Source organism: Oryza glaberrima, chromosome 5, assembly GCF_000147395.1.
Source record: "Oryza glaberrima chromosome 5, OglaRS2, whole genome shotgun sequence".
Classification (NCBI taxonomy): Eukaryota; Viridiplantae; Streptophyta; class Magnoliopsida; order Poales; family Poaceae; genus Oryza; species Oryza glaberrima.
In genome coordinates this window covers 4,285,707-4,357,795 of record NC_068330.1, presented here as the reverse complement: position 1 = coordinate 4,357,795, position 72,089 = coordinate 4,285,707, and the positions used below count along the sequence as shown (strand labels likewise).

At 41.4% G+C, this 72,089-nt stretch overlaps 2 protein-coding genes and 2 long non-coding RNA genes across 9 annotated transcripts; 2 read left to right on the top strand and 2 right to left on the bottom strand.

Annotated features, from left to right (window-relative positions):
* Window positions 1–22,205: 22,205 nt before the first annotated feature.
* On the bottom strand, window positions 22,206–30,734 carry LOC127773407 (protein ALP1-like). The gene is made up of 3 exons (XM_052299469.1): window positions 29,439–30,734; window positions 22,380–22,424; window positions 22,206–22,277 (listed from the first exon to the last, which is right to left on the bottom strand). The coding sequence occupies exons 1-3, from the start codon at window positions 30,732–30,734 to the stop codon at window positions 22,206–22,208; spliced, it is 1,413 nt and encodes a 470-aa protein (XP_052155429.1).
* Window positions 30,735–39,745: 9,011 nt separating this feature from the next.
* On the top strand, window positions 39,746–42,314 carry LOC127774356 (uncharacterized). Of its 4 annotated transcripts, XR_008017721.1 has the most exons (5): window positions 39,746–40,312; window positions 40,390–40,471; window positions 40,858–40,941; window positions 41,054–41,121; window positions 42,027–42,314. It is a non-coding gene; the product is annotated as an uncharacterized LOC127774356 (long non-coding RNA). The 4 variants fall into 4 exon arrangements; XR_008017718.1 differs by lacking the exon at window positions 40,390–40,471; XR_008017720.1 differs by having other exon boundaries at window positions 39,746–40,439.
* Window positions 42,315–47,264: 4,950 nt separating this feature from the next.
* On the bottom strand, window positions 47,265–57,494 carry LOC127772484 (uncharacterized). The gene is made up of 3 exons (XM_052298414.1): window positions 57,224–57,494; window positions 57,067–57,128; window positions 47,265–47,695 (listed from the first exon to the last, which is right to left on the bottom strand). Exons 1-3 carry the CDS (start codon window positions 57,492–57,494, stop codon window positions 47,414–47,416), a joined length of 615 nt encoding a protein of 204 aa, XP_052154374.1. The 3' UTR covers window positions 47,265–47,413.
* Window positions 56,610–59,272, top strand: LOC127772485 (uncharacterized). Of its 3 annotated transcripts, none has more exons than XR_008017420.1 (6): window positions 56,610–58,039; window positions 58,276–58,381; window positions 58,456–58,493; window positions 58,604–58,675; window positions 58,844–58,948; window positions 59,036–59,272. It is a non-coding gene; the product is annotated as an uncharacterized LOC127772485 (long non-coding RNA). The 3 variants fall into 3 exon arrangements; XR_008017419.1 differs by having other exon boundaries at window positions 56,614–57,748; XR_008017418.1 differs by having other exon boundaries at window positions 57,243–58,381.
* The last annotated feature ends 12,817 nt before the right edge of the window (window positions 59,273–72,089 follow it).

Sequence of the window (72,089 nt, the reverse complement as noted above, 5' to 3'; positions counted from 1 at the left end):
CCACAACATACAAGCCAACATACGCCAAGACAAGACGCCGGATATCGACTTCAGGGATAGGCATGGCTAGTCCCCTACGGTGTCTCCGGATACTGTTAGGAGAGACGAAAGCGCTATCTCTGATCTCGCCGGGCACGAACTCGAGGAGGAAGACTACCCTGTTATCGACTACGAGTCAGACCTTCAGACCGCCATGTCGACAACAGTTAGATAGGCTACCCCACATATTGTACTTGTGTGATCTAGATGAATAAAGAGCAACAACGGCTTCGGCCAACAGGATGTAGGGTTATTACCTGACAATTCAGGGGCCCGAACCTGTATAAAAAGGCATGTATAAAAATCTCCGTCTCTATCTCTTTTACCTCAGTCTCGCGTATACCCTAGTACCAACGATCCCCATACCATGTAAATACCGGAATCGCGACATCAAACGTCGACAGTGGCGTACCAGGTAGGGGGATTTTGGTGCTTTAGGATTTCGACGAGATGGGTTTGAGAGATAGATTCTCCAACAATAAGCTACTCGACGACTTTGGCTATGGGGAGATCTAACTTGACCGGAATATGTCTTCCGACGAGAGCGGAACCATAGTCACCAATTATTTGATCTCTCGAGATCAACCAAGCTTCGACGTGTTGCCGCGGCGGAGGACCATGGTGTCGGCATGATCCAACATTAAATTCTCGACGTGTGCGACATCAACTGGTGCAAGGTATCGGCTGGCTGAGTCCAACCGGGACTAAAGATCGGTCAGCCACGTGGCCGGCCGAACCATCTTTAGTCCCGGTTTGTGTTACCAACCGGGATTAAAGATCGGTGTACCATTTTTTTTTATTTTGCATGGCGCTGTTTGCTGCAAGGTTGATTATATATATATATATATATATATATATATATATATATATATGTGTGTGTGTGTGTGTGTGTGTGTGTGCGCGCGCGCGCGCGCGCGCGCACGCATATGTGTACATGTATAAATACATATATTACACACATATGTATAATTTAAAGCACTTAACATTTTATATGCATATATATTACCAAAATATATATTAACACTAAAGTAAATGTGTACATATATAAATATATATATACACGCATATATAGTACAATTCATTTGCTCGATAGCTATAGCTACGACTTCGACGCCGGCGTTATATCAGAAGAGGAAGGACCGACGTTATGAATTGTCGATCCATCGCAGTAGAATTCAGCATCGGGATTAAGGACTTCTTCGTTGATGAATCCCATCAGTTGTTCTTGAACAGCCGTGATAAAATCCTTGTGTGGGAGATTATCCCTCATGTGAATACGCTATCATTCGAAAATAATGACATATCAATATATGAAATTAATAAACAACTTAACAAATCGATACGCAATGAAATTTTGAATGGTTTATGTATACGTACATCGAGCTCTCGTGTGGTGTATATTTGGTTTGATAGGCAGTGGGCATACTCGCATACGTAGTAGCCGCATAAGTTAGTTCTCTGGTCCTGCTTTGCACACTTCATGAGAAACGATGAGAGATTTAATATAATCTTTATATTTAACTGTAATTAGAGATTTAATTATATACAATTTTGGATCATGCATATACTCACCGGAAAATGAAACCTCCGTCCAAGTTTTTCTTTCCAAGTCCCGCGGACCAATTTACGGAACCGATCCCAAGCCCTACATGTGCAGTTACAAGCTATGATTAATTAATTATTACCCGAGATCAACATAATAGCAATAGAATCCCCGCGACTTTGGAATAGATGGCATTATATTACCTGTCTATCAGTTGGAAGACCTTGTCAAAAATCTTCTCCTCTTTATTCATTGAGTCGTACACAGTGACTCTGCATGCGTCCAAGTCGAAGAATAACAGGACCCAGTGGAATCTGGAATATGCGTGAGATGAGATATATATGAAAATATACATGCTATATGTATGGGAACGAAATTTGTTCGAACGACAATAAAAACTCACTCTGTGTTGTACGGCAGTAGTATGAACGTCTTGAAATGCTGCTGCGTTAGGAGATGGACGAGATTGTCCTCTGTGTCTTTCTCGTACTTGTCGATCATTTCGGTGTTGATTTTCCGAGGGTCGATGAACCCAGTATCGTAAACCCCCCACCGTCGGGCCCTTTGAATCTCCATTCTACAACGATAAAATGAAATTATTATTGTTTACATATATGACAGGAGCTAGTTATTGAACGAAACAAATCGAACTCAAAGATACTTACAAAATCCATGCGCTCAAAAGAGAGACGTCGAGGGCGTCCAGATGGTACAGATCGAAGACATCCTTGAAATGGAGCCAGAGAACATCTTCTCCTTGCAAGAAGTCGGGGTTTCTGATCCTCGCTCTGAACATCTCTCTACCCTTGGCGCTCATTTCCATGTACCGTTCATGGAATTTGTACATCTGTGTCGGTAGGGACTGCAGCTGCTCAGGCGTGACAAGCGGTTTACCGAGTTCAAACTTGTATGCCACTTCCGCCTTCAGGATTGGTGCGGCTCCAATTAGCTGATCCATAGTTAGACCGGTATCTGAAATGAAATCCGTTATTCCAAAATTTTCGCCGGTCACCAACGGCTCGACCTCTTGGTTTGGTTGTTCTCCAAGCTGAGGGACTGGTTTGGACTTCTTGTGATAGGCTTTCTGAAGTGTTCGGTCATAGTCCGATATCTTTAAGGCCTCCTTGTTTGCTGTGGACATTCCCTTGAAGAAGTTCTTCACGCTTGGGTCAATAGGTATCTTCTTTTCAGGACTCCGAGGCTTGAGTTGCTTCTTCACTTCTCCTGCCACATAAGCATCAAGCTCCTCTTGACTACAATCATACGGCGGCTCCTTGTTTGTGGTGGCGTCAACTTTCGCCTTCTTCGTTGCCCTTGTGCAGGCAGGCGGTGGAGCTTGGTGAGACCTTGTCTTGGGAGGTGCAGGCAGACACGGTGGAGGCGGAGGAGGCGGAGGAGCCGGAGGAGATGGTGCAGGAGGAGGTGGCGGAGGAGCCGGAGGAGATGGTGCAGGGGGACGTGGCGGAGGAACCGGAGGATATGGTGCAGGAGGAGATGGCGGAGCCGGAGGAGATGGTGCACGAGACGCCGCTTGTCGCCCAGGGAGGATGATGTACCGCTTGCGCCATAGTATAATGGCGTGGCTTGTGTCTCGTAGATGCGTCTCACCGTCTCCTCCTGGGTAGTCCAACTCGAGGTCCTCGTACGCAGCGTCCACCAGCTCAACTTCGACCCTCGAGTATCCTACTGGAATCGGCCTGCAGTGGTAAGTCCCTGAAATGTCTGTTGGGATGGCCATTCCCGACACCACCTTCATGTGATGAGAGGTTATCTATTAGTAATCAACCTAAGCAGAAACTTGCGGAATGTACAAGTCAAAAAATCATAAAACTATGAGCATACCTTGATTGATAAGTTCTTGAAGGGAATATGCAGCTCACATGGTGTCCGTTGCGTGATCTCATCAACGGGGCAGGTGGTTTCATCCTGGGTTTGCATGGCGTCCATGCTCTGTGATCCTACCTGCCCTGTTGAGGCACAGCTACTACGATTGCCTGATAGGCTAACCATTGCAGGAGGAATGTACGGCTGGGGATCCTGGGACCGATGTGCGGCCATGCGTTCATCCACCTTCCTTGCCACCTCCTCTTGCATGCTGAGCTCGGCTCGATACCCTGTACTCAAGATCTGCAATCTTCGCCTCATCCGACTCCTATACGTGTGGATGTCCTCCTTGAATCCAATCTTCCAGGGAGTCACGCCTTTCCCTCGTGTTCATCCTGGATGCTCGGGAGTCTGTAGGGCGAGTGACAGCTCGTCCTTCTCTCTGTCGGGTCGGAATGTGCCCTGAGAAGAGGCTTCCACTGCGTCCGTTAGTCGACTGGCAGCCTCGCGTATCTGATCGCTGAAGACAAGAGAGCCATCAACTGGGTTAAGCGTTCCACCGTGAGCATAGTACCAGAACTTCGATCGATCCGGCCATTTAGCGGTGGCCGGTTCGATACCCCTCTCAATCAATCTTGCCTCCATCTCCTCCCACTTCGGCATTGCGACGCTATATCCGCCTGACCCTAAGTGGTGATGGTACTTCTTCTTGGCAGCATTTTCTTTGTTTCTGGCCATCATCGCTTGCCCTTGTTGCCCTGTCTTGTAAGCAACGAACTCGTCCCAATGATCTCTTAGCTTTGGGAATACGTTGAAGTTCGGTGTTAGTCCCTTCAGGATGTATTTCTTGTAGAGATCTCCCTTGAAGCTCTGGAACTGTTCTGCCATTTTCTTCAGAGTCCACTGTTTCACTATGTTCTCCGTATCCGCGGGTAGCGTGAGCATCTCGAGCATTGTGGTCCACAACATCTCTTTCTCTGATTCCGGGACAAAACTGTCATTATCCCCGCGTGCCCTTGTTCTGCGCTAGTACACCGTGCTGACAGGCACGTTGTCCCTCACAACCCAACCACTGTGGCGTACAAAATTCTTGGCTGCTTCTGCCGAGGCACTAGGTCGGCCGTCTTCGTCCACCTCAGTTATGATGTGCCGACCCTCTATCTTCTTCGCGGAACCTCGTTGTCCACGTGCCCTCTTCTGTCCAACGGAGGGATGACTTCCACTAGCCTCTTCCTCCTCGTTCCTCTCCGCATCCCTCTCCAAATTCCCCTCCTCGTTCAAGTACTGGTTTGGATCCTCGTTCCCCTCTTCTTCATTCCAGTACTGGCTGCTTCCCTCTGCGATTGTATCGTATAGTATCTGTTCCTCATCGCGATCAGCCATCTGTGCATACAAAAAATATTTGTTAGGTCTATAGGTCATATTTGCTAAGTGTAATATTAAAACTCTACTAATCTTATATTAAATCTCTAATAATCTTATATTAAAATTGTAGTAATCATATATGCTAAGTCTAACAATCTTATATTAATACTCTAATAATCTTATATTAAAATTGTAATAATCATATATGCTAAGTCTAACAATTTTATATTAAATCGCTACTAATCTTATATTAAAATTGTAATATATATATATATATATATATATATATATATATATATATATATATATATGCTAAGTCTAACAATCTTATATTAAATCTCTACTAATCTTATATTAAAATTGTAATAATCATATATGCTAAGTCTAACAATCTTATATTCAAACTCAAATAATCTTATATTAAAATTTTAATAATCATATATGCTAAGTCTAACAATCTTATATTCAAACTCTAATAATCTTATATTAAAATTGTAATAATCATATATGCTAAGTGTAACAATCTTATATTAAATCGCTACTAATCTTATATTAAAATTGTAATAATCATATATATATATATATATGCTAAGTCTAACAATCTTATATTAAATCTCTACTAATCTTATATTAAAATTGTAATAATCATATATGCTAAGTCTAACAATCTTATATTAAATCTCTAATAATATAATAATCTTATATTAAAACTCTAATAATCTAATAATCTTATATTAAAACTCTAATAATCTTATATTAAATCTCTAACAATCACTTCTTTACATCACTTGCCTGCGTGAATTCCTTTGATGGCTAGCTACCACTTCGGCTTGAGGGACGACGACGACGTCTTCTCTGCAACATTACCAGGAAAATGTATTAGTCTAAACGGGCCAAGTTACATATATTGTATTTCACGTTTTAACATATATATATATAATCATATATGTATGCTAAGTTTAATAATCGTTTAATTATCTCGTTCGTACACGTTTCACTCGCGTTCGTTCTCACACTTTTAGTACAAGTGCATTCACGTTCGTAAGCGTTCCGTTCACATTCGTTCGCGTTCGTTAACGTTTCGTTCACGTTCGTTCGCGTTCGTTCACGTTCGTTAAGCGTTCGTTCACGTTCGTTCGCATTCGGTCACGTTTCAATCACGTTCGTTCATGTTCGGCGATGTCGGGGCGCGCGGCAGTGGCGTCGGCGGAGCGGTGGCATGGCGGCACGGCGGTGGCGTCTCGCGGCGGCGTCGGGGCGCGGTCCGGCGCCGTGGGCCGGCCTGGCGGCGTGGGGGCGCGGCGGCGGTGTGGCGTCGCGGCAGTGGCGTCGGTGGAGCGGCGACGTGGCGGCGCGGCGGCGGCGTCGGGGCGCGGTCCGGCGCCGTGGGCCGGCCCGGCGGCGTGGGGGCGCGGTGGCGGCGTGGCGTCGCGGCGGCGTGGGGGCCTGGCGGCGTGGCGCGGCGACGTGGCGAGGTCGAGGCGGGGGGTGCCGTGGCAGTGACGTCGGCGTCGTCGGCGGTGGCGGCCGCGTCGAAGTCGGTCGTCTGCGGTGGCGGTTGACCGCGGCGTGGTAGTGGCGCTCGGCAACGAGCTAGGCGGCGGCGGTTTGGAGAGAGAGAGAGATCGAGATCGAGAGAGAGAGAGAGAGGGGCAGCGGCGGCTCTCACCCAAGAGATGCGCGGCGGCGTCTGCGGCGGAGGCGGCGCGGACCGCCAAGCGATGGTGAGAGACGACGGCGGCGTCGGCGCGGGGTTGCCCTAGGTAGTGGCGGCGAAGGAGAAGCCGAGATTGATCTCGATGGAAAAACGTCTAAGTGTTGGTGGAGAAGACGAGGGCGCACCGGGAATATATATACCCCCAGATCTTTAGTCCTGGTTGGTGAGAACATCCGGGAGTAAAGATATCTTTACTCTCGGTTCGTAACAACAACCGAGACTAAAGATAAAGAACTCCCGGTTCGTAACAACAACCGAGACTAAAGATTTATCTTTAGTCTCGGTTGTTGTTACGAACCGGGAGTAAAGATATCTTTACTCCCGGATGTTCTCACCAATCGGGACTAAAGATCTTTTCCCGCTATTTCCAAATTCGTTTTAGGTTAAGAACCGGGACTAAAGATAATAGCACTGAATTTTGAATTTCATTACATTTGTGTTTCTAAAATAGTAAATAATGCATTACAATTATTTAAAGTCGAAAAATTAATGACAAAACCTTCGAAAAATTATTGTTGTCTGTAGTAAACTAAGTGGATAATATATAATTAGCACATGAATGATTTAAAATTGTTAAAATTTTAATAATCATATATAATTAGCATATGCATGATATTAAATTGTTAAAAATTCTAATTAACATATGTAAATACCACATGCATGATTTAAAATTAACAAAAATTCTAATAATCATATATAATTAGCATATGATGATATTAAATTGTTGAAAATTCTAATTAACATATGTAAATACCACGTGCATGATTTAAAATTAATAAAAATTCTAATAATCATATATAATTAGCACATCATGATAATAAATTGTTGAAAATTCTAATTAACATATGTAAATACCACGTGCATGATTTAAAACTTTTAAAAATTCTAATAATCATATATAACTAGCATATGGTTGATTTCAATTTGATAAAAATTCTAATAATCATACATAATTAACATATGCCATACAACAATTGATTTGTATGGATATTCAATACATCAAAAATAGTTTACATCGTGTACACAACAATTACGGTAATACATCAGCGGTGACGGTTGACCGCACGTACTTTCTCCTGACTATTGTTCCTTCCTTGTGATCGCTACGTGAGTAAGGGGTGTCTTCATTTGATAGGAGGATGCTAGGGTCAATCGTCACCGTGAAAGGGGGTTGCCCATCAAACTGATCGTAATCCTCGTCAGTCTTGTTCTCTACTCCGACGATTTTTCTTTTTCCTGGGAGAACCACATGGCGCTTCGGCTCGTCAGGCCCTTTGCCCTTTTTTTCCTTTGCTAAACATGTCCTTGACGTAAAAAACTTGCGTTACATCATTGGCAAGGACAAAAGGTTCGTCCGAGTATCCAACCTTGTTAAGGTCAACTGTTGTCATCCCACTGTCATCAATCGTTACGCCTCCACCAGTCAACCTAACCCATAGGCACCGGAACAGAGGGACCTTGAGAGGTCCATAGTCAAGTTCCCATATGTCCTCGATGGCATCGTAATACGTGCCAGTTGTACCATCGTGTCCCATGGCATCGATACGAATAACATTGTTCTGGTTCGTGCTCTTCATGTCTTGGGCTCTCGTATAGAATGTGTACCCATTGATTTCATATCCCTGGAATGTCGCGATCGAGCCAGATGGTCCCCTCGCCAGGAAGGCCAGTTGTTGGTTAATCGTCTCGTTACCCATGAGATGTTGTCGCAGCCACGCGGAGAAAGTATCAATGTGATGCCGTGTAATCCATGCATCGGACTTACCGATGTTTCTGACACGAACTAGAGCCAAGTGCTCCTCGATGTAAGGAGCCACCAATGAAGATTGTTGCAGAACTGTGAAATGGGCTTTACGAAATAAATTGTTGTCTACCGTCATTATTGCTTTCCTTCCGAGAGTCCCCTTTCCCTGTAGTCTCCCTTCATGGTGTGATTCAGGTACCCCGATTGGGCGAAGATCTTCAATAAATTCTACGCAAAATTCAATGACCTCCTCTGTTCCATACCCCTTGGCGATGCTTACCTCTGGACGAGCACGGTTACGAACATATTTCTTCAGAACGCCCATGTACCACTCGAAAGGAAACATGTTGTGTAGGTACACAGGGCCGAGAATACCGATCTCTTTGACAAGGTGACAAAGCAGATGCGTCATTATATTGAAAAATGAAGGTGGAAATATCAACTCAAAGCTGACAAGACATTGCACCACATCATTCTGAAGGGCTTCTAATCTATCCGGATCGATGACCTTCTGCGAAATTGCGTTCATGAAAGCACATAGCTTTGTTATTGTTGCCCGGACATTGTTTGGGAGGATACCCCTTATTACAACTGGTAGCAGCTGTGTCATCAACACGTGATAGTCATGAGACTTTATGTTTGTGAACTTCTTCTCCTTCGTGCTTATTATTCGCTTTATATTCGTGGAGTATCCTGACGGTACCTTGATGCTCTCCAAGCATTCAAACATACTGTCCTTCTCTGCCTTGCTAAGAGTGTAGCTGGCTGGACTCAAGTAATGGCTTCCTTTCTCCTTTGGTTCCGGGTGAAGGTTGCCGCGTTGTTTCATATGTTTCAGATCATTACGTGCTTCCAGTGTATCTTTCGACTTTCCATATACACCTAGGAAGCCAAGAAGGTTTACACAAAGGTTCTTAGTGAGGTGCATCACGTCGATTGCGTGGCGGACGTCCAAGAATTCCCAATAGGGTAACTCCCAAAATATGGAGTTTTTTTTTCACATCGCCGCGTGACCATCTTCGCTCTCTATAGGCTGGCTGCTAGGCCCCTTTCCAAACACTACTTTAAGATCTTTCACCATAGCAAACACTGTTTTATCGCTGCGATGTTTTGGCTTCGTACGGTGGTCCACCGTATGTTCAAAGTGCTTGCCTTTCTTCCGTACTGGGTGGTTTGCTGCAAGGAATCGACGATGACCCATGTACACAACCTTCCGACAGTGCTTAAGATACGTACTTTCTGTTTCATCCATACAGTGAGTGCAAGCCTTTTACCCCTTGTTGGACTGCCCGGATAGGTTGCTAAGTGCAGGCCAATCGTTGATGGTTACGAACAGCAGCGCTCGTACGTTAAACTCCTCCTGTTTGTCCTCGTCCCACACGGGGACACCTTCCTTCTTCCACAACAGTTTAAGATCTTCGACCAGTGGTCTTAGGTACACATCGATGTCGTTACGAGGTTGCTTGGGGCCTTGAATAATAATCGGCATCATTATGTACTTCCTCTTCATGCATAGCCAAGGGGGGAGGTTGTAGATACACATCGTAATGGGCCAAGTGCTATGACCGCTGCTCATCTCTCCAAAAGGATTCATGCTATCCGTACTTAAACCAAACCGTATGTTTCGTGCATCCTTTCAAAAGTCTTTAAATTTTCTGTCGACGTTTCGCCACTGCGAACCATCGGCGAGGTGTCTCAGCATCCCGTTCTTTTGACGCTCTTTAGCGTGCCAATGCATCATTCTAGCATTCCCCTTGTTCCTGAACAAGCGCCTTAGCCGTGGTATTATAGGGAAATACCACATCACCTTAGCAGGAATTCTCTTCTTCGTTAGCTGCTCATCAACTTATCCTGGATCATCTCATCTAATCTTGTATCGTAGTGCTTTACAAACAGGGCATGCTTCTAGGTTCTCGTACTCCTCACCGCGATATAGGATACAATCATTCGGACATGCGTGAATCTTCTGAACTTCCAGTCCTAGAGGGCAGACTATCTTCTTAGCCTCGTACGTTGTCTCGGACAATTGGTTTCCCTCCGGAAGAATGTTCTTGACGAGTTTCAATAAATCGCCAAATGCCTTGTCACTAACACCATTTTTTGCCTTCCATTGCAAGAACTCCAGAGTGGTATCCAACTTTTTGTGCCCCTGCTCGCAACCTAGGTACAACGACGTTCTATGGTCCTCTAACATCCTGTCATATTTATGGGCCCCCTTTTCACTTTCGCAGTCCTCCTTGGCGTCCTGCAACATCTGACCAAGATCATCCGCAACGTCGTTACCATCAGCATCCATTTCCTCCTCGCCCGTTTGATTTCCTTCAAATCCAGCGTACTGAGCAAAGTCCGGAATATTGTTGTCTTCCACTTCATCTTCTTCCATTTCAACCCCTTACTCTCCGTGGGATGCCCAACAGTTATAGCTTGGCATGAACCCCGACTCAAACAAGTGGAAATGAATAGTCCTGGATGCAGAATACTCCTTCTGATTCTTACACTTATTGCATGGACAACAAATAAAACCCTTATGCCTGTTAGCTTCAGCCACTCTCAAAAAATAATGCACGCCATCAATAAACTCTTTGGACTGCCGGTCAGCGTACATCCATTTCCGATCCATCTACATGAAATGAAAAAAAATCGTACACAAATAATTATTCGTACAATAATGACAGTCATACAATAATGATAAAATAATTACAAACTCTTTCAACACTCGTACAATAATGACATATCATTATTCATACAAAAATTATAAAATATTACACCAAATAATTCTTGTTTACTATTTCTAAAGTTTTAAACTAATATTAATGTGTTTTACTTCTTTTAGTTTTCATTTTAGTTTGTTTTCTATTATTTAAGATTAACTTTCACTATATTTTCCTTGTCAACTATTTTATAAAACCTTATTTAGCAAATAAACTAAATTTCTATATATTCTTTCTTCCCCACACAAATTCTCTCTCATCAACTTACAACAAAATTTTGGAGACAAAAAAGTGTGCAAAACATAGCTCCAAATGTAATATGACAGTAAAAAACATTGGAGGATGAAGTTGCTAACCTTTTAGGCACCTCCGATTTGTATATAATCACCAAAATAAATTCACTAGCAATTTTGGCAAGACCTCCCCTCTTTTTTGAAGAAATTTTGAAGCTTGCTCGGGCTGGAGGAGGAAGAAGACATATACACAGGGGTGGGACTTTAGTCCCGGTTGGTGTTATGAACCGGGGCTAAAGATCGCCGGGATCTTTAGTCCCGGTTGGTAACACCAACCGGGACTAAAGATCCCGGGGGGCCTGACAAGCCCTGACAGCATTTGAACCGGGACCGTTACCAACCGGGACTAAAGATCAAATATGCCCGTTACCCTTTTTAACCGGGACTAAAGATCATCTTTAGTCCCGGTTTTTATTGCAATCGGGACTATTGTGGAATTTGGCCGACCGACGAAAGATGGTTTCTCCACCAGTGCTCGCTCGCTGGTTCTCGAACCAGTACGTAGCAATCTCCCGCACCGCAAACCTCCATTGGTGTTCGAGAGAAGATTCTACTCGCTCACTGGTTCTCGAACCAGTACGTAGCAATCTCCTGCAGTGCAACCTCCATTGGTGTTCGAGAGATGATTCTACTCGCTCGCTGATTCTCGAACCAGTATGTAGCAATCTCTCGCACCGCAAAACTCCATTGGTGTTCGATAGATGATTCTATTCGCTCGCTGGTTGTTGAACCAGTAAGTAGCAATCACCCGCACCGCAACCTCCATTGGTGTTCGAGAGATGATTCTACTTGCTCGCTGGTTCTCGAACCAGTACGTAGCAATCTCCCGCACCGCAACCTTCATTGGTGTTGGAGAGATGATTCTACTCGCTCGCTGGTTCTCGAACCAGTACGTAGCAATCTCCCGCACCGCAACCTCCATTGGTGTTCGAGAGATGATTCTACTCGCTCGCTGGTTCTCGAACCAGTACATAGCAATCTTCCGCACCGCAACTTCCCTTGGTGTTCGAGAGATGATTCTACTCGCTCGCTGGTTCTCGAATCAGTACGTAGCAATCTCCCGCACCGCAACTTCCATTGGTGTTTGAGAGATGATTCTACTCGCTCGCTGGTTCTCGAACCAGTACGTAGCAATCTCTCGCACCGCAACCTCCATTGGTGTTCGAGAGATGATTCTACACGTTCGCTGGTCCTCGAACCAGTACGTAGCAATCTCTCGCACCGCAACCTTAGATGGTCGAGGTACGACTACAGCAATAACGCAGCAGTCCTCGCACCACGACTTCAAATGATCGAGAGACACCTACTCACTGGTTCTCAACCAGTCAATCGTAGCGATCTCTCGTATATTTACTTCTAGTGGTTGAGTTACGACTACTACCTGGTTCTTGACCAGAGGTGTAGCGATTCTCCCATTACCTCTACTTCAACAAAGTTGATATCAGGTACACAATATCGCCAAGTGTTTTACCCAGAGATCCCTTACCACAAAAGACACCTAGCGTTGAAACCTATCCTAATGTCCCTTTACACCGTCTTGACAAAGCCTCTGAGGAATTTAAGGGAACTTCGGCTGGGGAAGTCTAGAGCGGATAAGGCCTTGTCGGATCCTTTAGAGACGAAAGACCATGCAAGATCTGGTCGTGTAAGAGTTCTTGCCGTGCGTATTAACCAAGCCGTGTAATCGGAAATGGATTTTCCAACCTCACGGCTGGGGGCTAGGATCAGTGCTTGTTCAACCGAGGCAGGTCAAAGGTCCAAGAGCCTTATCCTCCGAGAACGATTCTCTGACGACAAGGCTGAGGGCTAGGGAGAGTGTATAACTCAACAAATTGACTGATCGAAGTCGGTAAAAGAGTAGATGCTCATATACAAAACATTGGTTTGTAAACCTAATTCATTTTCAGTTTTTCGTACATTCTATAACATGTTACCCTTTGAGCACTCGCTCGGGGGCTATTTCTATCTAATATTCTTTTTTGAGTATTGGTTTTAGGAAATTCTATTCGGCATTATCGAAGACTCCATATCTCTATGGTTCTACACCAAGATCGACTAAGGCGAGTACGACAAATGTTGACAAGGCTCCGTCGCAGACTCTGCGCCTTCTCGATCACTCGAGAACGGTTGGTGGATATCGACAGGAATACGGAATGAAGAAATGGTGTACCCGCCGAGATAAAATTTCCTTGACTTCAATCCAAATTCTCGATTACAGCAAGACGGGAGACTTAGTCGCATGTTCTGTACTTTCTTGGTTGACATCGGAGATTGACTCAGACGAACCCTTTAGGTGCCCGCACGAGGCTGATAAAGGAAGTCTAACATTATCTCTGAACTCACCGAGAACGGTCACGAGAGCTCGATAACAGTTCCTACAAGGTCTGCGGTTGGGAATATGAACTCGCTCATTTGCATTGAAGTTGGGGGCTACTGTCAGGGTTATGAATGCCACATACCTAATAGTAATTGACTAAATCTCGGTAAGACCCACCACATACCATGTCCAATACGGAAATAACCTGCGGATATAGGAGGAGTTCCGGATAAGGAAAGACAACCAGAGTTCTACATGGAAACGACAAGGACTACTCGGATTGTATCCATATTGGTTTCCCTAGTTCTACTTGGACAAGGGGACACCTATGGGAATAAATCAAGGCCCCCTAGGAGGAGAGGGGACACAATCAACGCCCACCATAGACGGAACAACAGAAGCCACAACATACAAGCCAACATACGCTAAGACAAGACGCCGGATATCGACTTCAGGGATAGGCACGGCTAGTCCCCTACGGTGTCTCCGGATACTGTCAGGAGAGACGAAAGCACTATCTCTGATCTCGCCGGGCACGAACTCGAGGAGGAAGACTACCCTGTTATCGACTACGAGTCAGACCTTCAGACCGCCATGTCGACAACAGTTAGATAGGCTACCCCACATATTGTACTTGTGTGATCTATATGAATAAAGAGCAACAACGGCTTCGGCCAACAGGATGTAGGGTTAATACCTGACAATTCAGGGGCCCGAACCTGTAAAAAATCCCCGTCTCCATCTCTTTTACCTCAGTCTCGCGTATACTCTAGTACCAATGATCCCCATACCATACAAATACCGGAATTGCGACATCAAACGTCGACAGCGAGTATATTATTATATGTGCAGAGTATATTATATAGTTATTTGGTCGTATATAGTTATTTGGTCATATATTTGGTCTATATAGTTATTTGGTCGTATATTATTATATGTGCAGAGTATTAATTAGGAATATTTTTTTGACAGCTATTAATTAGGAATATTACCCATACTAGCTACTTGCAGCTTGGGACACATGCTCTTCCCTGGAGCAGGCAGCTAGAGCAAATCATTTCGGCCTAGCCCAAGAAATAATGGCCCGCTTGGCCCGCATGTGTTCCGGCCCAACTTGCATCGGCTTCAGTTGCTCCTTCATTTTTCTTGCTGATCTCAGTTATTGGGAGCACTAAAACACTGATTATAGTAGTATTTTTTTTTGAATGATTGGCACATATGAAGGTTGAGGATGATCTAATTGATTATAGAGGTGAATTAAATATTATATATTATAAACAAAATAATAACTTAAGAACAAGTTTTCTAAGCAACGAACACGAAGGAAATTTTATGAGAGAACATATATATACTTTTAAAAGCGTGGATCAAATAAAGTTTTTTTTTTAAGAAAACAAACTTTGAAAACTGTGGAGCAAGTAATCTGACCGGCGACAATAATCCGGTGGATAATCTGAAAAGAATGAGGCCAATTAGGGCTTGTTAAGTTCGCGAAAAGAAAATTTTTAGGTGTCACATCAGACGTTTGACCAGATGTTGAAAGGGGTTTTTGATACGAATGGAAAAACTAATTTCATAACTCGCCTGAAAACCGCGAGACAAATTTATTAAGCCTAATTAATCTGTCATTAGCGCATATAGGTTACTGTAGCACTTATGACTAATCATGGACTAATTAGACTAAAAAAATTCGTCTCGCGATTTCCATGCAAACTGCGCAATTAGTTTTTCATTTTATCTATATTTAATATTTTATGTTCTGTGTCCAAAGATTCGATGTGTCGTTTTTGGGAAAAAAAAATTGGAAACTAAACAAGCCCTTAGTTTGCTAACATCTCATTCTTCCTGCAGTAAAACCCTTTCTACTGCGGTTCCAAAAAAATGAGTCTACCCTACGTACGTGGCTTGCCCTATTTTTCTAACTGACATGCACGGAACATTCTTTTGGAGAATTTATGGATGTATTTTGAAACATCAGAATTCTTTTGTTTGAGGTAATTATTAATTAAACATTCCATACCAACATTTCCAGACATCCAAATTAAAGGTCTAGACAGTGATGTTCACCAGTTTATTTCTTTTTTTCCCTCCTTTCAAAAGTCTGGCAAATATGTTCCTACATCTTCCATCAAATTCCACGTAGTTTTTACTTACCATCCAAGCTTCTTTTTTCTTGAACCATGCATGGTCCATGGACAAACACACGACGATGACACTTTTAGTCGTTTACTGTTCTTCAGCTGGAAATGCAGCAATCCTCAAATCAGCTCCAAACTTGGGAGATCTAGCCTGCCGGAAAAGCACTGGTTGTTCACACAAGTGAAGCAGACTGAAAGGCACATCTCGTCGTGAAGACTCCGGCACCAAGAACTAGGTGGATCTAGGGTGGTCCCGGGACCACCCAAAATATTCTAGCCAATGCATATATACACATATGTGAAAAGAAACTTTTGAAAAAAAAAAGAAAAAGAACTTGTTTCTAATATATATTATGATGCACATTTGATCTATTTATATATTTAAGGTATTTAAAAAATTATATAAGTTGGATCACCCATATAATATATCCTAGATATGCCCACTGACCAAGACCTTGCTGGCTGCAGGTCTTGCCGTCGCTACCTTTATCTGAAGCCAAAAAAAAATGCGTACTTAATGTAGAGGCTGAATTGAATTTTAGTATATGTACCAAGGTGCATATACACCTATAGTTTGACACATGTACCTACCTGATTAGTTCCCTTCATGGTGGCTGTAAGGGATGGTACATGTTATGATTTTTGTGGTCCAAAATGTCCCTTAAGTATTACTTAATAGTTCGAATGAATTGTTTTTATGGTTTTCATTTTTTTTCAAAGTAATGTCCTATGTTTATTTAATATGTTGATAAAAAACATGACATTATATTTCTGAAAAACATATAATGTAGATTCATTATAATATATTGTGAGATAATTTTGTAATTTTTTTATAACTTTAGATATGTAATTGATATTTTATTCAAGAATAATTTATTTCCATTTTCCCCCTCAACGGTTGTATTATCTTTTTATGGGTGGATTTTGTGTTCTCTTTGGTTTGCATTTGCAAGAATTTTTTTTCTCATGGTTTTCTAGTCAATGCAAGTTATGTGTTTAGATATAAATTATTTTGTAAATGCTATTTAGAAATGTGTCATTTGCAAGTTTCATTTTTAGAGAAATGTCATTAGTATGAACATTAGGAGACCATTTGCACATTTTATTTAGAGATATAAAATCATTTTCTAAATGCTATTTAGAGAAATGTCAATAACAGATCATCTGCAAATTTTATATTTCATACAAACGAAGATATATGATATATCAGTATGAACATGTTCAATAAATCTTAATATATATTACTCTGCTACAAAGTTAAGAGAAATAAAAAATACTAATGTTTATATGTACGAGTACAAGATAGAAATTTGCTTTGAATCAATGAACGTCTCCTGTTGTAACATACTAGTACAAAAGGGCAATTTGGGACAAACTCAAAATGTGGGCAGTGGCATTGCGTACCTTCCCTCATCTCTCCCCTATATAGGAATAGCACAAATCTTAGCACACATCAATGGTGTAGATTGTTGGTGCATATGAACCTAGGTTCACATTTGCTTTTATATATATATATATATATATATATATATATATATATATATATATATATATATATATATATATATATATATATATATATATATATATATATACTTAAAAAAATATTTGTGCGTTACAACGAGTGAAGGTTATTTTAATCTTATTATTGTTATACGGTTTAGTTAAGGTGAAATTTACTGTGGGAATTCTCTTAGATATTTTTTTTTACAAAACTTTTGTGGTATTTCTAAAAGTGAAATAACATAAAAACTGACTCAAACACGTATCTGTATTTCTAAAAACGAACGAACTTAAAAACCGACTTAAATACGAATAAGTACCAAAATACCGATAAAAACATCTTCAATGTTTATAATAGTAAAGAGAGACAGATATAAAGATACTTAGCACAATTATTTGCTTAATATTTGATTTTCTTTTCCTAAAAAAATTATACTTTCGGTCGTTCTATATCTGTTCCAAGATGTTTTGATTTCTGCAATAATGTCGTTCTATATCGGAAGTATGTATTTGTTTTGATTTCCTTTCATTTTTTTTTCTCATTCACTTAGTTTTCATTCTCTTCTTCCGTCTTCCGATGCGTGGACGCTGCATATTGGCAAGACCTCCGGTGAAAACTCTTCATTCTTAATTGCATCTGATGGTTCTTGTTATTCCGATGATGTGGTTTAATCTGCTAACGAGAAGAAACAACCAACTCAACATGAAAAAAAAAAATTAAACCCTTACTTTATAATAATAACAAAGGGATTTTGGCTGGAAAAACAGGAACCCGGAGGCTATGGGCCAAAGTACTGCTAGGAACTTATGGGCCACTTTCTCTGGTGGAACCTGAGCCCGTGCTAGTGTTGCACCAATAATGTCTCTCTTCTACAGATGTGGACAATAAGCACTTGGATCATATATGCAACCATTTGGATCCCAAGATAGAAAATACATAAAGAAATTCAAATAATTCACCGAGTCCTCTCGCTGCTTTGCATTTGTTGTGGCCTTGTGGGGGGTTCTTCATGCACACCTAAGTACTCTGGAACTAATTATCTACACTCATCTCGATAAACATGTTCCTTAACCGTTCTATCATTAATCATCAAAACTCACTTAGGGGGCTAGATGCACTTTCACTATTCTCAACTTGCTTTGCTTGTATATCAAGTGTGCTTGAGTCTCTTGTCTAGTTTTTATCTTGCTTAATTGCTCGAGTCTTTTGCTATATGTTGACCAGATTGTCCTAGAGCAGTCGGACAATATGAGCCCCTTTACAACTTTCTGCTTTTCACTCTGATCGGACAATCCACCACATTGCCAAACTCTCCGACTGCTCCTATAGTTGGACTATCCAACCTAATGTTAGACTATCCGGTTAAGATTTATTCCGCTGCAAATTTTTGAATTTCCAGGAATGCCTATTCACTCTTCCTCTAGCTCTAGGCGATGTATCCCATCCTCAAGGCCATTTCAAGGAAAACATCGATGGCAGCGATATCGATGGCGGTGAGGTCGGAGGTGTGGCTAGATCCGGTGGCCCCTAACCTCCGGATGGCTGGATCCGATGAGGAGGAGCGGGTGTCGCCCGGATGTGACATGCATCCTGGTCCAATTAGAATGAGATATGTGTGGCCCATAAAAGTTGTGTGTGTATGTTTGGTACCACATTTGCTAGTTTAGCAAGGGTAAAACCAAGTTATAAGGGCGTGTCCCTCCAACCATATCACTCCCTAGTTAACCCTTTTATACGAAGCGAGGATGAAAATGTAAGTGGGGTGGTATATATAAGTAGGTCTGTTGTAACATCCTGAAAATTAACAATTTCCTAATCCTGCATCATGCCGATTCTTATGTTTTTAATAACCTTTTAAACCTAGGAAAATATAATTAGAGGACCTCCTAAAACTAATTTGCATAAAATCCCTCTCTGGTATTTAATTTCTTTTGTGTTTTTCCTTTCAAAATATATATTTAGTTTAATTGAGGTGTTTCTTGATTTGGGTTTTAATTTAAAACCTTCTTTTGCAAATTCCTTTATCTCAATTTAATTAAAAACCCTGTTATGAATTATGGTCTAAGAAACCTTCCCATATTGCCCTTGAACCTAAACCAATGTAATTCTGATTCCATTGGAATTAATTATTAACCCATCCTTTGATCTTAAACCTATCCTTAATTCTCCTTCCAATATTCCACTATTCAAATTCCTCCTTTTGATCTGGCCGCCGAATTAATTTTTGTGGCTTGATACCTTCTTCGACACAAGAATAGTATTATTGCAAGTATTGCAATTAATTACTCTTGTGCTAACAAAATCCCAATTTATACCTCTCATCCAAAATCCTTCTCAATACATACGTATCTCCAAATTCAAATCCTTAGCAAAACCTAGTCATCCAAATTCCTTTGAATCAATTATTCAAATCTTTATGAAAATTAGACTTCCTCCTTTTTGACATTGGGCCGAATTCCCCTTTTCTCTTGCATGGCCCAAGCCGGCCCAGCTCCCCCTCCCAGCCAAACCGAATCTCTCCTCCTCCTCCTGGGCGCCGCCACCGTATCCATGGCGTCCACGCCACCGCTACTCCTGCTCACAGCTTTGCCGCCGCCGCCCACAGCTCTGTGCCACCGCCGTCGTCTTGCCGTCGACGCGAAGGAACCGCCGTCCGACGTCAGCGCCACCTCACATCACTGACGTCAGCACTGAGCCGAACCACCATCGCCGACCAATCAACGAACAAAGACGGCGCCGTAATCCTCTTTTCTACATCGCCGTCGCCATATCCTCCTTTGCCTCCTCTTCTGCGAACCGCCTCTCTCCGCCTATAAATACCCGGCGAAGTTCCGTTTCTTTCCCCCATCCAAGCTCATCGAGCTCTCTCTTCTCTCTCCACCATGACCGGCCGCCGCCACTGTCGGTCGATCTCCCTCACCGGAGCTCCCCTAGACAAATCCTTGCACCACCGGCTTCGCCTCCCTCCGAAAAGTCCATTTTTCCCATTTTCCCCTTCTCTCCCACCCCTTGGCAAGCCACCACCGCTACCATCCATGCCGGCCGGAAGTGAGCTCTTGTTGTCGCCGTTCCGGCCATGCCACCCTTCCTCTCTACCAGCCACCGCCCTCCCTAGGTGCGCCACACCCGGGAACACCACCCGCCGCCGGCGTCGCCGTCCCTCGTCCACTGGAGCACCGGCGTCCCTCTCTCCCTCTCCTCTCGTTTACTCGGCTGGAAAAGAAGGAAGAGGAAGAGACGGGAGGAAGAAGAAGAAATAATAAGAAAAGGAAAAAGACTGACAGGTAGGCCCCTGTACAGTATTATTTCACTTTTTCCTATTTAATTTGAATCCCATTCTTTAGAAGCCCATATCTCCTACACCGTAGATCCGATTCCAGTGAAACTTGGACCTAAATTCATCTAAATTCAAACTCTTCATTTTGATACCTAATTTGCTATTTTATAATTTTATTTGAATTTATTCAAATACCGTTTGAACTTATACTTGCCTTTTTAAATATTTTCTTTTATCCCAAAATACCCTTTTAGCCACTAAAAAGCCGCCGGTTGGAACTTTAAGCCTTCCATGGTGACGATCGCGATTTACTATCCCCGATGTCGAACCGTTGGTTGTAAAGTCCGGCAAAAACTAAACCTAGGGTCAAAGTGCTGCTCCTGATACCCTACGCCTTGACGCGTATAACGGTCAGAGCTTCACTATTCTCTCGGCCTCCATAGCACACCGCACAGTTAGCTTTCGGGCTCTGTGTGATCCTAGCCACTCCACCGCCACTCACAGTTGTCGAAGTAACACTTCCACTAAACTTGCACAAACCTTCCATCCCTCTAGCCGTTATATTGTCTGTTGACATCGGCTAGAGAAGATGCCAAGTCTAGTTGTCATGCTCTAACGATGACTAGCAAACACCCAAACCCTAGCCGATATTTATTTTGCCTCGATATCGGCCTAAACAACCGAAACCTTAATGAGCCTGCCATCCAAATCCTACACCCACTACAATATTACTTATCCGCCATATCTTAGCCACCTACTCTCCATCTACCCAGAACCTATACATAAAATATAGAACCTGGCCAATATATTGCCCTACTCCTCAATCGGCCTAAATATAACCAAACCCTAGGTATAATCCTACCCAAACTTACTATCAGCCAATACCAGTCACATATCTGCTCAGCCAGTTCAATTATCCACTGTACTCCCTGTCCACCAACCAAGCAAAGCCTACACATAAAATATAGGTGACCTTAGCCGCTTAATTCCCTCTCCACCCTAGCTGCCAACTCTTTAGAACCCACACATAAAATATCAGCCCAGTAATTCATATATCCTATAAAAGAGATAGGCTATACCCTAAACCCTAGCCCTCCTAATCGTTTATCTCTTTCTTGCTATTTTATGGCTTTTATTGAATTTGGTTCTTCCTCTTCTTTAGTAGAGTCTATTATATATGGATGGCAACCTATGATATTTCGAGCATCGGATAATCAGGTTGCCTATCTCGGATTTATTTGCGTTGGAGCAAGGCAAGTTATTATTCTTCCCCTTTGAGCATAATGATCCTATATTCTTATATCTCTATTCTATGCATTAGTCATACATGATTTTGAATGCATAACCTGAATATAGCAAACCAGATATGCTAGCTTTGCTTAGCCCTGCCTAGTTAGTTTGCATAAAAAAATATAATGAACTTAGATTGGGACAGTAAGTATGTCACGCCAAATTTCCAGACTATTTGTGTATTAAATCCCTGTCCAGGACCAGCCAGGGTACACAAAACGACAAGTAATATATAGTTCCAAACATAAATAAAGCGTAAAATACTTACAGAAGAGGCACTTAGTCCTCACACCGAAAAGCTTGATGCAATAGAAGTAACTCCAGCAGCAAGTTTGTTGAAGTCAGAGTCAGTGGATCACTTCAGGACAACAAGCTACAAGCTGAGTCAGAGCACCTCGCTCTGGTCAGATTCTGGTTAGCCAAGGTCAGATGATGGATGTGTCCTATGTTGATGCAGCAATCACAGAGTCCGATGCAACAGATGCAACGATTGTGTCTCCAACAACAGGTACAAGCTTAGATGCAAGCCGGAATCAGGATCAGAGCCAAAGCCAGTTTGTTTTCCAAGAGCAAGCACCCGCAACCTCGGACAGTAGACCACCAAGCCCTCAGCAGACCAGCACAGCTAAGCCACCACCAATCCCAGAAATAACAAGTGCTACCTACAGTGGTTATAGTTTATACAAGCAGTTCTTGCAAGGTATTCGACCATTCATGGAAGACGTACGACAGGTCACTTTTCAGAAGGTTGTTCAATGGCAAGGCGTCAGCGTCATCACATCAACAGCTTTGTTTGCGACACCCCAAGTACTCAAGTTGCTCAGTTCCAACGTGGAGTCGGTCAGTTCAGTTTTGAGAAATCAACTATGCAACTCTAGCCAGAAGCAGGACAATCATGCCAGCAGTTAGAACTGATGGGAAAGTTAGTCAAGAGCTAGTATGTTCATGAGCTAGATGAGAGTCACTTTTGTGTGGAATTTCCTATCGTCAGCTAAGGGTTAAGTTTCAGGTCTTGCCGGGATGAAAGTGCACTGTCATTGCTTCATTTTGATTGACTGGTCAAGTTTTCAATTTTCAAAGTCAGGGCTCTTCGTAATTCGAGAAGTGTTGGTGATTTTTTTCAAGAACAACAGTTCCATTGTTCCCAGTCAGGCGAAAGTAAGACTACTCACTGTAAGGGGGGTTGGTCCTAGAGATGAGTTTTGGTTTACCTCGTCATCATTTTACTTGAAGGTTCAACCTAGTGCAGCAATCTGGGTAGTACTTAAAGGAGTCAGTTGCAAGCCACTAGCAGAGTCACCCAATCTCAAGTCGTTAGGTTCAATTCTGAGGTACACCGGTGAGGCCAGGTCAATAGCTTAGCTTTGAGAAGCAGCATCGGGGACCGTTGTAGTCCAGACAGAAGACAAGTCAAGCAGGTTTCCTAGAATTACTCGTCATTCGGGTCAGGATCAGTTCAAGCGGACATAGGGTCATTGAGTTACAAATGCCAGATGCAAGTTTCATCCTCTTATAGCCAGCATGGTGAATTGTCAGGTTACCAAAATTGTCGGCATCAACAGTTCAGTCCAAGATAAGTAAGTTCCTTAAGCATCCGCAGTTCTGGGCTGGGTCAGTTTAAGCAGAACCAATCGGTCCAGTCTTGGCAAAGCAAAGGAACAGAAAAGCTGAATCCATCAGTTCAGTCGTGCAGGTTTGGACCATCAAGCAATCAGTCAGTTGAATCAGAAAGAGGCAGCATGTGTCAGCAGATCAGTCAGACCGCCCGCCAGCACCAGCTTTCTTTCTAGCCATCCCAAAATCTCGGGACGGGATTCCTGTAAGGGGGGTAGATTTGTAACGCCCTGATTTTCGGTCGGGATTAAAAATCATTAAATAATGCATTTTCTAGAAATTAAATAAAAGTTAAATCAATTTAATCAAGTGAAATAATGGGAGAATCAAAATTTTCCTTTAAAAATCATTGGCCGGAAATATTTTGTAATATTCTCTGTGCCCTAATATACCCTCTGAAATTTCCCGTGAATTTTCGGAGCTCAAGAAATATCTTAAATAGCACAAAGTTCATTTAATCAATTTAAAATAAAGTGAAAACAAATTAATCCCTCCCCTTCTCCCTTTGGGCTCGGCCCAATCCCCTTCCTTCCTCCTTTCCCCTCCTTCCCAGGCCAGCCTCCTTCTCCTCTCTTGGGCCGTCGGGCCGTTTGCCCACTCCCTCGCAAAAGTCTGCTTCTCTCTTCTCTCGCCAACAAGTGGGACCGTGGGGTCCACTCGTCAGCTTCTCCCCCTACCTCCATCCGGCCGGCTGCAACCGCCATGGCCGCCGGTTTCACCCCACGACGCCGCGCTTTCCGCGCTCCACCCCGCCCCGCGAGAGCGTGGACTCGATCCCCACTTCCTCCTCCCCCATTTTCCCCACTCCTCCCCGCAAAATCAGCGCCGAACTGCCGCCAACCTCCCCACGTCGGCGCCCCACGTCGCCGGTCAGTTCCCGCCTCTCTTGGTCCCGACTTCCACCTCCCGAGCCTATATAAAGCCTTCCCGGAGCTCCCTCTTCCCTTTACCCCAAACCCCTGGGCCCGTCGTGCCCTCTACCGAGCTCCCCACGCTACCCCCATCTCCGCGGCTCTCCGGCGACCTTCGGCCGCCCGCCACCACCGCTCTAGCCGCACCGGCGCTGTGCCGCTGGCACCATCGGCATCACCGTGCCAAGCTCCACCCCGGCATCCACTCCGTTCTCCCCTTCCACCCCCGCAGCGCCATTTCCACCGTCGACCCGAGCTTTACCACCGCTACCACCTCCGGCCGCCTCTAGCCGCCATCCCCAACCACCTCAAGCCGCGCCACCGCCTCTGTTAGATCCACCACCGCGAGGGCAAGCCCAACCGCCTATCCCTTTTTCCCCTCCACCACCAGAACCACCTCCCCACCACGCCACCCTACCGGCCACCTTTTTCTGCCTCCGGTTGCCGTTCGCCATCACCCCGGCTGCCGCCGTGACGCGCCGGCCGCATCGCCTCCCTCGCCGCGTCACGCTCTTCCCCGACCGCCGCTCGGCCGACACCTTCCACTGCCGGGAGCCCCTCCGTGTTGTCGACCCGATGAGCACCGCCGTCTCCCTCCGCCGGCCGCTCCCTCCGTCGCCGCGCCTCTCGGTGAGCCGCCTCCCTCCTCCTTCTCCCCTTCGCCGGCCGCCTCCCGTGCCAGTGCTGCGTTGCGGCGCCGCCGCCGCCGACTGTCCGGCCGTCTGCCGCCGCTGTCTTGCCCAGCGGGCTGGCGAGCCAGCCCCCCCTGCCGCTTTAGGGGCGCTCCCCGTGGACCACCCCGTGGTCCCGGTCCATGGTGCACCGCCCTTCCCCTTTGGCTGACGCGTGGGGCCTGCCTTTGGTGGACTCGGTCCACACCTGCCCCTCGTTGACGCAATAATCCTTGTTTTCTTGTGGTAAAATAAATAATATTTGCGCAATAATTCGGTAATTATTCTAGAAATTCATTTAATGGCTCAAAACTTCTAAAATTCATATCTAATTCATTCGAACTCCGAATTGAGCCATTCAACTTGCAAAATTCATCTAAAATTAAGATCTACATGTTTGTTTACTTTTCATGTACTGTTTTCTTGGTGTTTATTAGAGTTTTTCCTTGTTTTGCGTGCCAGCGTGTAGAATCCGTCGTTTCGGAAGTCCTCAGTCGCGAGGAAAAGAGTTCGGAAGATCAAAGTGAAGAAGCAAGGCAAGTCACACATTCCCCTTGAGCATGTTGATCCCAATTTACAAATGTTTTACCGTTTGCTAATAAATATGCATGTTTTGCTAATTACATGGGATCCGGGTATTACCTATCTGCTCGCTTGTGCCATGTTTACTTGATATCTGTCCTTTGTCAACATTGGGTAATAAATCGACTAGCTCATGTTACTTATGTGACCTAGCTAGAACTATATGCTTAGCCATGCTTAATTACCACTAGCTCAGTTGATGGGATAATTACAGTATTAGACCTTTTTAGTATCAGAATGAGCTGCGTGCTCGAGACATCTGGCCATGCTTCATGGCCGTAATCATCCAACTAAAATGCGACTGAATGGTGGGCTGTGGGTGCATGGTTTTGCTAGTTGTGCCCATGGCGATTAAGGACCGGTTCGCGGGAAACCCTGGAAGAATTTATCGTGCTTACCACAAGCCAGCGTGGGCAACGGCTGGGCTTGTAGTGTAGCTTTCCTCTAACCGACGTACCCAGGCAAGGGTGGGCGTGATGGAGTTGGGTCGGCGGGGTGTCCTGTTGATCGGCTTCCGGATTCACCGCGGCACGAGAGGGGGGCTGCCCGTTGCCTGCTGGGGACGGGGACGAACCCTGAGGTGTGGTGCGATCGGTTAGAGGGGATTATCCGAAGGGTCCTGTCACGGCCTCTTTCCGGTATATCGTGGGGTTGTCTTGTGGGTACAGTTGTACACTTCTGATCAGAGTAAAACTATTCGAATAGCCGTGCCCGCAGTTAAGTGCGGTCGACCAGATTCACCACGATTAGTCTCACACTTAATAAATGGACTCAATGCACTGTAGTTCAGGTGGGTTGGTTGGGCCTGTTCAACGTGGTGTAGCGTTGATCAGTGGAGATTTAATATTACCTTAATTACTCTACTGTTTTACTGTTTTGCTCAATAAAATGTTTTACAACCGCCTTTATGCAAATAGCCACAAACCGTCCTTGTGTTCCCCTTGCACGTCTGCATCGTTGGTGTGGCTTGCTGAGTACTGTGGTTGTACTCAGCCTTGCTATTATTCCCCCTTTTCAGAAGTGTAGTGCTTCTGAGCTGAAGACAAAGTTAGAAGACCAAGGCTCAGACCCCAGTTGAGTTTTGCCTGTGGAGTGGAGCTGAAGCCCCGCTAGGATCGTCTTTTCCGCTGCTGCTGCTTTCTTTTCGGTGTGAGGACTAATTGCCTCTTCTGTAAGTATTTTACACTTTATTTACGTTTGGAACTGTATCTTACTTGTCCTTTTGTGTACCCTGGCTGGTCCTGGATAGGGATTTAATATACAAAATAGTCTGGAAAATTGGGCTAAATTTCTGGGCGTGACAACATAGGAATTGGTTGATTTCCGGGTGGCTAGTACTGTCTCAGTTGATATAGTTGCTACCAAGTACTTATGTCAAACGAACGAGTACGACCGCAATTCTAGAATGGGGATAGACCTTGCAAAGTAAGTTATCTAGCAAAGGTGGTACCTTTGTACAGTGGTTCTATTTTTAAGTCCTCGCGCAGGAGGCAAATTTATGCCCGAGAAGGGCAATTGTGATATTTACCGAGGCGCGGATAAATATATGAGATTTATTGATGTCGCGACTTGTTTGTGAACCCTAATTGCGATGACATGGTGTCATACAATCAGTTCTCTTTAAAGACCTCGGGAACGCCAGAACTCCTCTCGCTGCTGATAATATTATGTTCAGAGCGCATGGGGACTCAAGTTCATGGAACATGTACCACTAATGTTAGTAACCGAAAAGCTTTGCCATGACTAAGCTAATGAATATTGGCATGTCATGGATTGCGGGTAAAGCGTACATTTACTGCAGTAAAGTGAAAATGAATCTATTTGAATAGCCGTGCTCATGGATTTGAGTATCGGGACTCATATGGTATTTGGTTAGAAACATAATTCCAGATTTTATTAAATATTGTTGCATTACAAACATTATAGACTTTCTACTTCTACATTCTCAGCCTTTCTGCAAGTAAACCTAGCTCTACTCATATATTACTATTTCATGCATTCATTATTGAATATAATAACTTGTTGAGTACATTGTACTCACCCTTGCTTCAACCCCTTTTTCAGAGTCAATTTGATGTTCTTGCCGAAGCTGAGAGTTCAATCATATAAGTTAGTCTCATTCTAATTTAGTTTTCAAGTATAGATTAGATAGATGGTTTAAGCTTATAGCAAAACATTAGAGTTGGCTCATCCTATAGCTTCTACTGTAATAGTTAGCCACAAACTTGTAAATATCCTATTATTTTATATAAAGAAATCTCCTTTGGAGCCTTGATCAAATATATGCAATTAAGATCCAGATTGTTGAACCTGTATCAATCTACTGATCCAGGGCTTGATACAGTCTAAACATGTCGGTTACCGAATCGTTAGTTTCGGGACCCGACATATGTCCATTGGATGGGGTGAACTGTGCAGTTATGGAGGGCGGGCTGTTACAAATGGTATGAGAGCCGACTCTCGTGGATGTGCGTATGGGTCAGTGTGCGGGCATTTGGCACATGGTGGAAGTGGGTTCTGTGTGAGGCACATGGCGTGGCATATGGCGCCAGCATTGCACGTACGGATGCACACTAAGAGGGGGTGTGTTTCTGGACATTTGCCTATATACTTGTGCGGCTATATGTGGGTAGGTTGGACCGATGGAAACGTCGGGTCCTTTGAGGAGGGTGTATATGTCATCCTAGCACAATTATAGGATGAGGCTTTTGTGACCCATAAGAGTTGTGTGTGCATATTTAGTACCATATTGCTAATTTAGTAAGGGTGGAACCAACTTATATTTTCTTTTGTACCAGTAGTGATGAGTCCGTCCATTATTGTTGGGTTTTTAAATAAACCAGCACTGATATTCTAGGTTTTTTTAGGACACACGTGAGTTGGGAGTGGGCTCAAAACCCTTATCGATGCCGGGTTTAGTCTAATCGACACTGATAGGGGTGGCTATGATGGCTATTCTGTAGTACACTAGTACATAAACACCCTTAGGTGCCGGTTGGAAACTAGCCGTAGGTGCCGCTGAATGATTAATCCTATATGTACATGCGACGGCCAAAATTGCAGTGTAGCCAAATGATTAATCCTATATATACATGCGGGATGAAGAAACACGTGGATGAATACAAAACTCATAATTTCAATATTGGGCAGAAGAACAACCGTGAGTTAATGAAGTTAAAATATCGATCATGTAATCAATAATTTTAGTCAATAAAAAATCATGACACTTTGATCAAATCCATCGATTGGGCTAGGGTTGAAAAGTGTGGAAGGAACGGGCTTTCGGCCCAAAACCAAGGAATAATTATAATTAACATTTTTAATTATAGTGTATAGCAATCTTATGTTTTAATTTGTTGCTAAGCTCCTAATAGTTGTACCATTAGAAGAAATGCTTTTACTCGTTGTAACGCTCGTGTATTTTTTCTAAGTTAACTTTAAATGAATACTATGACATAAACTCTGAAGTTGTTACCAGGTTCAAAATTCCGGAATAATACTTTCAAAAAGTCATGAATTTAGGCCCGTCCTATATGAAACTATTTCGCTCGAAATTTTCAGGAATGTTTTTTTTGTGAATTTAGCAAAAGTAGTTTTTCAAATTTAACAAAACTTGTTCAAAATTCAAATTATTCTGAAATTTCCACAATTAGTGAAATTTCGGTTCAAGCAGAGTCTCCAGATATAGAAAGCTCCAAACAGAAAAATCTGAACCTAGCTTGGTCGTTATCAGCTTATAACCGCCAGTAATGGTAGCTAGTAGTAGCAGCTACAAAAAGAAGCATTGCCGACGTGATGAAGACCGTACGTGCGCGATCCTGTGATCTCTCACCTCTTCGGCGGCGGCGGAGCGCACTGTATTGCCGCCGCCGGCGACCACTCCGTCGTCTACGACTACGAGCTCGTCGTGTAGGAGGTCGGCGTCGAGCTCCTCGCCGCTGCGCTCGCAGAGGTTGTGCAGCACGCAGCAGGCGGCCAGCATGTTGGCTAGCTCCGGCAGCTTCACCTCGGCGCGCCGCAGGCACTGCCACCGCGCCCTGAGCCGGCGGAACGCGCCCACCGCCGCCGCGCGCGCGTCGGCCACCTGCGCATTGAGCCTGTCCTGCGCCCACGTCTGGTTAGTCTGCGTGCATGGCACCAGCATCCAGCTCGTCAGCGGGTAGCTCGCGCCGCCGACGAGCCACAGCGGCTGTTGCCACCCGAGCTTGTCGTGGCCGAGCAGAAGCCCAGCCTCGCACCGGGCGTACAGCGCCGACTTCTCGAGGACGGCGGCGTCGGAGAGCGAGCCGGGGTGGCCGATGCAGACGTCGGTGAAGGCGCCGTCGGCGTCCACGACGGCCTGCATGGCGACGGAGTAGGTGGCCTTGTTGTTCCGGTCGGTGAGGCGGTGGTCGTAGTACTCGCCGGCGTGCTCCCTGGGCGCGACGATGCGGAAGTGCTCGGTGTGCACGGCGCCGACGACTCCGGGGATCCCAGACAAGGCCTGGAACCTGGACGCAGCGGCGGCGTGGGAGTCCGGCCATCGGACAACCCTGGTGAGGAGGACGATGGTGATTGCGGCGCAGACCTGGACGATGATGTTGTGGCAGGTGGAGATGCCGAGGCCAAAGCGGCGGGACACCTCGCGGAGTGGGTCGCCGGTGGCGAGGCGCCAGAGGCAGACGGCGACGCGCTGGGGCACGGGGATGGCAGCGCGCAGCGTGGTGTCCTCCTTGGCGACGGCGGCGGCAAGGTCGTCGCAGAGCTTGTCGAACACCGCGCGCGGCATGCGGAAGGCTCGCCGGAAGTCCGCCTCCGGGCAAGCCGCCGGGTCCCTCATGCGGTCCCACCACTCCGTGCTACGCTCCCGCACCCACACCCGCCGGCTACCTCGCCTTTCCGCCGTCGGCTCATTCCCCTCGCCGCCGCCGCTGCCATCGCGGTTGGACGGCGAGGTCGAATTCGTTGGCGCCTTCTTCCTCCTCTTAGACGACCGGGACACGACACACATGGCCTCGCCGTCGTCGGCCTGGAAACTCCGCTTCCCTCCGCCTGACACCACCTCCGCCGGCGCCGGCGGCTGGTCAGCAGGAAAGTCGCCGTCCATGAGGGGGAAGTCGTCAGCGGCGAGCATGGATGTGTACTCAAAATCGGCATCGTCGGGGATTTCAAAGAGAGGAGTGGAGAAGGGCTCGAGCTCGAGGAAGGCGTTCATGGCGATGGGACATAACTCAACATTCAACAACGAGTGATTGTGTTTGCAAATGGACAGCGGATGATCAGGCCTTTATATATACGTATGGGACTGTATAAACTGAGGCAGAATCCAAGAGGGAGGGAGTTGTTGGGTTATCCTTTTTTATTTGTATGTTATCTAAATGGTTATGAATTTTTTTTAAAAAAATTAATAAGATAGATTAATATACGATAGACCACTCCATAAATATGCAAGTTAAAATTTAACTCCTACAAGTTAAAAGGAATTAAACTATGACTAGTTAACATATATTTACAACAAATTTGTTATTTCGTTTCAACTTGTTGAAGTTAAATTTAGCTTTGTATGTTTGTGAATTGATTTATCACATACTCCCTCTGTCCCATAATATAAGAGATTTTGGAGGGATGTGACAGGATGTGACACTTCCTAGGACTATGGATCCGGACAGCCTGTCCCATGTGCCTCCCATCGCCGACGCAATTGATGTCATAGAGAGCTGGCGCAATGAAGGTGGAGAAGCTGAAGGGGAGGAGGGAGATGGAGTGGTAAGGAAAAGGAAGGAGGAGAGAGGGAGCCAAGAGAAGCCAGAGGGTTACACTACTACAAAACCCCTCATAGGTATTGGTTCATAGGTAAATCCGGCACCTATGAACTTATTTCCACCTCCGTGTGATGGGAAAAAAAATAAAACCGGCACCTATAGGACTATAGGTGCCAGTTCTAAAGAAAAAACCGGTAGCAATATTATAGTTACTGGTTTTTTTAAAAGAACCGTCATATATAATATATTATAGGTATCAGTTAATTAAAAATTGACAACTGTAATATAGTATAGATGCCGATTTTTTTAAAGAACCAGCACCCATACAAAACCGAGCCAACTGCTCAGTACAAATTCCAGATCAAGCCTCCGACCAATCGGCCCTTCTCTTATCCTCCGACCCCCTCTCCATCCCCTTATCCACTTTTCCGCCTTCCTCTCAAGCTCGCGGCGCCAGCTAGCTTTCGATCCAGCAACGCGGAGCTAGCGGCGGCTGTCGTTAGGGCAGTAGAGAGGGGGGGGGGAGGCTCGATCAATATGACAGTGGTTTTGGAGTGCAACACCGCTGTTGACGACGCCACCGAATAGAGAGCCCCTCTCTTTCTCTCAAGTCGTCCTCCTCTCCATCCGCCACCCCTCCTCCTCCTCTCCACCCGCCCCCCTCCTCCTCTCCATCCGGTGACGGTGGCGGTGGTGGACAAGGCCGGCGCGAAGAACGAGGTGACAGATAGCTAAATGGTGAGTTGTATGGAAAATTTTTCTGTATAAGAGTTTCTTAATTAATAAATCAAAAAAGATTTATTTTTTTAAGTTAATCTTAGTTAGTCATATTCTAATAGATGTCCTCGTTTTCCATGCCAATATTATATCAGTTGATTCTACACTCTTGGGCACGTACAGCCTTCATCATCTCCAGTCCTCTCCCATAGGAACTGAACCAAGAGAGCACTACAAGACGGAGCACCTGGAGGCAGCAGTCCTGAGAGAACCCATGCTGTGATGTGTTTTAGAATTATTCACCAAAAAATATGTTGACATCATATCATACTCATCCATAAGAGTAAATTTAGAAACTAGCCTGCACCTATGCTAATATATAAACAGTCGCAGAACCAATGGCCTCATTATATATGTATGGACGAATAAGAGTATTTCCCAGTGGCCGAACACTTTTTACAAGCATCAATGGCATTCGACAATGAAGCTAAGCTCCGTGGTGTACAAGCACTATACTCTCGTGGATCACCTGTTGTAACTCTTTGTTAGAAATATATAATGCAAAATGTCATGAGCACAAATATATGCATATTGTGAGCATCAACCGAATTTTACAGATCAGAAGTTTAATAAACATGCCGCCGGATCAGCAAAAGTTGGCAGAGAGACATGCATTAACATTTATACCTTTTTGCATACAAACTAATTTTCTTTTCTTAAGTATCTGTGGTGAATGTGCATGCTGCAAGAGGTGCGACAATGCCTCGTACAAACCAATATTTTGTGGACAGTGATTGAGTAATTTTCAAGGAGGCAATATTGGAATTGTTCCCCTATGAGATCTCCCTACTTGTGATAAGGAGTACAAAATGAAAGAAGGTAATCTTTCACAAGGACCAACTTGTATTTGTAACATGTTGTTAAACAGTAGTTATAATCTTACAATCAACTTTCTTTTCCTAAAAAAAGAGTAAATTTCATAAAATACTCCAAATTTTTGGAGTGGAAGACAAATTTAAATATCCAATTCTTTTTGGCAAGCAGGCTAAATGGATGTTTGAAGAGTCAGATTTGAAAATACTTTTACAGATGCTCTAAGGAACGTAGGAGGTGTATCTATGCGACATATCTCAATCATGTTTTCCAAGCTTTCACTATGGTAGGAATAAGATCTACACGGTTTTCTTAAGTAACCTCCCGCAAAAATCATCATTTTAATGGGCGGGTTCTTACAAAACTTCATAGAAAATAGGGTGATTTTTAGAAACAGTTATGGTAATGGAAGGCCTATAAAAATTAACTTTTATCTTGAAAATTGGAGTACTACTAAAAAATAAAAGGAATTGCAACTATTTCATATGAAGTTGGATGACAACAAACTTTATATGTAAATTTTATCTCTCGACGAGATCTACAATTTTATAGTTGACTTTTTTTTTCATTCGGGATCACTTAGGGGCTTAAATATCCATTACAAGGTCCCATATCTATTTTTAAAATGAATATTTTAGTTTTCGAAATGACCTAGTACAAAGACATGTTCTAGATCCAAATTGTAGAGCTCGACAATGATGACAAGATCTAGAACTTTGCGTGGTTGAATGTTTTTCTATTTCAGATTGTTTATGTGCCAAAATATTTATTGCGAGCTCTGGTATCTGGTTTCACAGATGGTTCTTTATGAAGTCCAAGCTTTGAAAATTTATTGGAAATTCATATTAGATTCGATTGAGGTAAATCAAAGTTTTCTGAGATCCTTATAATATTTTCTTTAATATGACTTAGTAAATGATTAGGTCAATTTTTTAAGTATTTTTATTCAGTAGTGTCAACATACATAAAAATCATTTTTTTCGATGTTTCTCTTAAGAAACTGTCCTAACATAAAAAAATGACAACCTTTCATATAAATACCAATAATGATAAATTTTATATGAAAATTGTAGTTCTCAATGAGCTAGCTTTGTAGTCGAACTGGTTTCATGTTGGATCGTTTAGGGCCCCAAATGTTCGTTACAAGCTCTCAGATGTATTTTAGAAAATTCTTGAGTTTGAGTTTTTCAAACGAGCTCGGATTGCGATATCCTTTGTATGATAGAAGATTTACAAGTTTGTAGTAGATGACCTTTTCATTTGTTGTCATTAAGAGCTCAAAATATGTGTTACAAGAGTGTTTTAGAGAGTTCATGTTAACAAAATAGCATCTATTACATAATTATAAACTGATTCATAGGTGGGATAATAAAGATGTTGCGCGAGGAGTGGGAGGTCCGGGTTCAAATCCTATATACCGCATGGACACATTTTTCAGCTTAATGTTTGCAACTAAGAAAAATCAAAAATTGTATTTTCGCAGGCATCTCTGATCCTCTCCCGTAGGAACTGAAGCAAGAGCGTGCCACAAAGATCTTGAAGGAGCACTGCAAGCAACAGTGGTGAGAACCCACGCTATATATGATACTATTTCAGTAAATTATTGATAAGATATGTTGCCAACATGTCCAGCCATAGACAATCAGCATTAATGACTAGTGATCCAATTGGAATTCGTTCCTCTCCCACTTGTGATAAGGAATAGTACTTGTGAAAGGAAAAATGGAAGAAGGTAATCGTTCGCAAGGACCAACTTGTTTTTTAACCTTTTGTTAAACACTATAGTTGGGAGAATTATTGCTCTGTAACGGTCCCCCGATCGAACAACAAATATCGGGCTCTCCTCCTCCTACATATATTTCTTTCTTTTTTTCACTCTGTAATGTGTATGTCCTATGGACTTCCAATCTCACTGCTTAAGTAGTACCAGTATAGGTGTACCGTGTACAAGTAATCACAAGCTCATATTGTACAGCACAACTTTTCTAATGAGCTTTAAACGGATTTTTCTTTTAAACTATTTATCCAATTTACGATCCGATTACACTGTTATATTTGTTACAATTAAATCTTTTAAATAAGATCTAATATGATTATATTTGGATAAAAATATACATATGTTCCAGTTGTCCAAATTTAATGTTTCACATATGAGAAATTTGTGTTCCAACTAGAATTCCACTTTGTTGCATATTTTATGCTTTTGTGTTACAATGGATTTTTTATTAATTAATGTGTCATGGTATTATTTAGATGTTTTAGTGAATATTATTTTTACGTTTCACTTGGTCATTTGCAAATGTTGCATAAAGTGTTATTTACATGTTTTTGCAAATATTTCCGTAATGTTCCAGTAGTTACAACTTGAGTTTCATTGTATAATATACGTATGTTTCAATTAGAAATATAATCACATACATATATTTTTATCCGAAATATAGTCTTATGATATTTCACTGTAAAGATTTAGTTGTAACAAATACAATGATATAATCAGTAATCGATTGGATGAGTAACTTAGGAGATAAAATGGTTTAAAATTTTTGAAAAGGTTGTTTAGGGTGAGGAGAGAGAAACGAGGGGAGATATAGCTTCATGCATGCGTAGGCTAGTCATATGTACCACATGCATAGGGTAGTGATATGAATATATGGAATAAGCAACTCAATCGTACATGTGAATAGATGTTGTTTGTACTGATATTTAGCGTTTTGCATCAGGGCCCCGATCCGTAGTTCTCTCCCAGTAGTTGTACTTTCATAAGTCGTAATCAACTTTCTTTTCCATAAAAGAAAACTGTAAATTTTATAGAGAAAATCTCTTGTATACCCCTGGAAATTTAGCTAATTCCTTCTATACCCCTGAATTTTGCTTACTTCCTTGTATACCCATAAAATTTGATTTTGATTCCTTCCATACCTCTCCCGTCAGTTGACCGTTAGTTAACCGTCTAGTTTCTATAAAAATGACCGTTTTACCCTTTGGATGAACATAGAAATTTATGAATTGCATTATTAAAAATGTAAAAGCTTCTCGCATGAGACTATTATAGTTATGAGTTTGTTGTGCGATGCATTATTTATCCCAAAAAATATTTTTATTTAATGAAATAAAAAATATGTATTTATTTTTTTATAAAAAGTCATAAAAAATGAGGAGCATTCATAGGACCAATGTTCACAATAATTTTTTTATGAATGCTACCGATCAAAAAAAATCCTTGTCCTATTAAAATTTCAAATATAAATTTCAATATATTACATTTGTTTTATTTCCAAAATTTATATCAAAAATTTCTGCACTAGTTATTTAGTTTCATTAGTTTCATAAAATGCACATACGATGCACTCAGACTAAATTTTCAATCGTTTTTTAATCTTACATTCAAATCTAAAGCATCAAGGGCAAAAAAAAGATATTTGTAACCAAACGTAATAGTGAAATGATGAAAAATGTAACAGTAGGAGCCTGGAAGCGATCAAGTTAAAATTTCAGAGGTATAGATGGGATCGGGTAAATTTCAGGGGTACGAAAGAAATTGAGTGAGTTTTCAGGGGTACAGAGGGAATTTACTCAATTTTATACCATATTTAGAGATAAATGTAACAGGGAGCTCGCATCAATTTTTAATATGCTCTTTCACTTAATTAACACTATGATTACAAGTATTGTCCCTAACCGTGATGTTAAATTAATGAAGAAAAAACATATTGTTACTCCCTCCATCCCATATTAGTTGGTGTTATACGTTATATAGCATAGATTAAGTTATGAAAAAAAATTCCATTCTATCCTTATTAAATGATGTATGTGTGTAGCTGTGGGAGAATGGTTGAGGGTATAAAAAAGAGAAATTTGAATTAAAAGCGATTGATTGGATAAGTATATTGTGATAACTATTTTGGGATAAAGTTTGAATCATAGAGAGATAAATAATTTAGGATGGAGATAGTACATTAGTTTCTACATATCGTGTATTCTGAAATTTAGTCCCAAAAAAAATTGTGAAATAACCTCTACTACAACATGTGTTTCTTTTAGACTAACATGTGCCACATGAAAGCAACAATTCCACTATTCAGCTACAATATTACGAATTACCTCCCGAACTATTAGACAGTACGAATTACCCCCGAACCACAAAACCAGACGTTTTAAGCCTCAAACTATTGGTACTGGACAAATTACCCCCTATTCTATCTAGAGCGATTTTGATCCTACGTGACATATACATGGCGTCAACGTGTCAATCCATTCAGAAAAGGAATAAAAAACCATGGACCACACTTGTCATATACCTCAACTCTCTCTCTCTCTCTTCTCTCTGTCGGCTCTTGGCGCTAGGGGAAGAGGCGGGCACGGCGGGTGGCAGGCACTGACAAAATTGGGGCGGTAGCTATATCTACCAGATCGGGAGACTCTCCCTAGTGTCTGTTAACGTTACCGTGTGTTCAGTTTGACAGTAGGTAAATTACGGAGCGTAAAATATAAGCACTAGGTAACGCTGTAAACTTACCGGGTGTCCTGCCCTTGAACACTGTAACAAGGAAGGTTACTGGTGTACCTCTGGTACACTAGGGAACATCAAACGGCATCCATCCTCCAACAGTACGTTGACTGGAGGATTAACGGTGAGAGCAGTTTTACCGAGTCTAATCAAATGAAAGACACTCGGGGTACTATAGTAACATAAATGTATAATCAACTTGTGGCCCCACAAGCTGCCATTTAATAATGTTGAAATGTTTTATTAATTTACCAAATATTTACTTAGCGTTTCTCTTTTTGTAAAAATAAAAAAATAGATAGAAATTCCAAAAAAAGAAAAGACATGGGAAAAATGGGGGAATAAAAAAGATATCATAGGAAAAATACATGGGAAAATAAAAAAAATAGGATGGCAATGGAAAAATATGAGAACAATTAGGTGGGTTAGTCGGGCCATGTTACGCCGGCTCATAGGATAAAGTGTTGGCCCAAACATGACACGATAAACAGGTCATGCCAGAATAAACCCATTGACCGGCCCTGCATGCCGTGCATGGGCAGTCAATAGTGCAGCCATACCTGAGATGGCACGCTTTAGCCATTCAGATGCCGACGCATAATCGACCTATGTGTCCCAAGAGACAACGAGGATCAACACGCCAAGCTTACATCCTCCTGATCCATCAGAGTTCCTCGACGACAGCACGAAGACCCTCGTGTTGTGAATTGATTAGAGCGTCATGAAGTTGTGATCGATGCGCATGCAAACAAGCTGTGCCCTGAGGTTGTTGATGGCAACGATGAGCACCTCCAATCCCATGGCCGCATGCCTTACATCAAACATGTGCGCCGTGATTTCGAGAGCCTCTCCCTAATCCTCTCCTACACCCGACAACGCAGTTTATCAAAAAGAAGTCATCAGGGCACCCCGTGGTGCTCAATGAGCTAGCCATTGCGACCGATGATGGCAATTTGTGATATCAGGAGTGATGGCAAGATTTGGAAGTGCCCCGAACAACAAGTTCCGGCCGATGTCGAGGCGAAAGGAATTAATTTCTCATAGGAAGGACTATATAATTTGATTTGGGTAAGACTAGATTTACTACATATAATTAAGAAAAGCCGACAATATTTTCAAGGATCTATCTATATAACACTCGACAGATTTTTTTTTATAAAATCACACAGATTTTTCTGACCACCAAACGGCCAACTTGCTAGCCAAATTAAAAAGCAACGCGTACAGTCTAGATTAAGGCATGTTAATCCAAGCCACAAAACTAACTATTGTCAGCACATATACTAAAGGCTTTTTTTAAAAAAATTACACCCTACTTACACTATACTTACATTTGTAATTACAGTGTAATTATAGTGTATCTAATATATAATTATAATGTAACTAATATACAATTATAGTGTAACTACACTAAAAGCTTTTTTAAAAAAATTACACCCTAATTACACTATACTTACATTTGTAACTATAGTATAATTATAGTGTAACTACACCAAAATATTTCTTTTAAAAAAATTACACCCTAAATTACATTGTACTTACAAATGTTACTATAGTATAATTATAGTGTAACTAATATGTAATTAATATGTAACTAATATATATAATTATAGTGTAACTAATAATATAATTAATATGTATATACAGTGTAACTAATAAGTAATTATTGTTTTGGTGAAACAATTAGTTGCTCCTTCTTGCTCAGCTAGCAAAATATTTCACGTTCTAAGCATCAGATCATGGGATCGACTCCACGGAGGTTATAGTAGTCCTTTTTTTGGTTGTAACGGACAGCTAGCAGAAATCATAATGCAATTTGGACGGTGGAAAAATCTGGGAGATTTCTAACAAAAATTTGTCGACAAATTTTTAGCAAAACCGTATTTTCAATTGGATGTTTTATTTAACCCAAACTCGAAATATATTATATTGAATATTTAATGATGTAAAACATAATAAAGTATATAAAACAAAACATAATCCTGTAAAACGAAACGATTTGGTATTAAATAAATAGCGATGGTAGGATAAGGCCTCCTTTAATGGTTGAGCTAGTGCACTAGCTAATGTTTGTCCACCTCTTACAAGAGATAGCAAAAAAGTCTACCCTTTTAATAGATTGTCTCATAGCACATTGTTCAAAATGTTTTGGGTTCCACTATCCTCACATTTTGTTAGGAGCTTAGCTCTTGAAGAAGAGATAGTACATTCTCTCTCCTTATCTTCTCTCTCTTCCACATCATACAAAAGCTGATGTGGAGATTTATGAGCTAGCTGACTCACCCTTACTGGAGTAGGCCTAAGAAACTGCCAGTATACATTGCTCCACTGGATCGGATCTGAATCAAAGGGTTCGGATTTATTAGCAGAGACCATATGTATTCAACGCTTGGCTCAAACCCTAGGCTACCCATTCTTCCCCTTCCTCGCTGGCCGCTGCCCACCCCTTCTCTCCCTCTACCGAGAGACCCAAGGCCCGGCGCCACCATCACCTTCTCCAGTCCGGCGAGGCACCGCCGCCACCTATCTGCTTCCATGATCCGGTCGGTGCAAGCTCGCTCGGGACGACCAGATCCGCGGCCCCGAGCGCGCCGCAGTGGATGAGGCAAGAGGGGAAGGCACCGGGATGGTGAGGGAGGAGGGGGAGGGGGTGCGACAGATCCAAGTACCCAACGATTATTTCTTGCAGCACGCAATCTGGAGCACCAATGGTGGCAAAGGCTATGGCTTCAGAAGCAGACGCAGATGGAAGAAGAAAGCTGTTTTCTTTGGTACCCTACCACGGACACCGAGCCCCCGGGCCTGAGCTGGCTTGACCGACTGCCATGGCAGCTGTCCATGGCTCCTTGCGGGGCTGGAGGAGCATCAGCATGCGGCGGATGCGTTGGACCACAGCGCTCGCCTGATTCGTCCAACTCCTCGGTGTCTACGATAGTAAGCTAGCTAGCTGTCATATGTCCTCTAGTATATGTGATCTGCCTTTACAGTTACATTGTCTGTCCCTTTTGCAGCGAGTTACTCTGTTTTTGTTGTTGGCGATCTGATTTCTGCGGCTCTGCCAGTACGAACTGCCTAATCTGTAGCTTTCAATATGTAGGAACCATTGTACTTTGTAGTTATGTAATCTTCATCACTGCATATAGGTTATTCATCAGAAAGAGATTTGTTATAGAGGACTAGATGGCCCTTTCTAACAGTTGGACACTCAAATTGTGTTATGTTCATATAAAGATCGGTCATAAAGTTTGTAGGATACTCAAAATTGTCTTTTACTAAAAACGCTCACAATGTTGCTGCATACCATTCAGAGATATACACATTGAAATAGCTTTATTCGCAATTTTTTTTTGTCAGGGAGCTCATTTTCCATGTTAATATAAACATATGAATATTATGGCAGGACCTTTAATTTTTATATTATTGCATATTTAATATATATTTTTGTATTTTACATATTGTAGAACTACTTTTATTTGCAGGAGCAGTGTGGGCTGAATGTTCATGTCAGCACATAGTAATTGAGCAGAGCATTTGAAAGAGTTGCTTGTGTACAGAAATAAGAGGTAGCCACAGTTGAACAGAGCATTTTCATTTTTATCACTTGATGTGTTTCTACAGCCTACGGCAAGATGGTCCATTTGCTTCTTTTCAGTTATATAACATGCCATTGTGCAGATAAAATGTCCAGAACTCTACCACGCTATGGAGCGACAATGCTTAGAGTGGACGGGCAAGGCAGCCAGGTCTATACTCTTCTAGCTTTGTTTGTCAGATTGCATACCTGCCTCTCGTGATATGCTATTCCGTTGAAAGCATGGAGCTCATATATATTTCGTGAATTCAGTAATTCAATAGCTGGATAGTTCAGATTTTCTGTTAACTGTAAATGAGCTATACATTAAAGAGGCTATGCAGAGGTTTAGGTGTTCAGCTCCTTTTTGTTTCGATATATAGAGAGCGGCAAATTGATCATCTGAAATTTATTTAGAGTTTTCACTTTTGCAAGATGCCATTTTGATCCATTTGTTGGTGAAGGTTCAAAACAGGACATGTTAATTGAGATATCTACAATTGTGTTATGCTGGAATTTGAATGCATTAATAGGTGAAATGAAGCGGTCATTTATGTAAACAAGCTACATTATCTAAAATAATAACTAGAAGTTACAAAATAATAACTAGAAGTTACTCTTCTATTAGCTAGCCAAAGAAGTATCAATAAATTTTGTGAGATGATTATTGTCAACATGATGACTTTGCTATAAGCAGGCTTCCTAAAATCTTTTATATTTCAACAGTAGACCGTTGCCTGATGTGGCTTAATACTTGCGTGGTGTTAGAGCATAACATCTGAATGAGATATTGATATTTTGCTCAAATCAATTCAATTATCAGCTATGTAGTTTGGCAGTTCCTGACTCATAATTAAATGGTGAAGTTAATAGTAGTTGGTATAACAACTGCTATGTTAGATATATGACCTTGATCTCTACTTTTTCTTCACTATGTTCTCTTGTTCATCCTATGAATGATGATTCATTGTTAATTGACCTGTTTGTCCTTTTATTAGATTAATAGCACCTTCTTCTGGTTGGTTATATATACTACGTATCAAACTAATGTAAGTTTACCATTATATATTGTTTCAGGCAAATGTTTCTAGATCGAGTTTGGGTTATTGCTTTAAGAAAGCAAACTTGCTGGAGATGCATGGGTGTTTTACATTCTTGTGGAGTCCTGGATGATAGATACTTCAAGTGCGAAGATCTTGAGCTGTTGTCAAGATAGTTTGTTAGGATTAGATAAGGCTAATGTCTGTTGAGATGTATTCTGAATATTGCTATTTTGATATCATTTGGATGTGGATTAATCGAACCTTGGCACTGTGCTGGATGTATGGATGATTGAGTATTATTGCTCTAATTGGTTTAATACATGTTTTGTTAATATTGATTTTATTTTTTTAAAGAACTTGCACCAAGTTTACCGGGTGCAAAAGTTACATATAAAACTTGGTAAGAGTAGAAACATGGTACAACATGTTGACCACGTGTTTGCCATGTATACGTCCACGTGTAAAGAGATTCCCGTGCGTAACTTTCTATTCTTCCGTCAAGGTAGTGCAGTGCAGTTGCCGTTACTAGGAAGTTACCGGGCGGAGACTAACACACAGTAATCATCTAGATGATACGGGGTGTTTATAGCCTAGAAATACACTGGAAGACATGCTGGGAACGGTGAATCTCTCCCGGGTGAAGATTACGGAGTGAACCACTAGGGAACAACCTTTCCCGTGTGTTTTGGCCTTGTTGCCGTGTGTTTTCGACACTAGGTAGAGTTTCCCATCTTAGTAGTTCGTCAAAGCTTGGGGTGGTGACGCACGAATTTGCCCGATGGGTAACGGGTGGCAAGCTGGCAGCACCGATCACTGGTCCTCAGGGCCGCACTACTCTGATGGTTGTCTGTTAATGAAAAATACGAGGCCTGCTATATTTGCTTAACTCCAGTGCAGGTCTAAAACTTGCCTTCGGGTATGCTAGCATGCCAGTTGATTTGATCCTGCAATCAACAAGAAATAAAGGCAAAGAAACCGCGGCTAAACCTATAAACGATAGCCGATCGGCTAGGTGCCGATGACATATCATTTATCTTTGAGCCGATGTCATATATGCATTGATTGGCAAGCATTAATAAATAAAACAGAACTAAATTTACTCAATCGGCTGTAAATATTAATGATATATAATCCTTATATCGATATATACTTAAATCAAGTGATTGGGATATATCGGTCGTCATGCCAAAACAATATAAATCACTTAGATCGAAATATATATCAATAATAAGATTATATATGTTCATAATATAGCCGATCAGATAGATTTAGCATGTATCGGCTAATACTCCGATACCACTCTATACTAAGATATCAAAGCAAATAGAACATATCAAACAAAAGTTTAATATACTTAAATGCAACAAGATCTTAACATAAAGGGCAGATTCAACATATCAGCGAAGCACGTAAGATAAAAAGTAGTTAAATCATGTAAGATCGGCTGAAACTCCGATACTACTCTAATCAGCAACCAAGAAGCAGACTAGAGATTAAGATTCTAATCACGACTCATAAGATCAAACAACTGATGCAGCTATAAGTATGAAAAAAAAGGCAATATCTACACAATCAAGCCATTGGAAGTTTTATAGAGTGGTAGATATTATATACTCCCTCCGTTTCGAAATGTTTGACACCGTTGACTTTTTAGCACATGTTTGACCGTTCGTCTTATTCAAAAACTTTTGTGAAATATATAAAATTATATGCCTACATAAAAATATATTTAACAATGAGTTAAATGATAGGAAAAGAATTAATAATTACTTAAACTTTTTGAATAAGACGAACGGTCAAACATGTGCTAAAAAGTCAACGGCATCAAACATTTCAAAACGGTGGGAGTATAATCTAAACCAACATCGATATTTAACCTAATCGGCTGCTCTCTACTAGCATATGTTAGCCGATTGTAGGTTAGATAACGATATTGCCATAGATTATATAAGATATATGATAACTTGACGGATCACATAAACTAGATTAGAGTATCATAAAGATGGAAGCACTAATCCCGAGAACGCAAGCCGCCATAACAAGTTTTACCTCTTGTTGAAGATCGAAACCGATGCAACTCAACCCGAAAGCAAGAACTCGTCAAAATAAAACGAAAGCAAAAAGGGTGGCGATGTGCCGAGATTGTATTGAACGTATGTGTTATTTGATTACATGGGGTTCAGGGTCTATTTATACCCGAAAATTACAAACTATGTCCATATCGGACACGACTCTTATCTGTAACAAACTCTAAGATACCACAAGTATTTACGGCAGACTTTTGCCCAAACATATCTCTAAGGAAATTACATAAAATATCCTAATTAATAGATACAATTGCCTTCCTAGGACTCTATTCATGCGTGGCAATCACCTTGAAGCATATCAACTCAACCCGATATCGTATACCAAGTCGTATTGTTGGAATCGGCTGTATCACCTGACCTAGTCTAACTCGGACTTAGCCTATCCAATCGTAGCCGATCCGGACTCTAGCCGATTCTTACTCTGTTTCCGCGACAATCTTCATCTTTGATTTCGCTTCGATCTGATCTTCCTTTCCGATGCTGATATTACCAAATTTGGCCGTTAACATTGTCGCACCACCCAAAAGCCATGCAAGTGCCCGCTGTGTCTTGCCCCCTCTAGATCCAAGCTCATCCAAGCCAATATCTCCTAGGCATCCCCATCGCGGTGAGGAGATGCATGGATGTAGCAGAGAAGCAGGGAGGAGGTGGTGAAGAGGTCGCCAGCTGGTAGGGCTGTCAAAAAAGCTCGAGGCTCGTGAGCTGCTCGAGCTCGACTTGTCCTAGGCTCGATTCGAGCTCGGCTCGAGCTCCAGACGAGCCGAGCCCGAGCCTCTCCCAAAACTCGCGAGCTTTGTCGAGCCGAGTTCGAGCTTCTAACGAGCCTAGTAATAAATGATTTTTGTTGTTATTTAATAAATTAGGAGATCAAATATGTTATTTGTATGCCTTGTATTGGCATCATATATTTATTTTATTCTTTTTTCTTATATTAATATGATGAACTAGAAATTAATTATTTTTTAAAAATTATCCTTAAAATATATATTATTTTACTAAAAAATCAAGCTCGGTAGTCGAGCTCGAACCGAGCCTGTAAGAATCGGCTCGTTGACAGCCCTACCAGCTGGTCGACACTAATAGGAGAGGAAGGTGTGTTAGGCGTGGAGAGGGGGAGGGGGGGGGGGGGAGGAGGAAAGGCTGACAAGTGAGCCCCCACTAACTACCATGCGTGTTCCACGTGGGATCAAATCTGCTCCGGAATGAGATTGGGGTAATTTGTCTGGTATCAATAGTTTAATAGTTTAAGGTTTAAAATATCCGGTTTTGTAGTTCATGGGGGTAATTCATATGTCGCGATAGTTGGTTTGGGGAGGGGGGGGGGGGTTGTAATTCAGACTTTTTACATATAGTACAGCTAGTGTTGATGGGGCATGGGGCTGGACCATTTTATATTTTAGTCCTTTAAATACTTAGTTTTACAGATAGACCTATGAAAAACTAATTTTAATAATGGACTATTTTCTTGACGCCAGGATCATTAGCACCGAGGTTCAATGTTTCAAAGGCCAGTGACACTTACGCTGACACAGTTGCCCTCTGGTCCCTAAGACATTGATGTGAAAAGGGTTCACGCCAAACAGACTAATGCTAATAATATATTTCTAAAATAAATTATATGGAAAGGGTTAAAATATAAAAATTTTATACCATAAAAAAGGCTCTCGGCGCTAGCCTTTTGGCACCTAGGGTCTATTTGTAAGAAAAAAATATTTGCATTTTGACCTTTTTTATGTAATTTATTTTATAAATAGGTCTCTTAATTTCTCACCAACCCATCTAATTCTCGGCTGCTAGAGGGGCGAGGGAGTCGGCGCTAGTGTCATTGATGCTGAGACGTGGGACCTGATAACAGGCCACTAGCAAGGAGAAAAAAAATCCATTCCTAGAATAAGTATTTTAAAAGGACTAAAATATTTTTAAAAATCTAGCTTAATGGGGGATAATGATCGTTTGCAGTTTATATAGCAGTCACAACTATATCTTGTTCAATTTTCTTCGTAAAATGGAAGGAACTCTACTGGTCCAGTTTGCCGCTTCTCCGAATGCAGAGTATCTCTTTTTCTCTCAATATTCTCCCAATTCCTTGCGACCACACGTCACTTAAATAGAATTTGGCAAGTGCATGTAAATTAATTAAACCGGCTTGTATAGGGCTTCAAAAATTAACTTGTTGAACATATAAAAAAGTGTGGAAAAATAAATAAAAGAATTATATATACTCCTTCCGTCCCAAAAAAAATTAACGGGATTGCTAGAAAACTTTTAAAGTTTTTTTTGCTCCCAAAACATTCAGATTTGTGACCATCGGATTGTCTCGAGATTTGTGCATGAAGAAAAAAAATTGCTAGAAAGAAATTTTCACACATGTCACTGTTGGTTGATTTTACCAGCCAATGCCGGTTAGTTAGGATAAGAATAAAATCCCACTGCTTTTCCTATCCTAACAAGAAACCAAAGAAGATCTAAAAATCTGTTTTGTGTGATCGGTACAAAATATATTCGAATTTAGATTGAGATAAACCCCCGAGCCCCACCAGTGTCGCTATATAAAGAAAGAGAAGGAGGGAGGTAAATTGAAGGCCGAACTCTATCTAACCCTAAACCTTAAGTCAATCATCCGATCGATTAGGCACTGGAAGGGATTCGTGTGGCATCTCTAGAAGAAGAAGAAAGAAGAACAATGGCTTCATTCTTAGGTCAGTAGATCAATTAATTTCCGCATAAGCAGAAGGTGATCATGTTTAGGCTAAAACTCAAATTAATTAAGTGGATTAAATTCCAACATTGTGGTATCAGAGCTTAGCTTAGCCTTCATGGTCCCACATCATCCCTAAGTGAAGCCATTATGCCAATTAAACCCTAATTTCTATTCGGCATGATGCAATTTTGAGTTAATTAGATTAGATTGGTTTTTTAATCAGTTCGGCTTGAAGCAAGTTAAGCACATATAACTTAATTAGCTTTCAGTTTATGCGTTATCTTTACTGCTTAGTGAAAATTAGCTCATATCTATATTCAATTTAAGCAAATTAGATCATATTTGAGTCAGATCAATTAAATTAGGGTTCATTAATCTACTGTTCTTACATGATTAAGTTTTCATCATGAATAAGCTTCAGCTAGCAGTGGATTAAGAAGAAAAATTGGGGAAGACGATATAAACAAGATTGAAATTCCCAAATTTTGCCAACTATTCAGCTCAGAAAAGGAGATTAGGATAAACAAGATTGAAATTCCCAAAATCCATACATCAGAAACCCTACTTCGAAGAAATATTCAAACTGAGAAGACCCTAAATTCGAAGTAAACCCAAATCAATGAAAAATTAAGCTCAAAATCGGTTACTTATCGACTTTTGGAGCCCTAATTCCGCCTGGCGTACGCTTGCTTTCTTCTCCTCACAGTCGCACCGGTTCTTCGCGGTGCGTGCGCCGCCTTGGATTTTCTTCCCCACGGTCACCGCTACACCAGGACGGGAAGCATCGGCTTGGTGCTGCCACTTTTGTCTCCACCCCTGTTGATGCAAAAAACAGACACTGGCCTGGGAGATCTGTTTAGCTCCAGTACAGGTCCAAGATGTTGATGAGATGCGGGCGTGCCAGATAGTTTGATCCTGCAACTCAGAAGATATGTAAACAATAGATAAAACAATTGATCGGCTGACAAGCTGATGAAGTAATTTCAGCCGATGTCGATAGGGTTTTGAGCAATCGGCTATATATCCAATGTAGGTAATGATATAAAGATAATCGGCTAATGATAATATAATATAAAAATAATATCATCCAGTAGAAACCAACAGGCTAACGATGACACAAAGGTTAAAGCATACATCGGCTGGAGATCCGATGTCACAAAATCCACAAGATTAGATTAAACAGTGAAATCTTTGTTGCCATCGGTTAAATCCAACTTGTATGTAATTCTTTTAAGCCTATGCAATATCCAGATAACTCATCGGCTGAAACCCTGATGAAACCCTTATTAGCAGTCAAAAAGCAGGCTAGGGATTATGGTTCTAAACACGACTTAATAGATCAAACTTAACTGATGCAGCACTAAGTATGAAAAGAAACATAATATCTAGACAATCAAGCTCTTGACTGATTTTTAGGGTGGTAGATGCCTTAGCTAATTTAATCTAGTAAAACAATTTTAGCCGATACCGGCAGAAATGTTAAAGTGACAGACAACCGATAGAGCTAAATTGAGATACTAAGACTAGATTAACGAAGACATATGATAAATAGACAGACAAATATATCATCCAGACCGGAGCAATCCAAGAGGTCAAATGTATAGATGCAGCCTTGAACGACACTGACGTAGACGAGACAATTGCCTCGGAACATTGGACTTACCCCTTCGCTGGAGATCGAAAGCCAATGCAGCCCCGCGTCAGGTGCCAAGTTCCGCCGTGATAAATAAAAAGGTAGAAAAGGTAAAAAGGTGGCGATGCGCCGAATTGTATTGATCGTGGAGATAGTTTACAATGATGCCAGGTGTACATACTTATACCCATAGGTAGATACTAGCTAGTCCTTGTACGACAAGAACGAAACTTTCCTATAGATAAAAGGAAAACATAAGGTCCCTATTGGACACTAAACACACTTTCCTAAAGATAAAAGGAAACTAATAAACTATTCCTAATTAATAGATAACTTGCCATACCGCATCCTCCTTGAACTCGTCACTTCTTGATAAGCTTCCCTTAATAGATTAATTTCCTTAACCGAATATAGAAGGAATCCGACTATTGGAGACGTGATAATTCTCATCGGATTCTAGGATTCTAAAGCCAATACTGACTCTAGGCCGATGATGTCTCCGGGGCTTACAAAATATCGCTGTTAACCCCCGCCAACGAAGACAGGCCGCTCGGTGCTTGCCGCCGATTGCGCGCACGCTTTGCCGGACCGCCTTCACTGCCATCGCCGCTGCCCACTCACTCGCGGTGTTGGGAGAGGAGTCGGGGAGAGAAGGGGATTAGGGTATTCCCCCTCAATAGCCAGTAGATCTCAGGAGCCATGCCGTCGCGCTAGCTTCACTTCACCGGATTGCCACGCACCGCCGCCTAAGACCTCGCCGTCGCTCTCCCCTCTGGTTCGCTGGAGAAGAGAATGAGGTAAGCAAGGAAGAGAAGTGAGAAAATGGGGATTATGGTTTACCCCTCTCCATTGGCGACTGCACCGGCGCAGGAACAATCCGAGCCGTCCATCAATCGGACGGCTCGGATCCTCTCCGCGTCGGTCCAGCACCACTGATGGACCATGCGTCTTCTGGACCGCGGAAGCCACCTGAGCCGCTGGCTGGGGCGCACTCAGCCAGCACGTGTGCACGCACGCATCATGGCGGGCCGACCCAATTTTGGGCCAGCTACGGAAGAATTGGGCTGAAATCTTTTTTTTTTAATTCAATCGCCAAATTCTAAAGTTTGTCATTGAAAGAATTTTCTTTGGCATTATTTTGAAGCGTTTAAAATTTCTGAAAATTATGATCAATTATTTGATCACTCAGAAAAATATTTCTAGTTAAATGGAAACAACGGGAAGTTTATCTAGAAAGGAATTAATGATATGATATTATATTTGACCAACGTCATTATGATTTGATGTCAAAATTTATTAAGATTATTATTTCCTTAAGCCATTTAATATATTTCTAGTTGAATGGAAATTTAAGTAGAAAGTTTTTAGATATGAAATTGCATTTGGCCAATATTATGATTTCATGTCAACATCATTATGATGGTTATTTCCTTGGTAACTTAATTATTTATAGTCGAATGGAACCAACGAGAAATTCCACTAGAAAGCATTAAGATGTGAAGTTATTTTTAACCCACGTTATTATAATTTCATCTCAACTATAATTATTATTCCTTAGTTATTTTCTACCCAACGGTGATATAATTAAGGAATTAATTTTAAGATTATTCATAATTATTTATGACCAATGGTGCCTTGACTATGAAATTCTAAGTTTACTTCGCATATGATTGATTAAGCCAAATCAGATGCAATACTGAGTAAATCATTTCTAGATTAATGGAACCAACGGGAAGTTTATCTGGAAAGAAAGATGATTTCATTAAGATTGTTATTTCCTTAATTATTTCTGCCAACGGTGATGTAATTAAGGAAAAAAATCTAAATATCTTCAATCATTATTTTCTTTGTCATTCTGGCCTTAACGGTGATATGACCTAGAATTTATTATTATGTCATTAGCGAACTATTTCCTTTATCACTTCTACCTTACGTTGATATGATCAAGGTTCTCTAATTTATTAGTAAACTTAATTCTTTTACCATTTCTGCCCAACGGTGAAATGGCTAAGGATTTTAATTTTAATTCTATGGCATCACCAATGGCATAATTTCTTATATCATTTCTACCTTATGGTGATTTGATTTAGGATTTTAAACTGATTTCCTACATCAATTTACCTTATGGTGATTTAATTTAGGATTTTACATTATTTACTTCATCACGTCTGCCCAACGGTAATGTTTATTCCCTAATCATTTCTGCCCAACAGTGACTTGATTTCGAATTATAAGTAATATCATTTAATGATTCCTCGTTTTGTCTCTGCCTAACAGTGATACAAAGCAAAATAAATATTAAGTTATAGTTATTGGGTAAGTTAATGTATTGATGTAGGTAAATTTGCTCATGCAACCACAATAAGTGCCACTTAATATTTCAGCAATAAATAATTTTATTTATCAGTTAAAGTCTATGGAATTATTAATATTTTTCCTCATTGACTTAACTGAGCCAAAGGCCTCTTTGAGTATGATTTAGCATTAACAAAGGATTCCTTGTGGCTCCCACAGCTAATATCACTAATTTTTCCTAAACTCAAGAGGCACTTTTTAGCCTGGGAGAAGGCCAATATAATGTTATGTTTCGCATGTCACTTATATATATTAGGAAGATTATCATCCCAGTTAGTGTTAGGGGAGAATTTTGAGCATGACAATGCGAAACTGTATCTAGAAAACGTTGAGATGAACTTTAGAAGTTTGTCAAGACTAATGGTAAGTACAATTTTAGTGCCTATGCACATTTGCCGCCATAATTTAAAAAGGTAGCATAAGAAATAAATTATATGGCGTGCAAACTTAGTGGGATGGACATCGCACATTTCATATGCGCCACTTGTCCACTTCATATGACTACGGTCATTCTTCAGAGTTGTAATATTAAGACAAAGTGGACCATAATTGACTTGGATCATCATTCTGCAAATCAATAAGAAATATAGAAGACTAAGAGGCAAACTAAGATCTTATAAATATTGTCATTTGATGGCAAGGATGAAGCTCCACTAAGGGGAGTGTTGCAACTTCCAAATTAATAATAATAAAGCTCATTTCCTCGCAAGGGGAAATAAAACTGCCTCTATGTCTTGTGCATACTACTCTTCAAATTTTGTTGTGTAAGTTCTTTGCAAGAATTAGGGACATGCTTAATGTGTTGGTTTAAGAAAGTAGTTAAACAAGAAGATTAATGGCATTATTTTGGGTTGAATCATTATGACACGTTGTCGAAATTATGGCCTTATTATTTGGTCACATTTCTAGGGGAGAATAAACGTCTCATTAAGGTCAAGACACTTCACCCTTAGAAATTTCTGACTCAATAATTACTTAGATGATAATTTCCCCAAGTAAAATTGAAAAATCGAATATTATGCTTCCATCACATAAGTAATAAAGTCATTAGGAGCTCATCAAGAGCTCAAAAAAGATAAATTATTCTACTCATTTATGACTCATAGCTCCATATTATGTGGATGCTAAAATAATTTTGCGTCCCTTAATCAGTGACTTGCATAAATAAATATACATAGCACGACCTGAAAGTTTTGTTGTTGAAAGACATGTCACATATAGGGTGTAGACTTAAGAAATCCACTTGTGGACTTAATCAATCATCGATGATGTTTTAAATTCCGCTGCGTCATTAGTGAACTAAGGTTAAATAAAAATGAGGTGGATAATTATACCTGTAATGATGGAAGTAAGACATCATTGAAACATGTCATTGTAGTTAATGTGTCACATTTCTAGGGGAGGTTGGAACCTCTGATAAGTTGGAGAATTCTTTCCCTTAGATTTTAATGACGCTGTTTAATCACTAAGTTAAGAAATTAGCCAACAAACGATTACTTTTGGCTATGTTTACTCATAAGCAACCTCTGATTTCCTTTAAGAAATTTAAAATACTAATGCTAAAATTAAATGGAGTTGTTAGATCGGATTATGGTAGTAAACACTAAATGATGCTTGTTCACCTCATAAGACATTAAAATAAGCGTTTATCCAAATGGTTTTTGAACCATGTAAAAATAACCGAGATTGATGAACAAAATAAAGAATTTAGTAGAAGTTTCTAAATGAGTCAAATAGTAGGCCATTTAAATGGGCTAATAAAATTAAGCCTGACTCTAATGGAAATTTTGAACAATTCAAGTAATGTGGACAACTGCAAAAAAAAAAAAGGTGGGAATTTCATTCACCGGTACTCTATATTAATGACATTTTATTGTCAAGCAGTACATATTGCTATTAGAAACTAAAGAAAATCTTTTCATGAAATTAATTTTGTAATGAAATTTTGGTCTAAATGAGTATTGGGCTTATATCAGTAAGTCATATGTTGACATAAATTTAAGAAATAATTTAAGAGAATTCAGTTAAAGTCGGTCAGCTAAAGTTAAATTATAAAGATAATCACTTATAATTCAGCCGACAGAAGCTTGATATTAGCTCAAATCTGGATGCATACAGATTTGACATACATTTTTACTGGGAATCCTGGCAGTGTTTAATTAAATCCAGACTAGACCACTAGTATTAAGAATGCTTTGTATTATTTGCAAGGCAACTTTAAGTAACATGCTCATATTTCTAAAGTCTAATTGGTCCCTAAAGTTTAGAGTCATTTGGACACTTATTTTGTGAGATGTGTGGATATTTATAAAGATTATTAAGTTAATTCAGATTAAGCTATGTCCATACATAGAGGAGCAATAACCATGGAAAAGCTCCAAAATAATCTCTTACCGCATAGTCGACGATGCCGTTAGATTTTAAAGCATGTTGTGATTAATCATATATTCAAGAATATTTCCCATAACTAAGAGTGGTAAATAGCGCTCATAAACCACTCAAAAGTATACCGTGTTATAAGTTGTGCACTAATTAAACAAAGTTGTCAATTCTAGTAACAACATGTTGTGTGTTTTCTGCCTAACACATCAATATGGTTGTGAAAGATATATTCTAGGATCAAATTATTAAGTGGAGCTTGTGCTCATGGATCCATACTCTAGAGACTCATAAATTAAGATTAATTAAGATTATGTTATGGCCAATACATGTGTAAATTAGAGCCTTACTAAGATCCTGGATGAGGGGGAATTAATTTTTCAATCAACACCCACTAAGTTAAGCTTCAGTTTATTTGAGTAATATAGTGAACTATAGGTCTTGTTGTCTCAGTGACGCATAATGTAGTTGTCACACATTGCCTTGGGGAGCTATTTTATTTAGTAGACTCGTCAGTTATTCTCAAAATCAGGGGGAGAATGTTGGTTGATTTTATCGGCTAATGCCGGTTAGGTAGGATAAGAATAAAATCCCACCGGTTTTCCTGTCCTAACAAGAAACCAAAGAAGAGATAAATATATTTTGTGTGATCGATACAAAATAGATTTGAATTAAATTGAGGTAAACTCCCGAGCCTCACCAGTATCACTATATAAAGAAAGAGGAGGAGGGAGGCAAATTGACGACCGAACTCTATCTAACCCTAAACCCTAAGTGAATCATTCGATCGATCAGGCACTAGAAGGGGTTCGTGAGACATCTCAAGAAGATGAAGAAAGAAGAACAATAGCTTCATTCTTAGGTCAGTAGGTCAATTAATTTCCGCATAAGTAGAAGGTGGTCATGTTTATGCTAAAACTCAAATTAATTAAGTGGATTATATTCCACCAGTCACGTGTAAGATCTCGGTGTTAGCTAACCAAACCATAGTTAAATACAAATTTTATATAAGTTATATCTTATAATTATATTCCAGTTTCACATCTGAAAGTTTTTTACTAAAAAAAAACTTTATCGTAAAATGTACGTATGGAAAACAGGGTGTAGATAAGTAGAGCAATTTTTGGACTCAAAAAACATGGTGTAGCTAAGTACAACTGTTTTTCACTCAATTATAATCCAGTTTCATATAAAACACTGTTATGTTATACGAACTTTAAATGAAGGGGCATTTACAAATTTGCCACCGGTTTTTTCAATATTGTAAGGATGCCACTCGAATGATAGTTCCAGTGCTATTTTTGTAATTTTCTAGTGACAGTATTGTAATAACGATTCAATGTAGTGGTATATTTGCAATTGCCCCTTAAATAAAGGGACAAATTAAAGGGTGTAGCTAAGTAGAACAGAATAGTGTTTTATATATAGCGACCTGAACCGTTGGTTCTTGTGATCCATCAGTCCATCACCACCAGCCAACCGCCCGACAGCTGGCTAGTTTATCTCAATCCAAGGTGTAGCTTTATTTTTTCTTGTTTTGTTTGAGAACTCCTAGTTGTAGCTTGGCTCCAAAGGTACAGTTGCGATGTACCTATGCGAATGCGACATAGTCACTATGGCATGGAATAAGATCGATCTCATGGTACGGTACGGAATCTCATATCCTTCGCTGGATGCGATGTGTTGCCAGTTGCTACATGCATGTATCATGACAGAGGTACTACTGTTGTGTGTGATGACATTATGACAATATCTTTGACAATTTATTACTCCTATACATTAGAGCTACGGTTTTAATTTCAAGCTTAGTTCTACTAATGTGTTCTTGGCTTTAGTTTTTCATTAATTGGGTTAGTTGGTATAAACAAGACAAGCAATTAGCGTATGATTAAATTGGATTTTAATCTATCTATCTGCTATATACAAAAATTCATTAAACTTTATATAAACACTCCTAAACCGTTATGTGACATCCTACAAACATGCCTAAGCCATCACATGACATTTTAATAAATTAGCAAAATATCCTTGAAATTGGTAAAATATCTGATCATCCCAGGTGAACCAATTATTATCAACCATTAGATGTTGAGATTATCAAAGATACTAGTTTGTCAAAAAAAAAAGACAAACTCTAGCAAGGATTGGACATGCATGTGTCTAGGTTCGTAGCTAGGACGATTGGACTTTTTTTTAGACGGAGGGGATATGTCTGAAAGAAAATCTTATCGTTTACTATATTAAAATTTAAGGTTTATTTCACAACATACATAACTTTTTTCTTATTAGTCTTTTATATACTGATAGAGTGGGATTTAACTTCTTTTAACATTCTTTTTTAAATAATAAGACGCTGTGTATTTGCGTGGATTTCCTTTCTAGTTGTTATAAACATGAACATATAATGTTTATTAGATTTTATAAACAAAGTTCAATATATATAAAAAGTTATTTTTGAAAAAAATGTAACAGTTAATATATAGTGTGGGAAGTGTTGTCACAATAAACGAGAAAAAGGAACGAACACATAAGAGCTGCGGTTTAGTGGGAAGAGGATTTTGATCTCTCGAGGGGATATCTCCTCGTTGTTTGCATGTCACTCAAATGGTTATGAAAAAATTTGAAAAAATTTAAGAAGATGTATTAATATGTGATATATCACTCCACAAACATGCAATTAAAAATTCAACTTCTACATCTCGCAATGAAAAAAACAAATTTGACTTTAAATATACGTTAACTAGCTGCGGTTCAATTTGTTTTTTTGTTATGAGATGTAGAAGTTAAATTTGAACTTGCATATTTGTGGAGTGTTATATCACATGTTAATACACCTTTCCAATTTTTTTTAAATTTTTTTATAACCATTTAAGTGACATGCAAAGAACAACGGGATATCCCCTCCAGGGATTAAAACAGTTTGGTTTAGTGCTTTTCTATTGTTCCAATATGCACACTGTTTCGCTTATTATTGCGACCACTGTACGTCAGTACGTGGTGTGTCGCAAAACGATGGCTCTTTCATACTATTCCGGATGTGTCCCCCTACCTAAATGACCTAATAAACTGTATGTACTCGTATGATTTCTTCTATTGAAAACTAGCACGAGAATATGTACACACGGAAGAGAGATATTTCTCGTGTAAGTTTGTGGCATGCATTAGCTTGGTTGATCATGTGTTGGTGTTAAAAAGGAAATTATATAAAAAAAAAGCAGTTCTGGCTAGTTGGCCCCACACAACTTTTTCACTGCCAGAGAAACAATTTTCTACGGCCTGACCCATAAATCTTTGCAAGTGGGTCTTATTTAGAGGTTGCGATTGCTTGCATGCGTAGTTGTGGGAGAGGAGACCGATGGCCAGCCATGCGGAGATCCATTTTCGTAGGGCGGACAACTTAAGGAGACCATCGGTGATAATATCTTTTATTTTCGCTGTCGAGCCTCTTTAGACCTGACTGTCAAAATCGATTTTTATAGGTGCGGTGTCAGGAGCACTGATTATGTTAAATGTGAGGGTGTTAAAATAGAACACGCTGAATCGAGCCAGCCAAGAGGAAACTAAGGAAACACCTCAAGTCCCTAATATTTCTTAGTCCTCAGCTCCTCCCTCACCTCTCCTCTCCCCTCGCTCCCCTCAAGTCCCTGAGCTAACGGCAGCAGCTGCAGACTCAATGCTGATGCATGGTCAGTGGCAGAGGACGGAAAAAAAATTAGGTATGGCCCATGGACTAGCGCGAGAATTCGAACAGAACAAGAAGAAAGAGAAAAAAAGCAAGCAATCTCAATGCACGATATTATATGATGCAACATTATCCCAAAATGACACAATCTCAAGCATGGCAACAAGCACTAGTCCTAAGTTCACAATTTATCGTCCATTTGCCACAAGTGTAAACAGAAGAGGCATTCAAATATACCTCAAGATTCCAGCTATCGGCATATAGGAACAAGTGAGGATAGTAGATAGATATATGTAGATCTGCAAAACAAATAGCAACGATTGATTAGTGTACTTGTCTTTCTATCCAAAACAATAGGCTGGTTGAGCTCCTTGCGCAGCTGGGCGTGGCGCACCTGCGCTGCACCTTGTGGCCTGCCTGCCGCGGCGCCGCCTGCCGCGCCGCGGCCTTGCGCCCGTGCGCCGCCGCTCCGCCGCGCCCCGCCCTAGCGCCTGCCGGCTGCGCCTGCTGGCTGCTGCTAGCCCGCCGGCCGCTCCCCACCTCGAGGCCGCCCTGCGCCGGCAGCGCTGCTGGCCGCCGCCGCACCACACGGCCGCACCCCACCTGCCAGTTGCCGCTTCCCTCCTCGAGCAAGCCCTGCAGCGCCGCCGACCGCCGTGAGCCATCGTCCGTGCGTCGAAGATTGGGGATTGGGGAGAATTGGGGAAATGGGGATTAGGGTTTCATGGTCCTGGTGCCACTCCGATTTACACATAAACAAGCCCAATGGGCCTAATTGCTCGGCGCCTTGGCCTGCATCTCTCCTCAACCGCGCCGCTCGCCGCCGTCTCTCGGGGTCGCGCCGCGCGACTGCCTTCTCGCGTCGCCGGCGTCCTGGCCTCCTAGGGATTCGCTGGGGAGGGTAGGTGGGAGGAGCAAGGTATGGCGAGTATTAAGTAGTAGAACATTATCTATATCATGTTTTTGGGACAAACTTACACTAAGTGATTATTTCACCTGGTGTGATTTGAAATTGAGGTATACTTTTTTTCTCTGTTTATCACCACTGTGTTCATATGAAAAGTCACCGTAGCGTTAGCACGGACATTTTACTAGTAATATAAAAAGCACCAGTTATTTAGTGGGATTAACACAACGATTGCGATTAGCACCGGATTAACACTGCGATCAGCACACGAAGCAAAATCAACATTATCAATGGTAAAATCAGGTACATATTCATGTATCCATTGTGCATACAGAAGTGCCATAAGAATTTTATTGCACATCTCATTCATTCTTTCAAGAATGCTGGACTGATTTTCAAAGTGACCAATACATTTTAACTCTATACCATTGTTCCTGTCTATAGTACCATGCCTCTTAGTGCTGTGCCTATTTTCATATATCGTTCTCATATTATATATAACATTCCAATGTATAATGGTTCATTCTTCATTTTATTAGTGGCTGCCAAACTGATGGACAACCTTCTTGTGGTGAGCAACCCACATAGGTTGATAAGCTCAATCTGCCTCACACTTCTTCCATGGCCACAGAAACAGCTAGCCAGGTAGGACACCAACATTTTGTTCAGTATTCACTGATGTAGCTGTTTGCCAATATATTTGTTGTCACTTCCTGTAGATGAAAGAAATTGTATCTGCTGATGCTAAAAAGAAAAGGTATGCTTCTATATACTGCAGAGCTAGCTAAGTCATGTGTGTTGTTTACCTTTCACGCACATTTCCTTTCCTATTATCATTGCTGAATATCCTTTTTCCCTTTTCTTCAGTGCTGCTTCGGCTCCTGCAAGCACCCGCACCCCTAAAATCCAGGCACAGAAGCGAACCTGAACTCTGACATGGTGGGTATGCACCTAGCACCAATAAGTTCTTAACTCATTGGATGACATATTATTGACAAGGAAACTTTACACTAATGGCATGTTCTATTTAGCACTTTAAATATGCAAATGAAAAAACTGTCAGAGAGTGATGACATGTATTCACAAACTGTTTGCATTTAATTTTAGAAGCAAACTAAGTATAAGGACGCACCACCCACTGCAATTGATCTTTTCAAGGAGTGCCATTGCAACAGCAAGATGGGTTTTAATAAGCCTGTAAAGAATGTTATTGTGAGTTACTTTTTTCTTTTATCTTTTGCAATTATATATTAAGGCGAATGAAATTTGTTTTGTGATTTCTTATCTTCCTGTTGCTAGGCTGAGATAGAAGTTATCATTGATAATCCTGCACAAGAAGGCAAGATATGATTGAACTTTGTAGATATGGTCAGTGATGTAGAACTTTGTTTTGCTATCTAGGATATGGTGGTACTGTTGTTTTGCTCACCGACTGAATCTAGTTTGCTCTCAGACTGTATTTGGAATGTGTCTGGCTTTGGATGTTAACTAGGTTGTAAGATTTGTGTTGCATTGGATGTTCGTCGGGTCGTGCTATATGGGTTGTTATCGTGATTGATTGTTGGGCCTATATGGGCTTAGCCCACTTGTTATTTGATACTAATATAAATGAATGTAATATGACGGGCTCAAAATGGTGTGGTACAATGTTTGGGCCTTTATGGGCTTTTGCAATGGACTTGTCACATTTTGCAACGTGACGAAAAATTCAATGTTTGTGACGTAAATGAAGCGTTATCTATCATAAGATCTCTTGTACTGCCACCTTTAGCAACGACGCCATCATCGTGGCAATATAGGGGATCACCTATAGCATCCAAGACATTTCGGTGGCAATAGCAGTACCCACCTATAGCCACTAAAACTTAAATCGTGGCAATAGCAGTGCCAACTTATAGCAACCACAAAAAAAATATAGTGGCGATAGAAGTGGCCACCTATAGCCACCAAACCAATTAGCGTAGCAAAACTGATGCCCACCTATAGCAACCAAAAAAATTCTAGTGGCAATAGAGGTGCACGCTTATAGCAACCAAACAATTCTAGTGGCAATATAGGTACCCACTTGTAGCAACCAAATATTTTGAGTGGCAATAGAGGGTCCAACTATAGCAACGAGACATGTGTAGCGTGGCAATAGTGGGATCTATCTATAGCAACCAAAACTGTGAGCATGGCAATAGAGGTCGACCTATTACCACGTTTGAGGCCCGTTGTAATACACGTTTTGCAATGCCATTTTAGCGTTGCAAAAGCACTTATTACCACGCTTTGCTGCGATGCGACTAGTTCCTACGGCAACTACATCTGACGTTGCAATACGTTCTATTACCACCAACCCACCGTTGCATTATCTGTTATTTGCCATGGTTCATTCAGTTGCAAAATAAGTTTTTATTTGCAACGGCAAAGTGATCAAGTGGTAAAAACCCTATTACTACGGAGTTTTGCGCCACGAGCCCTAGCGACAAAAATCCGTTGCATTTTCTCCTATTGCGACGGTTTTGGGCATATTGCAACGAATTCTAGCCGTTGCATAAGTCCGATTTTCTAGTAGTGTTAATACTTAGTTAATCTAAGTTCTATGGTGTACAAGCACTACTATTGATCTGTTAGAATAGGTGTCGAATATACTAGTTTTATTTGGTTACGGTTGGACTTGAGTTGTAATAGGTGGTAGGAGGTGAAGTTAGAGTCGGACTCTGTAACCCGACTTCTCTTAAATAGAGAGGGTAGCACCACAAAGTAACCATGGCGACTACAATAGTGTAGACACGTAGGGAGATGATGGCGGCGAGGCCATAGACTCGTAGCGACGAGGAGCTATATTGATTGAGGAGGAACACCCATAATCAGAGCCCGGGGATGTAGACTTCAACTGAACCTCGTTAACAAATATCGTGTGTTCATGTATCATCTTTTTGCGTGTCTTGGGTGATCAATGAGTGAAGCGATTGAGAAAATTAGTCTATTGTCACGCCCGGAATTTCTATCCAAAATTCCAAACGCTTACATGTGTGTGAACCCTCGTCCAGGAATCAGCCGAGGCACACAATAACAAATTGATAATAGAGTACAATTATTACTCTAATTAATAAGCGAATAAAATGTCATTACAGAGGTAGATAGTTCCTCTCAAACAATAAAGGTCTAAGCAGCGGGAAATAAAATAAACGGCGCAGACGACCCCACTCCACAGGCAGCTTGACCAGGGCTACACCTAATCCTCCACACCATCAGTATCACTGTAGAACTCCTCCTCTGATGAATGATTGCAAGGTAAGTATATAACATACTCAGCAAGCCACGCAGCAAATATGCAGATGCACAGGATAACAAAGGATGGCATAGTAGGGTTTCATTTGCATAAACAGCATTTAATAAAAATTTTAGAATTTAATAAAACAGTTAAGTACTAATTAAACAATATTAATCCAACGCTATACAACATACCCTGTTGCATAGGCCCAACCATTCTGAACAACCATCCTGGCTGCACAGTTCTATCTCCAAACCAGGAATATACCATTCTAAACCAGGAGCTAATCAAATTATTACCAGTTATAGCATCTTTTATTATGATGAGAAGTGTGAAACTAATCACGAAGGACATTGTTAGACCCGCCCATGACCGCGGGCACGGCTATTCGAATAGTTCTACTCTGGCCAGAAGTGTACCACTGTACCCACAAGACACAGCCCCACGACATGTCACCATGCGCCTCGATACCACCACGGTACATCAGAAAGGAGCTGTGACAGTACCCCTCGCACAACACAATCCACCACAGCGCACCGTTCCTGGATCATAATCACCCCCTTATAAACAAGGCATGGACTCCCCAGCGACCCCCGTGGGCTTATCTCCGCCACTTCTCAGTCTGGTGCCCCGCAATGAACCATGCTATACAAAAGGTAAAGCCGTTGCCCACGCTGGCTTGTGGTTGGCACAGTTAATGTTTCACAACCGAAAATCGTGAACCGGTCCTTAATTGTCATGAGCACGACCATCAAAACCATGTGCTCACAACCCACCATTATCAGGTTTTAGTTGGCAAATTAATTAATTATCCAATCATGATTAACCATCATGAACTATTATTTAGCCATCATTAAATAATAGTGAGTCATAAGTTGTCCCATTAGTGTGCTAATGTTTCTAAGCATGGCTAAGCAATCATACCTAATATCTAGCTGAACCAATATATAAAGCCCAACTAGTCAAGTTGTAATAACCCGAGGTATCAAGGAAAGTAGTCAAGAACAAAAGGGCTATAACAAACAATAGGCTAATTCCACCCAATGACATTCGAAAATAAATGCAATAGTTGAATAGAAACAATAGCTTTAAACGGGATCAACATGCTCAAAGGGTTGTTTGGGATCTGTGTGACTTGCCTTGCTGGCCTTGGAACTCTTCTAAATCTTCTCCCGCAAACTCAGACTCTCCGAGAACGTCGGAATCTAAACAGAGAAGAGCAAAAACACCAAAACAGCACATAAACAAGCATGAACAGTACATGTGGATATTTTTAACATGTAGATCTCAATTTTAGAAAAATTTAGAGACTTGAACCAACTAAATCCGAGCTAAGATGAATTAGTTATGAATTTTCAAAGATTAAATCGGATTAAATCATTTTTATGGATTTTAATTGAATTATGACGCAATAATGAATTATTTTTGAAAAGGAAAAGGGAATTATTGCGTCAGCGGCTAGGGTTCGCGGTGGACCGGGCGCACGGCAACGGTTCACGGAAACGAACGGTCGAGATCGATCCATCCAAAACGGACAGCCGAGATCGATTGGTCCACGGCCAGACCACGGCGGACGACAGCGATGATGTCGGCGATGACGTCATCTCCGGCGGCGGCTCGGGCGCGCAAGCTTGCCGGCGAACGACGGCGCGACGGCACGAACGGAGGGCACCAGCGCGTGGAGAACGACGCGGCGAACTCACCGGTGACCAAAACGGCGGCGGAAGATCAACGGACGGCGACAGCGACAAGGAAGAAGCGGCGGCGACCTTCGGCTTGACGTCAGCGACGGTGCTCCGGCGGTCTACGGCGACGACGGAGGGGCGGACGAGGTCGGCGACGGCTTGGCGACCACGACGGCGGCCTTCCCAAGCGACGGCGACGACTGGAGCGACGGCGACGCACGGCTGGAGCGGCGGCGACGACGGCGGCGCGAGGCTACATGAGGCTAGGGCGCTACGGGCGACGAGAGGCGAAGGCGAGGGTGGCGACGGGTAGCGGCGGGCTTGGGGATCCTTTTAAAGGGGCAAGGAGGCGGCGGCGAAGGCCCATGGCGACCGGCGACGCGATGGAAGGTTTAGGGTTCGGAGGAGAGAGATCGATCCGAATCGAACTCGAATCCACGGATTTCCAAACCGAACTGGCGATCGATTCCAAAAGGAAAAAGGTAGAGGGGATCCCGGGGATCAATTTCCCTCTATCAATTTCACCGGAGAAGGAAAGGGATGAACGAATTTGGAAGGAGACGGCGGCGCGGCTCGGCTAGGGTTCCGGCCGGAGGTAGACGACAGGCCTGACAGGTGGGCCCCACCTGTCAGCGGCAGCGAGCGCGCGCGCGGGCGGCTCGGCTTGACTTGGGCCGACTTGGGCCGAGGAGGAGAGAGAGGGGGTTTTGGGCCGACTTTCGGCCCAAAGCCAAAAGAGACTTTTTAAAAAAAAAACCTTTTTCCATTTTAAATTATTCATGAAATGCAATTCCATTTATTAAAAATACTTCCTTGGCTCAAATAAATCCCAGAAAAATCTAGGAATTATAGAATCAAGCAAAGTATTTAATGAAATTTTATCTAGCCTCATTTTACATTGGAATTTATTATTTAAAATTAGATCTTCTCTTCTAAGCTTTTAAAATCAATTCTAATAATTCCAATTAAACAACAATTTATATATTTAGGATTTTTAGGGTGTGACATCTATATCGACTAACTTTTATAACATGATCCCGTGGATCACCTGCCATAACTATTTGCTAGAAATATATAATGCAAAATGTCATCAGCAAAAATGCATGTATGTGTGAGCATAAACCGAATTTTACAGACCAAAAGTTTAATAAACATGCCGCCGGATCAGCCAAAGTGAGAGACATGCATTATCATTTAAACCTTTTTGCATACAAACTAATTTTCTTTTCTTAAGTACCTGTGGTGAATGCATGCTGCAAGAGGTGCGACAACACCTCGTACAAACTAATATTTTGTGGACGGTAATTAAGGAATTTTCAAGGAGGTAATATTCGTACTACTAGAGAATTGATATTTCAACATGGTACCCAAAACTACAAATATCTCGGTTATATGAAAGATCGGTTCTAAAAGTCCAAGTCCCTAAGAAGACTAGATATTTTTAGTATCGACCGGTACTAAAAAATGCCTTCAGGATTAGTTCAAAGGAAAGCATCTCTATTTAAGTTGGATGTGTGTAGTAGGTGGGATAGTTAAGCGCGTGACGGTTGTAGTGAGAGATGTTTAGTTCGAGTCCCACATCCCATATATTTTTTTTCACTTGCTATAAATTTTTTGTACGGGTTCTCTTCTTTCAACCAGTACTAAAGATCAAGATCTTTAGTCCCGATTTGCTTGTCTAGGTTGCTACAACCAGTAGTAAAGGACCAAAACAAAATATGTGAAAGAAGGTAATCTTTCGCAAGGACCTACTTGTATTTGTGACCTTTTGTTAAACAATAGTTATAATCCTATACTCAACTTTCTTTTCCCCCAAAAAAAAGGAGTAAATTTCGTAAAATACTCCAACTTTTTGGAGTGGAAGACAAATTTAAATCTCCAATTCTTTTTGGTAAGCTGGCTAAATGGATGTTTGAAGAGTCAGATTTGAAGATACCGTTGGATATGCTCTATGGGACGGAGGAGGTGTATCTATGCGACATATCTCAATCATGTTTTTCATGCTTTCACTAAGGTAGGAATAAGATCACACAGTAAGTAACCTCCCGCAAAAATATGATTTTTATGGGTGGGTTCTTACAAAACCTCATAGAAAATAGGTTGATTTTCAGAAACGGTTCTGGTAATGGAAGCCCTATAAAAATTAACTTTTGTCTTGAAAATTGGAGTACTACTAAAACTAAAAACAACTGCAACTATTTCATATGAAGTTGGATGATGATAAACTTTATATGCAAATTTTATCTCTCGACAGGATCTACAATTTTGTAGTTGAATTTTTTTGCATTCAAGATCATTTAGGGACTCAAATATCTGTTACAAGGTCCCATATCTATTTTTAAAATGAATATTTTAGTTTTCCAAATGACCTAGGACGAAGAGATGTTCTATATCCAAATTGTAGAGCTTGACAAGACCTACAACTGTGTGGTTGAATGTTTTTATATCCAAATTGTAGAGACAAGACCTACAACTTTGTGGTTGAATGTTTTTCTATTTCAGATTGTTTATTTTCCTAAATATTTATTACAAGCTTTGATTATTTATTAGAAATTCATTTTAGGTTCGATTGAGGTAAATCAAAGTTTTCTGAGATCGTTATAATATTTTCTTTAATATGACCTAGTAAATGATTAGGTCAACTTTTTTAGTATATTTATTCACTAGTGTTAACTTACATAACATATTAACTCATATAAAAGCTACCTCATATAAGTAAACAATAATATTCAAAGAGGTATTTTAAGATAATAGGACCAGGCCATATTAAAGAAATATTGTAAGGATCGAAGTGAACTTTGGTTCACCTCTATCGGATTTAAAAAAATTTACTACAAGTTTTTATAGTTTAGTAGTAATAATAATGAAAAGAAAGTCCTATAAAAATCGTTTTTTCGATGTTTCTCTTAAGAATACTGCCCTAACATAAAAAAAATCATAATCTTTCATAAAAAGTCTGATAATGATAAATTTTATATAAAAATTATAGTTCTCAATGAGCTATCTTTATAGTCGAACTGGTTTCATTTTAGATCATTTAGGGCCCCCAAATGTTCATTACAACCTCTCAGATCTATTTTAGAAAATTCTTGAGTTTGAGTTTTTCAAACGTGCTCATGTTGATATATATTTTGAATGAAAGAAGATTTACAAGTTTGTAGTAGATGAATTTTTAATTTATTTTTATTAAGACTTGAAAATATGTTTGTTTTAGACCGTTCAAGTTAAAAAAAATAGCATCTATTACATAATCATAAACAGATTCATAGGTGGAATAATAAAGAAATTACACGAGTAGTGGGAGGTCTGGGTTCAAATCCTATAAATCGCACGGACATATTTTTCAGTTCAATGTTTGCTACTAAGAAAAATAAAAAAAAGAAAAAAAATGTATTTTTGCAGGCATCTCCGGTTCTCTCCCATATGGATTGAAGCAAGAGCGTGCTACAAGATCTTGAAGGAGCTAGCACTGCAAGCAGCAGTGGGCGAGAACCCACGCTATAGCTGATACTATTTCAATAAATTATTCACCAAGCTTAAGATATGTTGCCATCATGTCCAGCCGTAGGCAATCAGCATTAATGAATAGTGAACTGGAATTCGTTCCTCTCCCACTTGTGATAGGGACGAGTACTATAGAAGGAAAAATGGAAGAAGCTAGGTAATTGTTCGCAAGGACCAACTTGTCTTTGTACCTTTTGTTACACAGTAGTTACACTCTCGTAATCAACCTTCTTTTTCATAAAAGAGTAAATTTTAAACCATATTTAGAGACAAATGTAACAGGGAGCTCGCATCAATTTTTAATATTCTTTTTCACTTAATTAACACTATGGTTATAATTATTGTCCCTAACCGTGATGTTAATTGAAGTAAAAATAATTAGAGAAGTTTTATGGTGTTTGCGTACCAAAAATGATAAAAATCTAACGCTCTACAGCTAAAGGTAACATCTAAAAGATATTTAAGTATTGATAGAGGCATTTAGGTAGAAGGGTAAAAAGATAATTTGCTAATAGATAGACAAGGGTAGGATATCAATTGCAGGTACATCGGTTACATCTGGGTACCGTTAATTCTTTCCATCTTCATCCTCAGTATACTTTGAAATTTGCGTGGTTTTTTGAAATTTACATTTTTTTTAAAGAAAACATAATTGGTTTAAATATATGAATGAATTTTTGTATGGTCATTTTAAAATTTACATTGTTTAAAATATGACTGAATCCTGCTTGGCTGGGCCTTGCCTTGCTGCCGCCTGTTGCATGCCTGCTAGATGCCACTGCCCAACCCTACTGCATCTTGCCGTCGCCATGCCCAGATGCTTGCTGCCGCTGCGCCCAACTGTTTGCTGCCGTCGAGGCGCCGATCGACGCTCTGGTCACGGCCTAGTTTCCAGCCAGCTGCCGTACGTCAGCCCGTCGCCCGCCCACGCCTCCTTGGAGCTTGCTGCCGTTGGTCGTCGCACGCCGCCACGCCGAGGTTGTCCCGGTCGTCGCCCTCGACGCGAGTCGCGACCATACAAGGGGAAAGGGGAATTGGGGAGCTAGGTTTTCCAGCCACAACCAGTCAACATTTTAATCCAAATCAACATAACTAAATCACTGATTTAAACATTTGCGTTGTTCTCTTACTACCGAGTAGATAGAGCAGGTATTTTCTTATGATGAGTAAATGCTATATTTTAGTTGTTAATTAGGAGTACTTCATTGCCATCGATTACAATAATTTTATTATGTACCCTGTCCCTTTCTTAATCAACGGTCAACGTTGTTCAACCTCTCACTACCTCCATGTACCTTGAAAACACAGTAAAACATCTCAAAAGTTATTGTTACTTCCTCCATCCCATATTAGTCGTTGTTCTACGTTATTTAGCATAGATTAAGTTATGAGGAAAAAAAAGACCATAATACCGTTATTAAATGATGTATGTGTGATTGTGGGAGAATGGTTGAGGGTATAAAAAAAAAGAAATTCGAATTAGAAGCAATTGATTGGATAAGTACATTGTGACAGCTATTTTGAGAAAAAATTTAAATCATAAAGAGATAACTAATTTAAAACGGAGGTAGTACATTAGTTTCTACATAGGTGTATTCTGAAATTTACTCTGAAAAATTTTTTGTGAAATCACCTCTACAACATGTGTTTGTTTTAGACTGACGTGTGCCACATGAAAGCAACAATTCCGCAATTCAGCTACATGAAAAAAGTTTGAATTACCTCCTGTATTTTTACGACGGTACAAATTTCTCCCTAAAAACAGATTTTTTGCTGATGGTATATTTCTAAAATAAATTATTTGGAAAGGGTTAAAATTAACATAACTATTTTTTACCATAAAAGTGCTCTTGGCGCTAGCCTTTTGGAACCTAAAGTCTATTTGTAAAAAAAAGAAACATTTTGAACCTTTTTATATAATTCATTTATAAATAGGTCTCTTTGTTACCGACCCATTTACTTCTCGGTTGCTAGCGGAGCGAGTGAGCCAGCGCTAGACGTGGGATCGATCAGACCGGTGGCCGGTCACCAATGAGAAAAAGAATCTATTAGTTTGTTTAGAGGTTTATTTATAAAATAAGTTTTTCTAAGAAAGATCGAAATACTTAAAAAAATCTAGCTTAACGGGGGATAAGCACTAGAACGGATATCCTCATTTCAACCGGGCACGGCGCCCGTCACAGGCTAGAAGTCACTGATGTGAAAAGTAATCTCAATCGGGTAAAAGGCCGTCACTGATGAACCTATCTCAATCGAGCCCTAATTGAAGCCCGTCACCGATAGCTTTGACCTAGTCTACCAGTCAAACTATAGCCCGTCACAGATGACCTATCTTAATCGGGCCACAAATAGAGCTCGTCAAAGATGACTACTAACCTCAATCGGGCCTAAACTAGACCACGTCACAGATGACACTCATCTCAATCGGGCCTAAACTACAGCCCGTCACAGATGACTGCTGACCTCAATCGGGCCTAAACTAGAGCCCGTCACAGATGACTACTGACCTCAATCGGGCCTAATCTAGAGCCAGTCACAGATGACCATCATCTCAATCGGGCATTTAGTTATGGCCCGTCACAGATGACTATAATCCAAAAAAAATAAATTTTATTTTTTGGCTAGCTTCAGGCCTTTGCTAGCCATGCCCGCTGCAAAAATGACAGAAACAAACACAGGTATCCAATATCCCCAGCATCACCCATTCATATACATATACATTCACATACACATACATCAATATATTTGACACAACCACACATTCACAGCCATCTCATATTTCACATCCATTCACATACATTCAAATATTTATCATATTTCACCTGCAAAACCGGGTTAATTGGATCAAATATTTATTTAGCAAGTCTTAACATAAACATATGAAATATATACATAAATATAAGCATCACAGTTACATCACCACAGTTACATAATAAGTAAGTGTTCATCATTTCCTAAACATAAAAGTTCAACATTTTTCATCATTTTATTTTAAGCCTAAACATTCCTTTGGGGTTTATTATTTCGCGGAGGATGAAGCTGGCTATCTCCTCGCGAACCTCCTCAAAGCTGGTAGGCAGAGACTTGGTAATTGTGCCCTACATTGTCATAATTCAAGATTAGTTGATCGATCATATATAAGTACTAAAATGTAGTTAGTCTTTCACAATTGAGACCACCGACCTCAAACTCAGCCAAAGTCTTCACCTTTTCTCTGTACAGAAGATGCATGTTATGGCACACATGGAATCCGTACTGGTCACCTATTTGTTGCTTCACTGGGAAGTCTTTTTTGTGGATGAGGGTGTCATGTCCTGTCTTCCTAAGGCCTCCTCTTTGCACGTATTGGGCCCACACTTCATCTATCGCTAGTTGAATTGGGGTCCAATCATATGCGTTCTTATCAATTCTAGAGTTCAGGTAGTGACATGTACTCCACTTAGGTGTTATGACCAGAAGGATCTAATGGGCACTGCGGCATTAATATAGTGAAAGTTAATTAAGTACCGAAGGAATGTGTCATGCTGTTGTGTATATTTAGATAACACACTTACTATTGATTATAGGCGTACATAATGTACTCCTTATCTCGGCGGGACCATAAGGTGTTGTAGATGTAGTTGACCATTCCTTGACGGTCATTCTGGAGATTTGTGACAGTGACCACTTGTGGATCAAGGAAGGTAACTTCCGGTGCATTCTTCTGACACCATTGCCAACTTAACCTACACACAAGATAAACGATCTTGTAAGCGAGTTAAACCGATTGTTATTACCATATTGAGTTGGGCGACAATACTTACAAGGAGTAGCACTTAAGGAGGCTTGTGTCCACCGCTCGAAGCCTGTAGAGGTCGAATAGATCCTTGAAGTCGACCACGATATAATTTGTTGGACCAAGGAATGGCTTTCCATTGTGCTCTCCAAGGATATCGGTAGCTTTATTCGGCCTCCTGGCGTTAGATTTCTCCATGTAGTATACGTGAAGGTCCTTGCAAGCGGTGCCCATTGCGGCAAGCACGTCATCTTCAACCAATGGCATGCCTAGTTGGAACTCCTGTGGAGCGACGTATTTCTTCTTGACCTCTTTGCCCTTAGTCTCTTCCTGGCCCTTGCCCAGATCTAGCTTCCTTGGAGCTAGAAGCGAGGCCTGCACCTTTCCTCCCCTTCCTCTCCCCTTTGCTTCGGGTTTATCAAGAGTAATTCTCTGAGGGGAAGAGTGTGCCTTCCTGCACTTCTTCATCGGTGGGGGTTCATGAATCGCCTTGCTGTCAGCCTCCGTTCGGTCCTCCCCAAAATCCGCGTCGTACTGCAACTGCACATCGTAAGATTGTGCATGACGATCTTGAGCATGAGGGGCTGAAGGAGCAGAGGCAGATCTCTTTGGTAGACGACCGCCTGGTGCAGTGGTTGGCCTCGCTGTAACCCTTATCTCAATGAGGTCCTTGGGCCATTGGATGAAGGTACCACGGGCATTTCCTAGTGAGAGGACCTCGTCGTTCGGTGGATACTTTAGTGGGAACAGCTTGTATTCAGGCTTCACCAAGTCGACTTGAACTTTTGCACAGTCGCCCCTAAGTTGCGCTCCATGCACTCTTGTCTCTGGGGTCAGCTTGTACGCAAGTCCCTCGGCTACTGGAACCGTGAAGGTCAGCATCACCCTAACTGTGAGGGTGCAGCTCGTTGGTTCCTGCGATAGATCTATCAATTTTTTTAGAATATTATATATCATATGGATTCATTAAGTCTTTCATGCATTGTGGACGAAACTTATACCGTTATGTGGTCGACGGCGCTGTCGACCGATGTTGGATTTTCCGCCAACTCAGTTGATGCGCAACTGCTCCGTTTTTGGGTGGGACTTCCTAACTCTTCGTGCGCAGCAGCAGCGGTGCCCTGGGGGTTCTGTTGCTCTTCTCGGATCTCTTGCCTAATCTTGGCCCTCATTGACTCGAGCTTTTCGTCGAATTTAGATGTCAGCTCCGCTCTTATCGACGCCCAGATCTTGGCTTCAAGGCGTGCATGTTTCTCCGCCTTGTTGGAAGTCCGCTTCTTGTACTGCCACGCGTAGTCTAGAAATCCATACTTCCAGGGAACGGAAGACCCAACGCCCAGTGTTCGTCCACGGTCTTCTTTGTTGCCCAACGCTTTCGTGAGGAGGTCGTCCTCGCGTCTTTGAGAGCAGGCCTCTTGCGAGGCTTGTTGCTCGGCAACCAACTCCTTCTGCATGACAATTTAGTGTGGTTAAATAAACTGCACGATGGGAAACAATGCGAACATCTATTTTGACTAGACACTTACTATAGCATCATACACTCGTTGATCTTCTAGATTTGGCATGAAGATTGTGCCATCAGCATTCTTCTGGTACCTGGCTGTCACGCCCTGAAGTTTCCCCCCTTTCCTTGCTTTAAAAATTGGTTAAATAAATCGTCCGAAGAAATGGTTTAATTTAACCTAGAGTTGAATCCCTAATTATTAAATGCAATTAATAATTGGAAATGGCATTGTGGGATTTTTCTTGGGTCCCACATGTCGCAATGCATTAACAAGATTTTTAGTGGAATTTTCAGAGCCTTGGAAATAATTTTAACCAATTAAAAATGAGCAAGTGCAATTTTTAATCCCAGGAAAAATCCTTTCTTCTTTTTCTTTTTCTTTTCCTCCTTTTTTCCCTCTTCTTGGGCCGTCGGCCCAGTCCACCTCGTCGCTCGCGCGCGCCCCTCTCCTTCTTGGGCCGGCCCGTGCCCCCTCCTCCTCACTTCGAGACGCTGACAGGTGGGACCAACCTCCAGCCACATGCGCCCACGCCGGCAACCGCCGCCGCCGCGCCAACATCACCGTCCGCATCTCCCGCGCCCACTCCGCGTCTACGCGCCGCGCCCACGTCGTCGTCCGCCACTCC

Coding starts and splice junctions, on each gene's coding strand:
- LOC127773407 (XM_052299469.1), bottom strand. CDS start 30,734: ATGAACGCCTTCCTCGAGCTCGAGCCCTTCTCCACTCCTCTCTTTGAA. Junction 22,425..29,438: donor ACCTCCTACACGACGAGCTC/GTAGTCGTAGAC, acceptor TAACCACTGTAG/GTAGCACTTGTTATTTCTGG. Junction 22,278..22,379: donor GTGGTGGCTTAGCTGTGCTG/GTCTGCTGAGGG, acceptor CTTGCATCTAAG/CTTGTACCTGTTGTTGGAGA.
- LOC127772484 (XM_052298414.1), bottom strand. CDS start 57,494: ATGGCTCACGGCGGTCGGCGGCGCTGCAGGGCTTGCTCGAGGAGGGAA. Junction 57,129..57,223: donor GGCCACAAGGTGCAGCGCAG/GTGCGCCACGCC, acceptor TTTGTTTTGCAG/ATCTACATATATCTATCTAC. Junction 47,696..57,066: donor CCGATAGCTGGAATCTTGAG/GTATATTTGAAT, acceptor TCTGAGTTGCAG/GATCAAACTATCTGGCACGC.